We start from the raw sequence: 60,991 nt of genomic DNA, 5'->3' as shown, positions 1-60,991 counted from the left end.
TTATTAGACACCAGCCAGGGCTGGTGCTCTAAGCTCCCAAAAGATACCCTTCTTTAATTCAAAGTGGGGGAACATGCTTCATTGTGAAATGCAGGTTTGGGTTTTGAATGATACAATCTGACACAGATGATGAGCAGCTTCTTTCCGGATTTTCTGTGCCCCTCGCCCCGCGTGTGTCCCTATTTTGCTGTTTTTCTAAGCACGGCTTGGAGTCACCTCCGGTCCCCAGTTCTGGCTGCCAAGCAGGTGCAGGTGCAAGATCCCTGCCTACCCACAGGGGGCGTCCAAGGGATGCTTGCCGATTTGATTTGATGGCTGCAGAAAGTTCCGTGGGACGCTGCTGCTCCAGCCATCACCTGAGTAAGACAGTCTAAGTGCTTTTCTTCCATAGGTGGTTGGGCTTCCCATTAAATTCACAGACGAGAAGCTGTCCACTTCATGGCCCGTGGGAGTCAGGCAGCGATCTCGAAGGAGCAGGCAGAGATTGTGGTAGAATAGTCGGTGCTGGGTGTGGTGTCTCCAGTTTGGGGGGCAGACCTGGCAGATGATGGGGAGCCCCACTGGTGGGGGGGAAGGGGTTCACTCAAGTGCCTCTCCCCATCCACTTCCAACAGATTCCAGAAAGAGAATGCATTTTCCTATCTGCATGCTTTAAAAGAGACTGGAAAAAAAAAAAATACTTGTGGTGGATGAGAGGTCTCTCTAATCTCTAGCGTATTTGCCTACTGAGGTAGATGATTGTTTTAGCACCCCTGCCCTCTATACAACAGTATTTCGGGTAATAGTTTCGTTCCTGTTAGTTTGGATACAACGGGCAAATACAGAGATTACCTTTCAGTTTCAAAGACACTGAGTTTAGAAAAGAGTTCATGTATGAACTAAAATGCCCACTTTCCAAATAAAAATATCACACCTCGAAGGTCACGCTGTCCTTCACCGTTGTCCATTCTGGGCACGAGCGGTCACACAGAATGACAGAATAGGGAAGTAACCAAGTTCTGGTTTCTTCCCATCTGGGCTCTCCTTGTATATCTCGAGTCTACTGTCTGAACAGAGGGGTGCAAAACACCCCAAGGGGTTGGAGACGAAAATTGCACCCAAAGAGAGTGCCTACTGATTCCCAAGTATTAGGAACTTACTCTCAAAACAGAGTGTAGGGAGCCTGCATGTGTTGGGGCTGACTGAACCCCGGGGCTAGGGGTCCTCTGAATTAACTTCTACGTATACTCTGTTCAGTAGAGAATAAGCAATAAAAATTGGCTAATTAGAAACTTATATTTTATTAAACCCAACAGTATCTTAAACAGAATTATCACAGGACCCAGCAGTTCCCCTCCCTGATATATATTCAAGAAGATTGGAAACTTGGACACGAATGTTCACAGCAGCATTATTCATAATGTCCAAACGTCCATCCACAGATGGATGGAAACACAAGAGTAGTTCATCACACAATGGAGTATTATTCTGACACGAAAAGGAATAAAGTACCTGCTATGACATGGATGAACCTTGGAAATGCCATGGCCCCTCCCTTGGCGAGGCGCTGCTAAAAGTCAGAGTTATACTCCAAAGGCCTTACTTTTAGTATTTTTCACTTGCTAAATTTTTAGAAGTTGATTCCTTGAGTCTTTTGGACTGGGTGGGCAGGCTTACCATTCCTTTTTCCGTTGAGCTATAGCCAGCTGTTCTCAATTGACCTTTCTCATTTAATAGCTTCTGACGTTCTGCTGCTTCATTCATCCATCCACCCACCCACCCACTCATCCATTTTTTTCATTCATTCAACAAACCCCAATTGTGCACCTGCTATGTTACAGGTATTCTACCAAGTGCCGTGGATGCAATGACAACGAAAATCCAGACAAGGTCCTTTCATTTCAGAGTCTCACTTTTCCAAGTGTGGTCCCTGGACTGGCCTCCGCTGGGGACTTGTGAGAAATTCAGCATCTCCAGGCCTGCCCAGCCCAACTCAACCAGAATCTGCTTGTATCTGCATACACGAGCTCTGGAAAAAAATAGGCAAATCTGATTATAGTAGTTATATCTAGAAAGACTGGACATAGCTAGGGGCAATGAGAAAAATCTAAATCTTACTTTATACCCTTAGATATTGGTCACGTTGTTATTTTTGGACATGAACCTTTCATGCTTCCAACATACCCTGAATCTTTTTGGTCCATTTCTTGGCTGCCCTGGATGTGTAACCACTTCCCGTGTGTGGTGTCTCATCTTAAAGGATCCTACAAAAGAAAGCGTTGTAGATGTGGAGGGGGTCCAGAGCCCACCCTATAAGATGGGGGTGGGCGTCAAGGCTTAGTTCTAGGTTCTCTGTGGGAGTTCAGTGAGTATATGTAAACATCAGACATACAGAAGGTGCTTAATGTTATCTTCCTCTTGGTACTCTATAGCCACTGTTTTCGGTCGTAATTAGGGAGAGAATTCCCCTTGACCATCACACTTCACTAACAAGGACCACTTACTTGAGGGTTAGGTTCTTCTTTTTCCCATATCAGAAAGGGGAAAGGCCCCACACATCAAGTACCCCTCTCGTTCTGAACCTTGAGATCTCGTTGCCACTCCCACCAGCCCAAGAGGGGGCAGGTTTCTTCATGGGTAAAACCATTGGTAGAGTTAACTGAGTTAAGGTGTATTGAAATATGGCTTATGTACAGTAAAATTTACCTTTTCTAGTGGACAGCTCTGTGGGTCTTGACAACTACGTGGAGCTGTGTAATCCCCACCACAGTCAAGACAGAGAATGCTGCTATCACCGCCCCCACGTTTTCCCGTGCTCCTTTGCTCCTTTGTGGTCAGTCCACCTTCCCCTACCCCCAGCCCCTGGGGGCCCCTGGTCTGTCTTCTGTCCACGTGGATCTGTCTTTGCAGAATGCCATCTAAGTGGAATCCTACAGGATGTGGTCTTTTGAGTCTAGTGGCTTCTACTTGGCTTAATCCATTTGAGATTCCCTTTTTATTGCTGACTATTATTTATTGCTGAGTATTCCATGCCCTGGACGCTCCACGTTGGTGCCGTCTTGGGGACAAAGAGGGGAGGAAACCAGCTAACCTCGACCAGATGGTCCCTGGGCTGACAGAGTTTACTGGAGTGGACCACATTTTCTCCCAGAGGCACAGTTAGGCGTGAGAGGCTGATCTGATTATTAGGGAAAAATAGATCAATGCCATTTCTTACACCTCCAAATCTGCGGCTTGAGAAACTCCCCTTCACTTTGTTTTTTTGCGTGCGTTTCGATTGGGACAATATAGCTCCAACGGGCCTGAAATGAACAAGGGCCCCAGTAAAGCCCCCCTCCCCCAGGCTTTATGACAACAGTGCCGAGTCATAGAGGTCCGGCCCATCCCTAAGGAAGATCCTTCCCCTTCCTGCCGGGCCTTGGCCCCTCAGAGTTTTGCCCAAGGGCAGCTGTTGGGGGAGGATGGAGTTTCTTGGAACCAACCAGACCGCCAGCTACTGTGGCCCCAAGAAAGCCTGTGGCTTCAGTGCCCTGCCCCCGGCCGAGCCGGCCCCGGAGATCCAGGAATGTTACCAGCCCTATTACCTGCCTGGGTACCGCTACCTCAACTCATGGAGACCCAGCCTCTTCTACAAGATCTCCAATGCCCAAACCTGCATGGATGAGGGAGCGATGTGCCGCAGCGCCCTGAGGCCTCCCACCATCCTGCCCGCGCTCCGCTCCGCTCTCTTCTGTCGCTACAGCCCCCGCGACTGGGACAGGTCCAACGAGCTGCAGATGCGCGGGGCCGAGGCCTCTCGGCTGTGGGCCAGCCGGCTGACCGGCGACTCCATGCGGCTCATGCAGGACAAGGACCAGCTGACCCGCCAGATGCAGGAGGGGACCAGCCGGAACCTGGGCCAGAGGCTGTCCGACATTGGCTTCTGGAAGTCTGAGCTGGGCTACGAGCTGGAGAGGCTCCTAAACGAGCACCGCAGCTTGGAGACAGTCAAGAGGCGGCTGGAGTGTGTGGCCGAGGAGCTCAACTGTCCGCTGCAGGTGAGTGTGGGTGAGGAGGGGGCATGGCAGCCGCTGGGAGGGCAGCCCTGGGCGCTCCGCTCCTCTGCAAGGAAGGTCGAGGCCACGGGCACTTTGCAGGTCGGCTCGCGATGCATCATCATCTGCGATCAGTTCCTATAGCCCAGGATTATCCCAGTCAAATCGGGGTTCCTCGGACTGAACCAGATTTCCTTTTCTCCTTGGGGTTACATCAGAACTGCAGAGGTTTCATCCAGACATTCCGCACGTGCCTGTGTTTGCGTGTGGATGTGTGCACGCAGGGCGCTCTGTAGAGGGATATACTTAAAATAACTGCTGTATTTTTCTCCATAGCCCTTAACACCTTCTAACATACTCTCTAACTTATGCATGTATTTATTTATTGTTTTGCTGCCTGAGCTAGAATCTAAGTGCCACGAGGGTGGGGATTTTTGTCTGCTCTGTCACCAGCGTGTTCCAGACGGATCCTCCGCTGTGCTGGGCAGCATGTCTGTGTTGGTCCTCCGTTGGCTGATCGCCCGTTGTCTGGGTCAGTGTTCTGAATGTCTTTCCAGCCTCCTACAGTGCTTGGCATGTGGTAGGCACTCAGTAAGTATTTGTTGAGTAAACGAATACGTATCTGGATGTGGACATGCTCGACGCTCCTTGGTCTCCAGTCATATCCCGGATCAGCTAGGGCTGCTTTTGGCGGCATGTAACGGACACCTGACTGCGGCTCAGCCAAGGCTCAGCAAGTCGTGATGAGAATTCCAGAAGGAAACAGAGCAGGCTGCTGCAGCCTCCACTCAGTGCTGGAGGGGAGGGGACCCAGGCGCCTGTCTTTCTGCTCTGCCGTCCTCGGCTTGTGGCTTTTGTCCTATTGCTCGCGAGGAGATTTCATATCTCCTATTGCAAGCTCCTACTTGCAAGGAACATATTGATCTCATTTGAGGCAGGAAGATAGGGGCAGGGCAAAGGGCGCCCTGTGCCAACTGTGTCAGGATATGTCAGTTTTCTGGAAGGGAACATCCTGCGTTTCCAGATCCCTCAGGAGACATGGCACAGCCCCTCCCTGCCATTATGGGGACTCCTACTGTGTCCCTCTGCCCCCCAAGTTTCTCCCCTGAGAGGAGAGTGGGCAGGGGGACCTGAGGCGACATCCAAAACCTATTGCTGTCCTCTTCTGCTCTCCTCACCCCTCCAGCCTGTCTGGGAAACCCAGCTCCGTCTGGTCACTGGCGTAGCTCCTCTGACAGTCACGTGGTGGCTTGGGGGGGGTACCAGAGATCTCTCTGCTCCACTTCTCCCTGTCCCCAGGGCTGCCCCCCTCCTCCTGGACAGTGATGATGCCTCCTTCCTGTCCTCCTCTCTCCCGCCCCCCTCCCACCCATCTTCCAGCCAGAGGGGGCGATTTTAAATATGAAACTGGGTCTCCATACTCCCTCACTAAAACCCCCCTCAATGCACCCTGTTAACATCCAAATTCCTTGTCACCCACTCCAGCCCCTGCACAGCCCAGGCCCTGCTCACCACTCCAGCCTCACCTTCTCTAGTTCCAGTGGCTTCCTCTCTACTCTTCCTACCTCAGGGCCTTTGCACCTGCTGTTCCCTCTTCCTGGCACATTGTTCCCCTTCATCTCTGCTGCTTCTGATAATTCACATCTTGGTCTGTCACCTCCTTAGCAAAGTCCTTCCCGGCCAACCCCCTACTGGTTGCTCCCCACCCACCTACATCCCCCTGACTATTCACATCCAAGCCCTCCTCCCAATGAGAAATGATTGCACCTCTTCGTGTGTTTACTTGTGTGTGTTCTCTCCTGTCTCTTTGAGCTCCGTTAGTGTGGGGACCCTCCGATCAGGTTGATTGTGGTCTCCCTAGCACCTTGATGGGGTGTGGTCAGAAAAGGGGCTCAGGAAATTCTTGTGAAATCAGTGAACCCCTCTCCCCTCCTGAGTTCCCAGATGCATTTGCATCCCAGCACCAAGATGTGGTGCTCCCCTGCTTCCTTCTCCCTCTTGCTACTCTTTGTGACATCATAGGCTCGTGGCCCAATCACCAGGCTTTCTCAGCCTCTCTTTGCAGGAGCTCCTCTGAGCAGCCCCTTCTCCCATCTTCTGTTCCACGCCACTCATGGCCCCACGACCGTTGCAAGGTGCGTGGCTGTGTGACAGGGTCCCGCTTGGCCCTGGTCACATTCCAAAGCCCCATCCCCACCCCATTTACAGATCTCCAAAAAGGGACTTTCACATACATTCATAGGTAATATTTATTGAGCATATTCTGGGTTCTTTACATTTGTGGAGCCGGCTTAATCCACATGGCAAACCTGGGAGATATGCCCCCGTATTCTACCCATCGGCAGGCATGGCATGCCGCGGTCCTCACAGAGGGGGAAGGTGAGGTGAAGCCCACCCACAGGCACAGTGATGAGGCCACACGGAGCATCCAGGTTTCCTGGGGTAAAGCAGATCACGGCAAAAATGGATGTGAGTCGCCTGCGGTCAGGGTCTGCATACGGGTGCAGGGGAAACACGCTCTTTCCGGCTGCTCCCTACAGGTTGCTCTGGAGTGTCTGTACCATCGAGAGAAAAGGATCGGGATCGATTTGGTCCATGACAATGTGGAGAAAAACCTTATCCGGGTAAGATGCCTCCTGGGTCTGCCCAGCCTCCTGAGGGAGGAAACCTCCTGACCAGCTGGTCACAGAGGTTTCTGAGCTGCCTGCCAGGAGCAGAAGCGACGTGTCACCCCATGCAAAGTCGGGGCTCAGAAAGCATTGTTGGGGGCCTGCAATGCATGGGGAACAGGGAGAAGTGAAGTCATGGGACCCTCAGTTTTTATCTCCAAAATGGGCGTCGTCATAGTAATACCGATAATAACAATAGTAAAGATGGCGTTTGTGGCGCACCTACTCTATGTCACACACTGTACCATTTCAAATGCATTTTTGAATGTAATGATAAAACAGTCTACAAATGAGCACTTGGCATGTAAGCACAGAGATGCTCAATTTTCTTCTAACCGGGAAGTGTATAAAAAAGGAAGAAAGTAAGATGAGGAATGTGGAGCCCCCAGAGCTGACCCTGACCTGTCTGGCCCGGGGATCAGGTGGGATGAGGCAGGAAATGGACCCCACCTTGACATTTCACCTTGGGGGGGAGGGGAGTCAAGGGTGGGTGGCGAGAGGTAGGGGTGGGGTCACTCGCCTGGGAGGCCGGGGTGCAGTGACTTTCTAAGCGGCACTGCTCTTTTTGACATTTTTCATTGCAGGAAGTAGATTTGCTAAAATGTTGCCAAGAACAGATGAGAAAACTAGCTCAAAGAATTGAAATCCAGATGCGGTAAGAGCTGCTTCTTCTTCCCCTTCTCGGGGGTCTGTTTTGGGTTTCCCCGGTTTTCAGGGGGCAAGTAGATGGGCTGCCCGTCTCTCGGTGGTTCTTTCGGTCAGTGGTGGGCTGGCAAGGGTTTTAACAACCAGCTCTCCAGGGAAGAAAACGAAATCCTGATTTGACCTTGCCAGCCAAGGTCAGTGGTGTCAGTCAGTGCTGCGACTGCCATGGCCGATCTCCGTCTCCCCGTGTGTGCCCCAGGTCTCCGTGACCCAGAACTTCACTGGCTGCTCTTTTTTGCACGTAGAGCCTAAAAAAAAGGGGCCCCCCTGGGCCCCCCCCCCCCCCCCCGCTTAGCCTGTGGCTTCCCCGTGTGAGTTCCGAATTTGGGGAGATGGCAGAGAGCAGGGGGCATTGGGTATCAAGGAGAGGAGGGGCCAGTGCCTCTCCAGAGGGGAGCTGGTAGATGCCTAGAGCCTGAGTCTTCAAAAGCAATCAGCTTTTTGTTCTTGGAAGATGACATAACCGGTATCATGAAAAGCCAGGAGGCTCCCCCACATAATTAGAGGGAGGCCTGAGTTTTACAGGGCTTGGGGCCCCTAGCTAAGCCCTTGGCACTCGATTCCCCTGGACAGAGCCTTCCCTCCTGAGGCTGGAGCTGGGCACGGCCTTTAGCTCTCATGGGGCACGCTGCTCTGCTGGTTTCTCCTTCTCATTTCCTCAGACACAGAGAGCCAGAGGAGGCCTGGTCACCTAGCCCCAGCTGCCCCTTCTGGCTGCGTGGAACATGTGGGTGATCTGGATGGGATGCTGAGGCATCAGGCCGCTTGCAGACAGGCTCTGGGGGCTGGCCGTACCCGCCCTCCCAACACACACAGAGCAGCCCCTCGCCTCCACTGAGGACTGGGCAGCAGGGACAGGATCACCCAGGGCAGTGTTGAAAAGCTCCCTGCAGGTCTATGGGTGAGGTCCGGGCCGAAAGCAGGGCTGACTTCTGTCAGGTGTGCACCTCTGACCTGATTGCTGACAAGTCCACCCCCCGTGTGGACTCTTGTTTGCCTCCTGTTTGTCTGTAAATTAATGTGCTTAAAACAAAACAAAACAAAAAAACCCCAAACCCTTACATACTTGTATATAAAAAACAAAGGGAGCGTTTCTGGCAGGCAAATGTCTTCGTTGTGTTTTTCTTGCCCTTATTTTTATGATCGCCTATTTTGGGCAAGAAAGAGAGGTTTTCTGTTTGTGGTCGACATGGGGCTATGGCAGAACTCGGTGTGGGGGTGACGGAGGGCTGGATTTTGGGAACTGGGACAGTTTGAGCTGGCAGAGTAACAGAATCCCAGACCGGAAACTGGGGAGCTGGACCCTGGAGAGGAAATCGTCCCAAGACGGGACTGGCTCTTGCAACCCCAGCAATGGAGCAAGATGTGGGAGAGTAAGGAGAGCGGGAGAGGCGGAGAGGGACAGACACAGAGCAAGAGGAAAAGCGAGGGAGATAGGCACCAAGAGGTGAAGGCAGCTGAAGCAGGGAGGGTGGGGGGAGAGAACGTGAGCTTGTGGACAGGCGTCCCTCCCCTTTGCCAGGACAGAGCCCGAGCCACCCTCGATAGAGGCTGTTTGACCTTGGGCGGTGGCCCGCTTGCCAGAGGATGCCTGTCTTCTTTAGGAAGCAGCTCGTGTTGCCAGGGCTCCCTGATTAACCTGGAACCAGCCAGAGCCTCAATGGGAGAGCCTCAGTGTGCCCTTGCCCCCGTGGGAGGCTCCACCACTGATATGCTCAGGTGGCCTCCCTGCATCTGGGCAGAGCTGTGTCCCTATCTCACCAGAAGCCCCAGCAAAGCAGAAAAGCCTGGGCAGAAGCCATATCAGGGTTTTTCCTCGTAAGCCAACAGCAGGGTGAGCGTTGGCACTGGTTGGACTCTATGTCATGGGCCAAGAAGGGGAGACAGGGGCCGCCTCCTCTTTCTCCAGGCTGATTAGCAAGGGCCAGGAAGCTGGGCCAGCTGACCAGGGATTCTGAGGCCCTGGGTCCCCTCTAATGCTCTGGCATGTTTCTTTTCTACATTCTGGTCTTCATGTTCCAGTTCATTAGGCAGGACAGGGCCCCATTTCTCCATGGCTCTGCCAATTCAGAAGGCCCCAGGGGCCTCAGGATGGTTCCTCCTATCCCATCATGACTCCCTGAGCATTCCGATAGGTGGGAGCCCACCATCAGGATTTACTTTGCTTGCTTCTGGCCTGTTTGAAATCCCTCACCAACATCCAGTATCCATAGCAGAAAAAGAAAGTGGCAAAAAGATGAACAGAGGCAGACGGGAGAGGGACAGAGAAAGAAACACAAAGTCCCTAAGACAGAGAGAAACCAAGAAAGATGAGGAAGAGAGAGAGAAAGATCACACACACACACACACACACCCGCGTGAACGCGCACCCCCCCCCCCCCCCGCCCCGTGTGAAATGTGCGCCGCTCACTTTAGTTGGTGTGTCTGGACATCCACTGGGTTAGTGAAGGTTATTCCCTTTTTATTCCCTGTCACCTCGAAGCACTTCAAGGACACGGTCCCAGTTGATGCTCAGGTGTCTTTAATACTGACTAATCTTGTTTCAATCAAGACAGCCACAGAAAGGTTCAGGCTTAGAACCTTCTGGAGCCAACAGATTCTAGCTAGGATTCTGTTAGTGTTTACTTAGTATTTATGTTTGAGGTGACCTTTTAACAGAAGGTGCTACTGACGGTCCTTTAAAGACAGCGATGTAGATTTTCCCTTTAAAAATACTCTTATCTAGGGGCACCTGGGTGCCTCAGTTGGTTAAGCGGCTGCCTTCGGCTTAGGTCATGTTCCCAGGGTCCTGGGATTGAGCCCCACATCGGGCTCCTTGTTCAGCAGGGAGCCTGCTTCTCCCTCTCCCTTTGCTTGCCGCTCTGCCTGCTTGTCCTCTCTCTCTATCTCTCTGTCAAATAAATAAATAAAATCTTAAAAAAATAAAAGTTATTTATATTTTAAAAGTGATTGTTAAAAAGTAGTAAGTAACTTATAGTGCAGGTGCTTTTGAGAATATGGCAAGAATCACGAAAGTAGTTCTCCAGGGTCTGGAGTTTGGCACACGGTGACTTTTAAGTCTAAGCTTCCCAGCTAAGATACCAGCCCTGCAGGCCCAAGTACTGGCCCTGTCCACTGTGCTCTGCTCACCTCTGCTCTGCCCCTCACTCTGCCCAGTCTCTGATTCCAGCCATCCTGACTCTCCAATCCCGGACTCCTCCCAGTCCCGGACTCCGCCCAGTCCCTGATTCCACTCATCTCTGACTGTCCAATCTTTGGCTCCGCCCAGTCATTGACTCCGCCCACTTACTAATGCTGCCCAGTCCCTGATTCCACCTATCCCTGACTGTCCAGTTCCTGACTGTCCAATCCCTGGCTCCTCCCAGTCTCTGATTCCACCCATCCCTGACTCCGCCCAGTCCTTGGCTCCGCCCAGTCCCTGATTCTGTCCAGTTCCTGACTCCGCCTAGCTCCTGACTGCGTTCAATGCCTGACTCTGACCAGGGCATGTTTCAATACCAGGTTCTGTTCAAAGTGAGAATCCATATCTTCTAAACCAGGTCAGCCCAGTACAGCTGGAGGGCCATATCTGGTCCACCACCTGTTTCTGTAAAGTTTTATTGGGACATAGCTACGCCCATTCACTTACATAGTATCCAAGACTGTTTCCTGCTTAGTTGAGTAGTTGCAACAGAGACCATATGACCCACAAAGCCTACAATATTTAGTATTTGACCCTTTGCGGTGGATATTTGCCTACCCCTGTTCTGAATGACAACAGATCTGCTTGGGTTGGGGGGCGGGGAAGGGAGAAGTGTGGGGAGGTCGTGGGTATGTAGTGGGGGCATCACAGTGGGAAGAGGGTGGAGAAACCACTGGGGGTAGACAGAGCCCCCTTCTGGGAGTCCAGAGACTTGGCTTTCAGCAATGGCTCTGCACCACCCTCCTGGGTGACCTTGTGCGAGGGACTCTGGGTAAGTGCACAATCTCCAGACAAATCCTTGCCCCACACAGCGATAACCGAGATGCTCAGCATGCTCTGGAGAGGGACCTCGAGGACAAAACTTCAGCCCAGTTTATCGATGAGAAGTGCTTTGATCTGAGGAACACGTCAGACTGCATCAGCTTCTTCCACGGCATGGAGAAAGTCGATGGCACGTAAGTACTGGGCTCTTGGTCCCCATCTCTAGCCAACCTGATGGGAGTGAGGGCTCCTGGGTCTGCTCCTGCCAAGAAACCATAAAGGGTCATCATGCACCAGTCAAGTAAGAAGCAAAGTGGGTGAGTGGGGATCCTTGGTTGCAAGCCACAGAATCCAATTCTAGCCAGCTTAAGACAAGATGGATTTACTGGAAATTTGTGGGGGAGCCACAGTCTTCAGGAGAAGGCGGGAGGGGAAGGTTCTAGCAGCTTAAGTGAGCCAGGAAGTGGGAGCTAATCAGCTGTATTGTCAGAGCATGAATGTCTCTTCATTTTTGCCCCGTTTTGCCCAAGATTCAAATTCCAGCAAGAGGGTGCAAGAGATTGGCTTAGGGAGGGTCACACAGCCACCGCCATTGGGCCAAGGCATGCCAGGCACCCGGATTGGCAATTCCACCAAACAAATTCAGAACAGAATGGCTGTAACCAGAAGGAAGAGGGATCCAAGCTCAGCTGGGAGAGCCAACTGGACCCAGGCTGCCTGGCTTCACATTCAGCCTCTGTACCCACGCTCGGGGCAAAGTACTTAATCTCTCTGCCCCCCCCCCCCCCCCCCCCCCCCCCCGCCGTACAGGAATAAAAATAGTGCCCAACTCCCAGAGTTGCTATGAGTATGAAAAGGTGGGTATGTGGGGCACTGAGCACAGAGCCTAGTGTGGGGGAATGACAGCGACTAACATGTATTGAGTGCTTGCCGTGTGACCTCATTTTCTTGTCACAGCAGCTCCAAGGTAGGTGCCTTCTGTGTGCCTGGCTCTGTCGTGGGCATGTCACTGTTTCTGGAATTTCAGGCAGAAGGAAGGCATGTTTTCCCAGTCAACAGGCAGTCCAAGGTCCAGGATAATGAGGGCTGGACAGAGTAGTGCTCTGGGTACAGGGACAGGGTGTTATCGATCCTGGTCTCTTAAAAAAAACGGGGGGGGGGGGGATGCCTGGGTGGCTCAGTCGTTAAGTGTCTGCCTTCGGCTCAGGTCATGATCCCAGGGTGCTGGGATTGAGTCCTGCATCAGGCTTCTTGCTCAGCGGGGAGCCTGCTTCTCCCTCTGCCTGCCACTCCCCCTGCTTGTGCTCTCTCTCTCTGACAAATAAATAAAATCTTAAAAAAAAAAAAAAACCAGAAAACTTCTAGCACAATATAATGTGCTGGGCACATAGTAGGTGTGCAGTAAGTGTTTGTTGAATGAGCGAATGAATGAAAAGAGGAAGGGAGGGAGGGAAGAGAAAGAGGAAAGGATTTTCATGGCAATCTCCTTGGCCCGAGCCCAGGGCCACCTCCTGGACCTTAGTAAATATCAAAGTGTTGCAATGAACCTTTGGGGTTTCCGGCAGTGGCAACCAGTGGGGACCCTCCTCCTCTTCCTGACAAGGCGATCCCCCCCGCACCGCCCCATGGTGCTGGCTACGTGAGCAGGACTTCAGGGGCCTCAGGCCCCTCTGCCGAAGCTGCCCATCTGGAGTGGGAGTCTGGACGGTTCCCTTCCCAAACAGATGCCTCCCTGAAAGCTCGTGGCCAGGGGCTGGCAGAGATTGGGGCGGACAGCAAGTGCTGTAATCACCACATGTGCTAGCCCAGGGCTCTCTGTATTGGGGGTTTTCTTAAAGCAGGGCCGTGTCTGGGCAGGCGAAAGGAGACCGAATGCAGGAGCTCTGCTCACCCAAGTTCTTGTCGCCGTGGGTTAACCGATGAGTGACGGTGCCGACAGTAGGTGCCCTTTACCTGATGTTTGCTGAGGGCTAGGCCCTGCTCTTTGCAAACAGCGTCTTGTGAATCATAAACACTTACCAAGGGCTTGCTGTTGCCAGATGCTAAGATAGTGGTTTCATCTTTGGTCCTTCACCAACCCCGGGGAGGGGGTAGACACCATTATTATCCCCATTTTACAATGAGGAGACTAAGGCTCAGAGAGTTGAAGCAACTGGACCAAGCTCATGCAGCGAGTGGGAGAGCCACAGTCTGAGCCCACGTTGGACACGGAGCCCGTGTGTTTTATCTCGGCACCTTCCTGCCTCCCAGCAATGCCCGCTGCTGTCTCCACCATCCTTAGAGGACACAGGCCCCATAAAACACGTCCCGCCTACTGAGGCACACCACCTTCCAGCAAGACAAGCTGCCTCTGGTACATTCCCCCCAGGGAGAGTGTGATTAAGCGGGTTATTTTCTCTGGACAGCACAGCTGTCTGCTCCAGGGGAGAGCGAGGGCTTAGAGCTTGCTGCTCCTGACCTTGACAGTGCCCTGTTCAGCAGCAGAGACACACTCTGAGTCAATGTGCGGTCTCTCTCTGCTGTCCTTGGTGCTCCCCCACCCCTTCCTGGATTGATGGTGAGTAGCTGTGTGACCTTGGAAAAGATGCTTCACCTCTCTGAGCCTCAAGTGTTTGTTGGCTAAAAGGTCTGGGTCAGACACCATGACCTGTCCCATCTCCAGAAGGCCAAGACCCCCCCCCCACTACTGCTTGATTTTTTTAATTCCTGCCAAAGACAGACAAGATGATCACATATGATGTGTTCTTCTTAAAATTTCTATTCACCATGCAATCTAAGTGTGCTTTAAATGTCTGAAAAGAGACTTCTATTTCGGAAAATTGAGTTTCTCTCTCTCTCTCTTTTTTTTTTCTACTGCCCGAGAAGGAAGATGTTTTATTTAAGAACTGGAGATTTCCCAGCTAGAAGAGACCGTAAAAAGTTACCCAGTCTGGTTTACCCTGGAACTGAAGCCAGCTCAGGGAAATGCATGTCCCTCCTTCTCAGAGGCTTCCCAGAGGAGAAGACCCCCATGCCTGCCTGTACATCAATTGTGTGGTGCAGGGGGTTACGCACTCAGCCAGGAAGTACTTTCTGTTGTCTAAACTGAATCCCTTATGCTTCACTGCCTCTGAGAAGGTTTCCCTGCCTGGCTTTTCTGATCGAGTCTGTGTCTCCGAGGTTCACCCCCCCCCCCAGATCCATTCTCCCGCTGCCCTGATGTGAGTCCTGCAGCCGAGGCTGCCCACTGCAGACTGTCTTTCCATCTGGTTCCCGCTGGGGTTTAGCCAGGAGGAGGGGCGCCCACGGGAGGCGGTGGGCAGGAGGAGGAGGAGGTTGGGGGTTTATTCTTCCTGCTCCTTCCCTCTCCTTTGGCCCTCAGTGGTGACAGCTTTCTACATTTACTAATCCCGGAGCCCCTCAACACCCTCTGATCCTTTTTCTTTCCTTTTAGGACCCTGACAGGCACATAAAGCCGGGATTTATAAAACTCCATCAGCCTGTCCTTCCCCGGCTAAAGTCCCTCCTAGCACATATACCATGTGTCAGTATCTCCTTTCTTTGATGTCCGTCTTCCTCTGCTGGAAACGTAGCCCCATGAGGACAGGGCTGTTGATGTTCTTGTGTCTGGGTCTATCCCAAGTGCCTGGAACAATGCTTGGCGTGTGGTAGGCGTTCAGAGAACATTCATTGAATGAGTGAGTCGGGGCAGGCAGGATGGCCACGTGCTCATCGCTGAATTGAAGGGGCTCTACAGCCAGAATCGAGCCCCGATGCCTGCTTCTCAGCCAGTCTCCATGGTGTTGGTGGTGGTAGTGAGAAGGGAGTGCTTGGGAAAAGAGCTTTTCAAAGGAATCTCTCTCTCCTCCCATGAAACTCACCAAGCACCCTTTGAAAGATCAGCGCTTGCTAGGCTGCAGTTGCCTGCCCTGGAAAATGGGGTGGGGGTTTGGATTAGCCCAGTGGTTCTCGATGGGGGGCAGTTGTTACCCCTCTCCCAAGGGACATCTGGCGATGTCTAGAGACATTTTTGATTGTCACGACTGGAGGGCCGAGGGGCACTGCTAAACTTCATACAGTGCCCAGGGTGACCCCCCCAACAGAGAATGGTCCCGACCCAGATGTCAAGGGTGCCCAGGGTGAGGCTCTGGATTGGGGGTTCTCCAAGGCCTGCCTTCCACCCCCTGCCCCCGATTGCTGTCTTGTGTTAAGTTCATCCCTGTGCCTCCTGCAGGATCTCTGTGCCCGAGACCTGGGCCAAGTTCAGCAATGACAACATCAGGCACTCACAGAACATGAGGGCCAACTCCATCCGGCTGCGCGAGGAGGCTGAGAATCTCTTTGAGGCCTTGTCAGATCAGATGTGGAAGCAGTTTACCCACACCAACCTGGCCTTCAGTGCCCGCATCTCCGAGGTGACAGACGCGAAGAATAAACTGCAGGCGCAGCTGGCGAAGGTAAGCGAGATGCGCCTGAGGACGGCTGTCCACCCGGCTGAGTCCTCACCCACCTCCCGACGGTCTCGGCAGCATCTGGCCAAGCTGCCCACAGGCCCCTGGGGCTGCACCGGTCCTACCGTCCCAGATCCAGGAGCCTGTCGCGCACCCCCCGCCGAAAGGGGATGGGGCCGTGAGTGTCGCAGGGGGATTCCAGCATCTGGGGTAGATCCTTCCCTGCTCCCCTGATGATGGAGCTTGGAGCATAGCCTGACTGTCTCACGGCCCCCAGGGTCCTTCATTCCATCTGAGGGCCTTGCAGCGGAACATGACCAATGAGTGTGGGTACAGTTATCAGAGCCCCAGGAAATGGGCCCAAGCAGCTCTCCGCCCACATCGGCATCTTTGGAAATGTAACCTTTTGACCTTCAAAGACTTCCATAGCATCAGGGGTGAAGGACTGCCTGATTTTGTCACTATCTCCTTCTACTGCCATATCCCTTGCCCTTTCTACTGCTCCTATGGGAATGCAGCGTAGTGTGGTTTCTCACCTCTGGGGGTGGGATGGGGGGCCCTCTGCATGGAATTCATCCTCCCTGCTCTGCCTACGCTCAGTGAGCCTACTGCATGCCAGATGCTTGCCGGCCACTAGGAGTGAAAGGAGGGGCTGTGCGAACAGTCCCCTGGTCCCTGTCCTCAGGGGACTTGCATTCTGGTGGAGGCTGTGAAATATGCACACGGGAAGGACTTAGGGATGACAGTCTGATGGTGGGGGGCGGGCAGGGGACTAGCCTTGAACCTGCATTCACAAAACAGAGTTTTAGATATGAAGTGTGTGTATATATATGTGTGCGTGTGTGTATATATATGTGTATATATATATACATATATATGGGGGGCAGTTAGTGGGCTGCATGCAAGGTTCAATGGAAATGAGACAGGGGTGGTGTAAGCCCCCCACAGATGCCACCCTATATATAGCCTCAGGTATGGAGGGGGCTGAGGAAATGGAAGTTTCTAGGATGAGGGAAGAGCAAGGAGATGCATCAGGGCTTCTCAGAGACCTTACACCAGGTGGCCTCAGGAGCAGGTCACTAGGGAGCTGGGCAGCCAAGGAATGGTGGGAAGAGTGTTCCCGAGAGCAGCCAGTGAGCGCAAAGGCCATGTGTGTGATGAGGTTGGAGCAGGCTCAGGTCATACAGATCCTGGTAGGTCCTGGTGAGGAGTCCAGATTTTATGCTGAGAACAGTAGAGAGCCTCAGAAGGATTTTAAGTGAAAGGCGTTGGGATCCACTCTCATCCTTAGGTGGATCTCCTTCCCTCCTGGATGGAACAGGGTTACAGGGATCAAGAGTGGCCACAGAGAGAGTGGTTAAGAGGCTGTGGAAGGTGTCTGGTGAGAAGGATGGCCGTCTGTGCCACGGTGGTGGCGTCAGATGGGAGGGGGAAGGGAGAGATGTGAAATATCTTGAGAAGGCAGTTAGTAGATGGACCTTCCCTCCCTTGTTTACTGAACATTTTTCTATTAATCTTCCCAAAACAGGGTTGAGAAACTTTTTCTGTAAAAGGCCAGGTCCTATTTTCAGCTCTGCAGGCCTTTCGGCTTCTGTCACAATGACTCAGTTCTGCTCATGTAGACGGCCATAGGCAGTATGGACACAAATGAGCATGGCTGTGTTCCAATAAAACTTTATTTACAGAACTCAGCAATGGGCCGGATGTGGCCCACCGGTTGCAGTTTGCTGATTTTGCTGACTACAAATGCAGTTTTATGTAGTTTATCATCACTCCTTCCACCCCATAGCATGTGGTTAGAAGCATGGATGGAGCGTGGCTGCCTGGCTGTGAATCCTGGCTCCACCATCTCTGCAACCCGGGACAGTTTCCTTAACCTCTCTGTGCCTGAGTTTCCTCATCTGTAGAATGGGGATAATAATGGTTCTGACCTCAAGGCTGCCAGAAGGATTATCTGAGTCAATGTAGGGAAACCAACTGAACCACAGTGTTTTGTCCACAGTAAGCACTGTGTTGGTGGCTGTGATTTAATATATTTAGTTGGTTTACTTGTCCATGTCTCTCCAGGACATCAATCCTGATCCAGCTATGTAGCCCCCTGCTTCATGTACCACCTGGCACATAGTAGAAACCCCTTAAATCTTTGTTCGATGATTGAGAGGAACCTACAAGGTTGAGTTGCCTGTTGATATTTTTTAAAGAATGATCCATGAATGAGTTAATGCTTTTAATTTCAAGCCTTTTTTTCTTTCTTTTCCTTCCTTCCTTCTGGGAAAAAAATGTCCTATTATTGCCATTAAATAAACATAGCAAAAAATGTACCATTGTCTTAGTCGTTCAGGCTAGGTAGCTTATAAACAACAGACATTCATCTCTCACAAGTCTCAGTATCAGGATCAAGCCATGGGCACATTCGGTGTTCGGGGGCAGCTCACTTCTTGGTCCACAGACATCGTTTTCTTTTCTTTCTTTTTTTTTTTATTCTCATGTTAATCCCCATACATTACATCATTAGTTTTAGATGAAGCGTTCCATGATTCATTGTTTGTGCATAACACCCAGTGCTCCATGCAGAATGTGCCCTCCGCAATACCCACCACCAGGCTAACCCATCCTCCCACCCCCCTCCCCTCTAGAACCCTCAGTTTGTTTTTCAGAGTCCATCGTCTCTCATGGTTCGTCTACCCCTCCGATTTCCCCCCCCTTCATTCTTCCCCTCCTGCTATCTTCTTCTTCTTCTTTTCTTTTTTCTTAACATATATTGCATTATTTGTTTCAGAGGTACAGATCTGAGATTCAACACAGACATCGTATTCTTGCTGTGTCCTCACATGGCTCTCCGAGGTCTCTCTTATCACGGCACCAATCTCATTCATGAGCCTATTGGTGACCTAATCACCCCTCCAAGACCCCACCTCCTTTTACTGTCACAGTGGGGATTAGGTTTTGACACGAATTTGGGGAGACACCTTCCGTCCATAGCAACCACTGTGAAGTGTATAGTTCACTGATGTAAGGTACCTTCACACTGTTCTGCAACCATCACCACCACCTGTCTCCAGAACGTTTTCCCTTCTTCCCAAGCTGAAAAGAACGCCTGTGTTGAATTAACTCCGTGCCCATTAAACCACTCCCCAGTCCCCTGTCCCCCTGGCAGCCACCACCCTCCTTTCTGTCTCTTATGAACTGACCAGTGCAGGTCACACTTCCACATGAGTGGAATCATACACTATTTGTCCTTTTGTGACAGGCTGATTTCACCGAGCAGATCGTGTCGGAATGGCCTTCCTTTGCAAGGCTGGACAGTATCGCATCGGGCATGTGAACCGTGTATCCATTCCTCCTTGGGGGGACACTGGGGTGGCTTTTTGGTTATTGTGCAAACATTTTCTCTCTCTTTTTTAAAGATTTTATTTATTTGTGGGGGCTGTCGCGCACAAGCAGGGGCGGGGGCAGAGGGAGAAGGAGAAGCAGACTCTCCGCTGAGTGTGGAGCAGATACGGGGCTCCATCCCAGGACCCTGAGATCATGACCTGAGCTGCAGTCAGACGCTTAACCGACTGAGCCACCTGGGTGCCCCAAAGGAAGATCAAGCATTTTCTCTTGATGAGGCTTTTCATATTGTGGGTCAAATACAGAGCCTTGTCATGTTTCATGGCATGAGGTGTGAGGCCTGGAGGTGACTTGGGAAGCTCCTTTGGTGGGTGTCAGTGGCTGGTTTCTCATCCGTGAAACAGGAAATGAGACCTCTTACTTGATGATATTACTTAGAGTTGATCAGTGCATAGATTTCTGTGGCATCCTTAGCACAGTGCTTGGCGCATGGTAAACATTCAATAAAAGGTAACTCTAAGCATTCATGTTATTGTCAATGAGGAGAAAAAGGATCTTTTGGGTGGAGGTGGGGAGGAAAGCCTTTTCCCTGAATTTCTCCAGGGAAGTTTGGGATTATTACTAATAGTCTCATTCCCGCCGATGAGAGAGTTTTTGCAACCGTGTGGATTTTTATTAATGTTCATTATCTAATGACCAGCTGCTTTGCAAATAAGCCAGCACCCATTTGAAACATACCAAACCCCAGCCCGACACATTGACAACACTCCCTGAGTGAGGACTTGTCTTCTGGTTGGTGATGATCCCACGTTGTGTTTTTCTAAGACAATAAAAGGAATTGAGGGAACAAAAATAAACATATAGCAACCATTTCACCTTTCGATGATTTGCTTCAGCTGGAGGATTTGAAACGCTCCCTTTAAAATTTTAACTTAATTGTTGAGCTCAGCCTGATTCTCCTTGGCAAGAAGCATTTCTGGAGAATTCTAGGCCCCCATCTTCTCCTGGGCTGCAAAGGAAGTATTGCCCTAGTTGTCATAAGAATCCACTTGGAAAGACCAGGTCTACACAGTTTCCCATGCAGACTTTGAATCCAGCAGGGGTTTGGGGGTACATAGACAATCTTAGCTGTTCACCGTGATCCTAGGGTTCCATCCCTAAGTCCGCACCCCAAACCTTGGAACTTGGCCTGGACCTGGTCCATGCATTTCATCCTTGCGCTCTGGGGCCTAGGGTGTGTCCTGGTCATGTTGACCTCTGCTAGAAGAGAGGCTGGTGACTTCTCTGGGCTGAAGCAGTTGATGACCGGGAGCAGACTGCTGCCTTTGAGAACCGATGCCTTCTGAGAGCCGCCCCCGCCCCTCCCCGGGACTCCAGATCAGCTTAAGTGCCCACCTGTATCCAGTGACCCAGTGCCTTGTAGGGGTGGGCTCTTAATGTGGGGAAAAGGCGTGAGGGGGGGAGGTATGGGAACACTGCTATAGAACAGTGTTTATCCTGAAGTGTGGGAGCCAGGCCCTGGCAAAGGCAAGTGACAGTGGGTGTATCACAGGCAAGAAAGTGGTTCTTCCTTCAATCCTGTTTCAGTCCTTGACATGATCTCAAGGCGAAGTCCTGATCACATGCTAGAATGCCTTCTTGGCCTCTTTTAAACAGAGAGTGCCGGCCTCGGGCTAAGAACTTGGGACAGACGGCAGCGTCTAGCCAGAGTTTAAGTAATGTGGTTGTATGTGCATCTCGTTTCTGCATTTTTATGGTTGTTTGCACTTAAGGCAAATGATGCGGATTTTCCACTGATCAGAGTGATACAAAGTTTTATTTTCAAATAAATGCTTTTGAGGGTTTTTTTTTTCCCTAACAATTGAATGGATTTGCAGAAAAGGTTGTTCATTGTGGGATGCATGGTGTGAGGGGGTATGGCGGACGTGGTAAGGGTGGTCGGTGGCAGCCTGACTCTTGGGAAGCAGTAGCGAGGACCCGTGTGTGTTAGATATGATTGCGTGTGCACTAACTGCAGATAGTACCCGGGTATCGCACTGAAATGCAGATTCTGGCTGAGCAGGTCTGCTGGGCCTGAGGGTCTCTGTTTTGAACCAGTAAGGCGGGGTGCGGCGGCGGGTGGGGGGGTGGGTGGGCAACGCTGTCAGGAGGGAGTAGCCGGAGTGTGGGAGTGTGAGTGTAGGGCGAAGTTGGCTTTGACAGACATCTGGGGGAGCAGCTACCTCCTTCCCTTCTCTTCTCTCCCTCCCTCTCTCTGGCCCTCTTCCAGACTCAGACTATTGGGGGAACCAAATCCTTCCAAAGGGCAAGCCTCAGGCATCCCATCTAATCCGATTTTCCCTCACTGCATTTCGTTTCCAGGCTCCCAAGTCATCCCTCCCGCGAGGGATTGGGCCAGCTTACCCCGTCACCCAGGTCCGCCCTGCTTGTGCAGAGGCAGATGCCCCTCTGGGGTTCCTGCCGCCCCTCAGTCATGTGAGCCCTTGAGTCAAAATCACAGTTTCCCCGTCTTGGATGTGAATGTGGTTGGAGCAAACGAGGACGCCGGGAGCTGGGGGATCAGGATAAGCCAGAAGAATAGCCTCGGTCAGGCTGAGAGATAAGTCGGATTCTTGACTTCCTCTCAACAGCTCTCTCCTTGCATGTGGTGTGGGCTTTCTCTTAGTTAGAAGCAGCAAACGGAGCCAGGGGAAAGACTTCCACCCTACCTCCTGCTGTACCGTTTTCCTCTCTGGCTCTGCCTTCCAGATGCTTCCAGATGCTTCCAGTGGCTTCCAGGGGCTCCGACTTCCAGTGCTCAATCCCAAACCTTGGGGCCCACTTGGACACCCGCCTCGTTTCCCCTCCCACCCCATGTCTGTTCCAACAGCAAATCTGGTTGGTTCTACTTTCAGGATCTCACTGCTCCTCACTGCCCCTTCTGCCTCCACCCTGGCCGGACCTCCACCATCTCTTGCCTGGATTACTGCTATGGCCTCCCTGCTGCTGTGTTTGCTTTTGACAGTACCCACGGACTAGCTGGCAGCTAGTTAAGAGAGCATTTGATTTACAGAGAACCAAAGTTCAACTGCTTTAGATTCTTCAGGAAGCCTTGAGAGTTTGGCCTGAGAGTGCAGGTGACAGGCTCTCTCTGGGTAACACCCGCCAGTGTCCGTGGATCACCATCTTCACCTTGACCGGGCCTGCTCGCACCACTGCTCTCTGGAGAACTTCTCAGCAGCCCCTTACCTTTGCAAACCCAGCGCCTCACGAAATGTGTGGTGCATCGGGCATCACGTAAACGCTGGCTGGGTGGTTTAAATCCAAAGACAAACACTAGTAGTCCCATGGGCTGAACTTGGCCTGCCTATTCTTTGGCCCCTCACATTTTCCTTTGAACAGTTTTATATATCCTTGACATGTAATTAGGTGCATGTTTTTGAAGTGAACAATTTGAGAAGTTTTGACAAATATATATGTCATGAAGCCACCACCTCAATCAAGGTAGCGAACATAGCAAAGGTTTCCTTGTGCCTCTTTCTTGTCTCTTTCTCCACCCCACCCCACCCCCACCGCCCACACAACCACCAACTGCTTTGTGTCCCTATAGACGTGTTTACATTTTCTAGACTATTTTATAAAGGGAGACATACCGTATGCACTTTTTGTTTCATTTGGCTTCTTTCACTCCACGTAATTGAGAGTCCTGGTTTACTCCTTATTGTTGAGCAGTGTGTGTTATGTGGATATAGTACTGTACGTTGACACCCTTGATATGTATTGTATTCACATACCTGAATGTGTTCATCCATTCACCTGTTGAAGGACATGAGGGTTATTTCAGGTTTGGGCTGTCACCTTTAAAGCTGCTATGGACATTCCTGTCCATACGTTTATATGCACTCTCATAGAGGGTTTTTGTTTTGTTTTTTTTAAACATTTTGGCAAAAAAAATGGAGATTTCACATAAAAGTTCAGATTTCCAGAACCTCTAGAGAAATGGGTAGCTCTAGCAACTCTGAGCTCAGGTTTCTACAGGGGAACAGTGGGCAGGAGCTGAATGGGCACCACATTTCTTTGGACAGGGCCCGGGCCCTCCAGTGTGCCTTGGTCCCCACCACCCCCGTCATGGGCCACTGCACTCGTTCGCATTACTCGCCTGGGTTCCAGTAGGCTCATGCATTGGGCACGTTTTGCTCCATGCATTAGAGGAAATGCAGGAAAGCAGATGTATAAAGCAGTCAGGCATGGGAAGAGTTTAACAGAACACAGAGGGACTATGAGTTTTAACCTTGAAAGACTTTGCTTTTGCTCTGAGATGCCTTTGGGGTTTTGCTTTCCAAGTGGTCATTAACACCAGCAGAACACCCTTTCCTTGGGAGGCGGCACCAGGAAGTCACAGTGTCTGAGGGGTAGAGGGCCCAAAGCCCGTGATCTGAGCGCCCCAGTTCTACTGCCAGCCCCTCTGTTTGTCCAAGGAAGTCTGGAACCCATTGTGGACTGGGAAATGCTTTCGTGCTTTGCAAGCAGCCAGATCCCGTCCAGCACCAGTACCCACAGCCAAGCTACTGACGGCTCTTTCTAAAACTGGCCCAGCTCCGGGGAAGTGGAGCCGGCCCGCCTGCCCCTGTGGCCACGGGCAGTCTGGTGAGGGGAGAGGCGGGGGCCAGGCCTTCAACATGGCGGCAGCTTGGCGAGAAAGTTCCCTTTCCAAGTGCTCACCATCAGGCTTTCGGATAGCGTCGAGACTGGAAAGTGATGGTACTTTGCCTTTAACTTCTGTCTATCGGACAGCGAGGCATCGAGTCTCGGGCAGGCTTCGAACCCCTAAAGACAAAAGAACTTAGTGCGACTTACCTTCTTTCCCCCATTTTCTCTCTTGTTCTGGTATCCTCCATTAATGGCGAGGGAGATGGGTTTTCCACTTGTGGCAATAAAACAAAGACCCCATGTCAGACACATTTGTCAAAGGCTGAAAAGGGGAGTTGATTTGAAGAAAAATATGAAATCACTGTACAGATGGCATGTGGGTATGGCAGGGTAACTCAGGGAAAGCCTCAGGGTGGCACGCAGTAGGTAGGTCTCTGCCTGATACTCACCTTTGCACTAGGAGGAATCAAACGCTCGCCTGTGTCACGGGCGCCTGGGGACACCCAGCAGGAGGGGCCCACGAGAGCTCGGGTATGGGTGGTTCTGAGGGCGGAGGGGTGGGGGGATGGACTGTGCCACCAATCATCTGTCCGTAGTGACACCGAACAAATGGGAGAGGAACTGTTGGAATCGGGAAGAGCGAGCCGCAGTCCAGAGCTGGGAAGGTAGCCAACAAATGCAGGAAGTTGGAGGGACCAGACAGGAGAGGGGGGAGGGAAGGGGAGAGAACCAGCAAGGCTCAGCTCGGGGTGGGCCATACAAGTGAGGCTGTCTCGGGCTCACTTTGGGGCCACTACCAATACTCCAGGAAGCTCTTCCTTCTCTCCTCCCATCCACGAGCTTCAGCTGGTGTCAGCCAATCATATGCTTTGACTAGAAGCCTAGAGTGGGGCAATCGCTAGGATTGGTTGCAGCTGAGACAGGAAGCCTATAAGATGCCACCTGGCGGAGGCAGAGAGTTGTCTTGGCCTCAACCTGGGTCCCAGTGGTTTCCTAGTCTCTTCCAGGTTGTGGCTCGTCCACTTCTGGGTCCTTGACTGTTTGCCCGCTTGGGACCCCCAGCTTCGTGTCCACTCCCAGCCGTTGCATCTACTCGCCTTGGCCCGGTCCAGATTCCCCTGGCATCTCCACGTTCTTCGTCCCCCATGTGTGAGCCCCACTGTGCAGGGCAGATGGTTGCGTTCAATTCTGGCCCTAGCACTTCCTGGCTTAGTGGCCAAGGCCAGCTTGCTTCACCTCTGTGTGCCTTGGTTTTCCCCCTCCGCAGAATGGGAGCAGTAATAGTTGGCAGATTTTTGTGAGAATAACAACAGCTGAATTGGCCACTGTGTTGGTGCTCCATGAATATCAGCTGGAAAGATGTAAAAAGCCATGGTCTCATCTCCGATCTGGAGGGAGGAGCCAGCAAGGTGGTGCAAAGAACAGGGCGTCTGGAGTCAGAAGACCAGGGATGAATGTTGGTAGAGTTAAGGAATCTTGGGAAAGTACCTAGCTCCTCTGAATCTCCGTGTCTTAATGTATAAGGCAGGAGTAATCCTGCCGGCTGTGAGATCAGAGGGGAAGGTGCAGGTGAGCGGTTCTGGAGCTTGGCTGCACACTGGGATCATCCAGATGCCTGGGTCTTGCCTCTAGGGATTCTGATTTATGGTGGTTGGGGTGTGGCCTGGGTATCCAACCATTTAAACTCCCTGATCCAAGAGGTTCCGAGTTCAGTGTTTCTCAGAGTGTGGTCCTTGGACCAACAGCATCAGCATCACTGAGTACCATGTTTGAAATGCAAATTCTTGGGCTCCATTCCAGCCCTTCTGAATCAGAAACTCTGGGGGCCCATCCATCTGCGTTTTAACATGTCCTCCAGGTGTGTCTCCCAGGTGTAGACATGCAACAAATGTTTAATCCCGTCCCTCCCTCCCTGAAACAGATACTCAGCACATCTTATTTACTAGACTCTGATTTAGGTGCTGAGGATACAACATGAACGAGACAAGATCTCTGCCCTCAAGGGGGCTTACATTCTAATGGGGGAGACTGGTTTTAAAAAATAAACACAATTAAAAATTGTGATACATGTTAAGGAGACGCTCGAAGAGCTGAGCTTGGGTTACCGTGGATTTCCACACTCGCACAAGTGTCCTCTCTAGCAGGCCGCCTCCACCAGTTTCTAAACCCCTCCAGGATTTGCAGGACCCCTGACATCAGACGGCCTCTCAGCAGCTGGGGCTTGCATTGGCTTGGCATTGTCTGAAGGCAGCTGGTCACCTCTGGACAGCAACGACCCGGAGCCGGGCTTAGTCAACATCTATCCTCTTCCTCACCTGCAGCGAATTTCCTCCCCGGTGGCATTTGCCAGTGTCTGGAGATGTCTTGGTCGTCACAATTGGGAGGGCGGTGAGCTGCTAACAGATAATGGGTAGAACTCAGGGCCTGCTGCTAAACACTCCACAAGGCACAGAGCAGCCCCCACAACAAACAAGTCTCTGTTTCCAAGTGTCAAGGTGCCCAGTTTGGGACACCATGCTCTGGAGCTTTCACGACCTGAGTTTCTGGTGAGGTCGCTCCGGAGCACTCCTGTCCTCTCTCTCCTTGCTTCTGAGCTTGGCTGCACTTGAAAACCTTCCACCATTTGACCAGCAAAAGGATTCCAAGCTGCCTTCTCCCTTCCTGAGCTGAGAAAGCTGCCCTTGAGCCAGGCACCTCCTTGGAAACCTCTTGGCTTCACGCAATTTGGAAAACAATGAATTCGCAAGGTTGCACAAAGCACCCACAAGCCTAAGGCTGGCTAGAACTGCTAAAGCCATTCTTTCCCTCCACATCAAAAATTATTTCCTGGCCTCAGATGCTTTCTCTGCTGTCACAAGACAAGACGCAGGCAGATAGTTTTACATGGCAAACAACCCCGCCAGACCCATCCCCCCTTTCAAAGCCTCTGGGTGGATTTCTGTTCCAGCTAGGAATATTGGCGCACTTTTCCGCTGAGCCGCGAGGTTGGTTTCGGCCAATACTGTCCTGGAACTGCCTTTCACACCTCACACATGGCCAGAGCCCATTTCCAGTGTGGACCTAGCCCTTTCCCCACACAGGGGGCTGGGGTGGGTGGGTGGGGTTGGCCCTCAGCGTCTCCCCTGAGAGGGCTGAGGGTGGCTGATCTCAGTCTGGGTCAGAAGGAGAAAGAAAAGATTCAACCTAAAGACTAAACTTGCTGTGAGCAGCTAGGGTTCCCAGTGCTCTTCTGTGTTCCTCTTTCCCTCCTGCAGCCTTCTAGGAGGTTCCTCCTGATTTTAGGGGCTGGGCAGGCTGAGGTCTGTGAAATTTTGCCTCTCCCCACTTGGCATGCTCTCATTCATTACCAGCGCTCCGCATTTTGCCTTTTGATACCCCTGTGATCTTGATCCTTCCGTGTCTCTCCATCCCGCCTTGCTGTGGGTCCTCTTGCCTCTCCATTGCTCCCTGCCCTCCTGCTTCCACCTTCGTCCCCACTGTCCGCCCCCCAAACGGCAGCCAGAGAGATCTGCCTCAAACTACAAATCCCAGCCTGTCCTCCCGCCTTAAACCTTTAATGTGCGGGCGCCTGGGTGGCTCAGTTGGTTAAGCGACTGCCTTCGGCTCAGGTCATGGTCCTGGAGTCCCGGAATCGAGTCCCGCATCGGGCTCCCTGCTCGGCAGGGAGTCTGCTTCTCCCTCTGACCCTCCCCCCTCTCTTGTGCTCTCTCTCATTCTCTCTCTCTCAAATAATAAATAAAAAAATCTTAAAAAAAAAAAAAAACCTTTAATGTGCAAGTGATCACCTGAGGGTTTTGTTAAATTGCAGATTCCCTTGGTAGGTCTGGGGCAGGACCTGAGACTCTGCATTTCTTTTTTTTTTTTAAAGATTTTATTTATTTATTCATGAGAGATAGAGAGAGAGAGAGAGGCAGAGGCAGAGGGAGAAGCAGGCTCCCCGCGGAGCAGGGAGCCCGATGCGGGACTCGATCCCAGGACCCTGGGATCATGACCTGAGCCGAAGGCAGACGCTTAACCGACTGAGCCACCCAGGTGCCCCAAGAGACTCTGCATTTCTAATAAGTGCTCAGGGTCCGCGTTGGTAAGGAATGGGAGCATGCCAAGGCCCACAGCCTGCACTTGGAGTAGGAAGGTAGCAGAGAAATTATTCTCTGAATGCAGGAAATTCCGAGGAGCGGCAGCCTTGCATGACGTGGGCTGCTTAGGGTAAATCAGGACTTGACGGTGATGGGCTACAGCAGGGGTCTCCAACTTCTGGCCCCAGGGCCAACTCTGCCCCCTCTCGGCCTGCTTTTGTACATAAAGTTTTACTGAAACGCAGGATCCCTCCCCCACCTCTATGCATTTACATATTAACTGTGGCTGCTTTTGCACTAAAGTGCCTGAGTAGTTGTGACAGTGACCAGATGGCTCAGAAAGCCTGAAATATCTACCACACAGACCTTTACAGAAAAATCTGTCCACTGTCTGGAGCATCTTCAAGAGGCCCCGGAAGGCCATGTACCGGGACTCTCTGACATCTGGAGGGGGTTGACTTGAAGACTTAAACACAAACACACACACACACCAGAGACATCCCTGCGGCTAACAGGTCTCAGGCTGGGTCCCAGGGAAGTGGCCCTGGGCGCGCGGGGAGACTGATGATGGTTTGGGGTGTAGAACACATCGCCTGGTCTGGGAGACTGTGCAGCACCTTGGCCAGCGAGGGAGCATGGCCCTGGTCCCCATGTAAGGAAATCGCCCATGCGGCCCAGGGCTCTGAGTGGGGGTGTGGGTTCCACAGCTGGTTTGTGTTAGGGTTTGGAAGGGAACTTGGGTCTCCTGACTTCCCACCCAGGGCTCCTACCTCCCAAGACACCCCACATGGAGGCCCCTGTGGCTGTGCATCTGCTTGGAGGGGGGTTGGTTAACAAAAAGAAGCTTGGGTTAGGGGGGTGGCTGGGAAGATGTGGGCCGCCATCTGCCTGGGGCTGGCTCCCTCTCTGAGCCACATTCCAGAGGCTGGGAAAGAGGACATTCCTCCTCCCTTGCACAGGCTGCCCTGACCCCTTACATCCAAAGAATTGGGTTAATGGAGGTTAAGTCTGAGCCCTGGACTGGCAGTCTGAGGGAATTTACGTTGCCTGGGAAGACAAATTCTGTCAGATGAATCTCAGTTTCCTATTGTCTTACAGTAAAAAAAAAAAAAAAAAAAAAAAGACCAATGAGCCCAAAGGAAAAAAATTAAACAGCCTGAACATTGCAGGATGGGCACTGGGGATAGAGTGGGGATGCAGGACAGTTCGGTGACATGTCCCGGGCACTGGACTAAGCACTTTACACACATGATCTCATGGAATGCTCACGACAACCTTGTGGATGCGTTATTGTTATGCTGGCTTTGCGATTGAGAACCAGTGCCCCACCCATGTCTGGCTCCGGAAAAGGGGCTACTCAGTGAAGGAGCTCCGTAGACGTTGAGAACTTGATTGCATGAGGAGCAGAGAGGCTGAGGGGCCTGTTCAAGGTCACACAGTGGGGGAGAGCTGGCGCTGGCCTTTGAACCTAGACCTGTGTGATTGCAGAGGGGCTCAGTGGCCTGAAGTGACCTGCCGCTCCCTGCCCCCCCATGCACTGCACACGGGAGGCTCAGGACTCCCTCCGACCTCATAGCCTTGACTGGCAGGCAGCCTGCAGCAGCTCCCAGAGGCCAGAGCTGGGGCCTGGGGAGCCGAGTGGAGTGGGGTGAGCCCCTCCATTGCCACCACCTCCTTCCCAACTGAGTTCCAGCTTCTGGACCGAGGCTGCTGAGGCTCCTCCCATGGGGTGACCCCCCTGGGCCAATCCCGCAGCGACCTGCCCAGCCTTGGGTGAGCCAGGCAGTGCCCTGACCCGGGAGCCTCTTTCCCCCTACTTCTTGGGCTTTGTGGGAGCAGGAACGTTAACACCCTGCGGGAAAGGGGGTGCTTCTGGGGCTCAGGGCAGCACTCGGAGCTCAGGGACAGGGGAGAGAGGAGGAGAGAAGGAGAAGAGAGAGAGATCATTCTACCTGGCCTAGGAAAGATGGGGAGGGGGCATGATGACTTTCGTGTGGCTCTTTGCAGGGTGTATTTGTAGGAGAAACGCACACACATGCTCTAGGAAGAGGAGGGCGTGGCATCTGTGCTTTTCACGTGGCTCCCAAGATGAGCATGTCTCCCAGCTCCGCGTGCCGGGCAGTGGAGGGGCTCCTCCCAGGCCTGCGCCTGGTCGCCCTGCCTCCGCTCTGTGCAGTTGGGAGTGATTACCATCCCTGTTTCACTGGAAAGGTTCAGAGAGCCTAGGACACTTGCTAAGGTCCACCAGTTGGGCTACGATTTAGATAGACTCAGGCAGGCTAGTGCCAACCTCTCTTCTCTTTTTAACCAAACACCCTGTATTAGTCTATCGTAGGGGCAAGTGTTCATTGAGCACTGACAAAAGCCCCCCACAAAGTGCCTGGCTCCCAGGAAGCACTATTCCAAGTGTTGGACGTTCATTATTATTATTATTATTACTCTATTCCGGGCATTGATTGGTGTAGGCCCTGGGGATTTGGCAGTGAGCAAAACAAAACTCCTTCCTCACTTGGAGCTTGGTTTGTGGTTGGGGGAGATGAGCAACATTAATGAGTAAAACACATAGTGTGTCAGCTGGCATAAGGACTAGAGAGAAAATAAAGCAGGGATTTGGGCAGTTGGGAGTGCTGGCCAGTTTGGGGATTGCAATTTTAAAGGAAGTGGTCAGAGAAGTCCTTCTGGGCGTTCTAGCCACAACCTGAAGGAGGTGAGAGAATGAGCCATGTGGCTGTCTGGGGATGGAGCATCCAGGCAGAGGGGACAGTGCAAAAACTTTGTGGTGGGAGTGTGTTGGGTTTGATGTGGATGTGTGGATATACCATCTCTGGAAGTAGGGGGGTGGGAGAGTGGGTGGGTGACTGCAAAGGGAGGTGGGGGTGTTTGAGACACTCATTCTGTGTGTGTATATATATATGTGCATGCATACACACATGTATGCATATAACAGGTGCCTTGAGTCCGAGGGATCCTGAGCTTGGGAGGGTATTCAGCTTGCCCAGACCTTCCCACCTTGGAAGGCTGCCTGTGTTCTGAGCTTCCTCCCTGCCTCCCTTCCTCCCTGGGGTCTGGATGCCCCCGGCCATGTTGGGGGGAGGGCAGAGTTCTGGGCTGGGGCGTTGGAATACCAGGTTTTCAAAGATGTTGGCATCAGATTCAACCCTGTGATGAGGCAGCTACTCCTTCCCCAGACTCCATTCTGAAAACCCAAGCCCGCATGCACATCTCAAAAAAACATCTTCTACCTGCTTGGTCAGTGCTGGGGATGAACTTAATCCCTTTACCTTACTTGGGGCTTCCTGCCAAGACAGCCAGCCTCGATTTACAGCACCAAGTCCCTAACTATGGTCATTAACCCGTTTCCTTCTCTTAGAGACTTTCAATGTTTGTGTGTCTGTGTATCACTTACACCAGTGGTTCTTGACCATGACTGCTCTTTTGAATTACTCAGGGGGCTCCTGAAACCTCCTGATACCCAGACCCAGGAAAACAGAACCTTGGGGGAGGGGCCCAGGCGTCCGTATTTTTAAAAACCTTCCTGGTGATTCTAACATGCAACCAAATTCAGGGCGCCTGGGTGGCTTAGTCAGTTGAGCATCCAACTCTTGATCTCAGCTCAGGTCTTGATCTCAGGGTGGAGAGTTCAAGCCCTGCATTGGGCTCCATACTGGGTGTGGAGCCTACTTAAAAAAATTTTTTTTAACATGCAGCCAAATTCAAGAAACAATACCCTTTTACTATTAGATGGTATTTTTTTCTTTAATTATCTTTCTCCCATTAAAAAAAAAAAAACAACTGAAGTTATTTTAAAAGGAAGCTTAAATCTGGTAGGGTTGTGGGAACTTTTTCCTTTTTTGACCCCAGTGAACAGAGAGGAGTTTATCATACTCCTCACTTCTTGGCACATCCTGTTTGTAAAAAACCCTTTGCTTATTTCTTGTTTCCTTCCTTTTATCCCCATCCTTCATGCTCGCTCCCTTTCTCCCGCAGACGACTTTCCCAGAGATGACCGTTCTAATTGTTGAACATGGATCTCTTGGTGGAGATGTATTCTTACTAAATGTCTATGGCTGTTGTAGGTGCGGGGATTTTTCATTTTCTCAAAAGGGATTGTGTAATACAGTTCAGTCTGTTTCTGTTTCTTTTTTTTTTTTTTTAAGATTTTATTTATTTGAGAGAGAGAATAAGAGAGAGAGAGCACATGAGAGGGGGGAGGGTCAGAGGGAGAAGCAGACTCCCTGCCGAGCAGGGAGCCCGATGCGGGACTCGATCCAGGGACTCCAGGATCATGACCTGAGCTGAAGGCAGTCGCTTAACCAACTGAGCCACCCAGGCGCCCCAGTTCAGTCTGTTTCCTTCTTTTCTCTCCCTGTATGGTTTTAAAGACCCAGCCTTGGTCCTACCTGTGCCTAATCCTCTGCCCCTAATGGCGCCCCCAAAATCCTCTGCAGTGCCCATTTGCTGTCTTTTACTCGTCCTTCTCCGTGATCAAGGGCACCCATTGCCAGCTCACTGCCCACTACTGGTCATACCGCCCTCAACATCCTTGACATGGATGCTCCTAGTGGTCTTGGGACACGACAGTATATACCCAGGAGCGGATGTACTGGGATATGTGGGTCACCCTCTTAGACTCGGGGCTCTTCTTCCAGGGGACATTGTGGAATTTGGGGTCTAGGGACCAGGCTGACCTGGAGCTTGGTGGATCAGGCTGGCCCTTGGAGGCTATGTTGGCACCAAGCAAATGCTTAGCCTCCTCCTGAGCATGAAGGTCAAGGCTGCTGTGTCTCAAGCTCCTGCCCCCGGTCAGTCCACTTGGTCTCTGCCTCCCCGCCCTTGGAGGTCGTATCATTGCACATGGGGCTCCTGGAGCTGCGCAGCCTGGCAGGACTGGGGTGGGCGGCAGGGGCTGCCCCCAAGACAGAATGAGTGTGTGTGTGTGTGCGTGTGTGTGTGTGTGTCTGGACATGAGGCTATGGGGAACAGTTTTGGCAGAATACACTCACCTGGGCAGATTTGCTTTGGTTGTGCATCATCGATCGGTCCTAGAGTGTCTAATTCTGGAAAAACCCTACTGTTCTGGAAAATCCCAAGGCAGGCCTGCTCAAGAAATGCCAACGGGAGACAGGAGGTGGTGACTTGGAGAAACAAACACCAGTCAGTCCCAGCACACGCCCCCCTCTGCCCCCCCGCAAAACACCAGACGCCAGCCCTGAGGAGACAGGAGGCGGGGGACTTCACAAGGGCCCCCACCCCTTCGCATCCTCATTTAGGCTGTGACCACCTGCCCAGCTCCCCGGCTCCCTTCTATTCCCTCTCCTGCTGTATCTGTATCTGTGAGACAGTGTAATACAGGGTTTCCCAAATCCAGTCACCCCCAGGGCCACCTTCCCAATTTTACCATATCCACGAGCCACCTGGACTAGTATTTACTTTATATTTTGATGTAACGCCAGTCCCTGAAAAATGCTTAAAAACACATTTACTTAAGATGTGTTTAAATCCCTTGTATCAATGGAGAACCAACAGCACTCGCCTTAACTGAGAGTAGTTAGAAGGAGACACGGAAGGAAAGCAGAGCAAAGCTGTTAAAATGTAGCCACAGCCTGTTGCCTGCAGAAGCTTCTGGATTCCTCCACCCCTGGCACCAACTCCTGGAAACAGTTGGCAGGCTTGGAAAATAATTGACTTCTCCCAGAATTGCTGTTCATTGCGGGGCTGTGTCCGGGTCCCTCTGCTGGGCTCACAAGGGGGCTCCCCAACAAGGGAGATGAACTTGTATCAGATGCCCCTCGCTAGGCCCCGGCCCCTGCCAACGTCTGCACACTAAAGACATCCCATAAGGTTTTGTTGTTGTTGTTGTTGTTTTAACCAAGAGAGGGTGGCAGGAACTTGAACTTCGTGATGCTGAAGAAAGTACTTGCGGTTGTGGGAAGCACTTGCAGATGCTTACTAAGAAATGTGTGTTGCACAAAGGAGCAGATGAATGAGTGAAGTCTCCGCTAGAATGTAAACTCCACCAGGACAGGATTTTTTCCATCTGCTGTGGTCACTGCTGCGTCCAATTCCTGGGCGTGCTCTGCACCTATTAGGTGCTCCGTGAACATTTGGGAAGGCAATGCAGGAATCGATGAAACTAAAATAATGAGTGGAGGAAGAAGTGATTGAGCACCTGAATGAGTGTCAGCACTATCCTTAGACTCAGGAGGCAGGTCTTTTGTCAGGTTGCAGGCCCCCAAGTTGCAAGCCCTGAGCTGGGGACCAGGGGATGAAGAGAGCAGAGAGGAGAAAGCAAGAAAGCTAAGCACAGCCTTGGAGCATGGGCTCTGAACCTCACAAGGTTCTCTTAGCAGCAGCTCCAACTGGAGGGAAGAGGAGCGTGCTGGGAGCTGCCTTCTCGGCTGGGGCAGGCCTGGCAGGTCCCACCAGCGGTCGAACCCTCAGTGGTGTCCTTCTTACCCCATCCTGCCAGTAGGCCACATGGAAGAGGGAGGGGCTGTTTTCTGCACGGGGCGATGTGATGCCAAGAAGCATTTTTCCTCTCTAGAAAGCGTAATTTTTCTTCTGTACCAGGCTGGGGTGGTGCTTCCTGAGATTTGCATATCTGGGGCAGCTCCCCACCCCCCTACACACACAAAAGGGCACGTTTCTAAGGAAAATCTCCACAACTTCTAAGAGAAATATCGCCCCCACCTCCACTGGAGTGTTTACATGGAAGCTTGTGTGCTGAGCACAGAACATTCTTATGGGATAATGTTTAACCAACATGTGGTTGGTGGTGTCACTCTGGTTCTGGGTGGCTCAGTGACGACCAGGTGAGGGGGCCAGCCTTCCTCCTCATGGGCTTTGAAGGAGGCCAAGCAGTCCCCTTGCCCCCTCCCATAACCCTACTGCCCAACTCAACCCCAGTAGGGAAAGGGCATCCTGTTGTTACCTTGAAATATCAAAATGCTCTCTCTCTAGACTTTTTTCCTAAGCTAACAGGGAAGCCTGGTTTTTTAAGCAATTTCTTGGTGCCTGTAGAGTATGGGCTCAACCCAGCTAAAATAGTCATCCCAGTACATGTTATGATTTGTGAATATTTCCTAGCTCACGAATAGACGGTTAACATGACTGCAATGTTTTGGAAGGTGGGGACTGGGTCTCATACTTGCAATCCCCACCCCATTCAGGAACCCTGGCATTTTCATGTGTAAGCAGTTATCCCTGATACCGAAATCTGAGATGGACCCAACCATATAAAGTCTAGGGCACACTATTCCCAAACCTCAGTGTGGATAAGGACCATGGGGGAGCTAGCTAAACATCTAGACCTCCAGATCTCACTGTGATTGATTGGTTCATTCATTCTATGACTGTTTATTGCGTTCCTACCATGAGTAGAGTTGGTAGATTTAGCAAATAAAAATGCAGGATGCTCAGTTAAACTTGAATTTCAGAGCAACAACAAATCATTTTTTTTAGCGTAGGTATGTCTCGTGCAGTAGCCAACACATATACTTAAAAAGTGCTTTGTTGTCGATCTGAAATTCACATTGAACCAGGTGTCTTGTGTTTTATCTGGCAGCCCTTAGGCTGTGCCAAGCACTATTCCTGGCAATGGGGATGCCGCATCGACAAAGCAAGGCCCCCAACTTCTTGGAGTGCACATGCTAGTGAGGGGGATGGACAAACAGCTAGCAGAAGGAGAGATGTTGGAAGTCAGGGTGGTAGGGTACCACGGCCAGGCTTGTCAGGAAGGGAGCACATATAACCTCACCATTGGGTCCTGCCAAGTCTGGAAAGGGTCTTAGCACAGCCCACCTACAAAGAGTCTTCTGGAAGGAGGTGGGCACCATGAAAACTGGAACTGCTCACGGTGATGGTGGCAGGGAGGGGACGGGACGTGTCAGCCACAGTGAGGCGACAGGTGCGGAGTACTCCGGATTCTGGTGTGCTTATGGTCGGCCAAGTGCAAGATCGGATTCCTTCTGGTCATGGACTGCACCAGTGTGGCCGATCTTCATTCATCCTCTTGTGCTTTCATTTTTTATTATGGAAAACTTCAAACACTCAGAAGTAGAGAGAATCCTATAAAAGACCCCCAGGGACCCAACACGAGTATCACCATTTTAGCCACTTTTTTCTCGTGATGACCTTCTTCTGATTTTAGCTTTATTTTTTATGGAAGTATAACACTCTTACAGTAAAGTGTACAACTTGATGAATTTGGACAAAGATTTTCTGCCTGTGTTTACACCTAGGGAGCCTCCACCCCTATGAAGATATAGAACATTCCCGGTCCCCCGCAGGCTCTCACCTGTCCCTTCCTGGCATCTGTACTCCCATCAACTGTAGGGCATTATATTGGGGAAAATATTTCTACACATAAGTAGAAAATTTTGAGTCTCTCTCTCTCCCCTTTTCTCCCTTTCCTTCCTTCCTTCCTTCCCTCCTTCCTTCCTTCCTAGTTTATTTGCTGACCTAGTTATGTAAATTTTGGATTACAAAGAGATCTAGAACAACCTAGATTAATTCAGATTAAAGTGGATTCAGAGATGAGCTTTTTGGATTGTTTTGGATGATTGTGTTCATCTTAAAGGCCTTTCTCCCCCTCCCTCTGTCCCTCCCACTGAACACTAATTGGCTGACTCCAGTGGATGCTGGAGATTGGAAACACAACCAGCCTCGGCACCTGCCCCTCCCCCATGTTCACAGGGTTCTCAAGGGTTGTCTTAGGAAGAGCGCAGCCCCTGTGCCATGGGGGCTCAAGGTTGGGGAAGGAGTTATTTAAGCACCCAGCCTGGAGGTGGCTGCTTCCATGACACACCCCACATGTTCCCCATAGACGCTGCAGGAGATCTTCCAGGCAGAGAATACCATCATGCTTCTGGAAAGGTCTATCATGGCCAAGGAGTGCCCACTGAAGGTGGCGCAGACGAGGCTGGAGTGTCGGACCCGGCGCCCCAATGTGGAGCTGTGCAGAGACATCCCACAGTTCAAGTGAGTGGGGGAGACCAGGACGGGGAGGGGTGGGTCTCCAGAGCTCCCAGGAAACCTGGGTCTGAAAAATGGACCGCTTCCCCCCCCCACCACCAATCAGGACATGTAGCCCCACAACTCAGCAGGACACTGGGAGGGGGTCTGGAGTTCTGGGGTCCCCTCCATAACCTCCCCCACCTTGTGCTCTGGGAGCCCTCCAGCTTTCCCCTGAAAGCTAAGGAGAGGGAGCCTCCCAGGCCAGAGACATGGCCTGTGGCCCAGGGTTGCTTCCCCGCCCCCCCGCTAGCCCAGGAGAGAGGCGTCAGCTCCCACCCCCCTTGGTCTCCATCTCCCTCTTGGAAAGTTCTCCGTGAACACTGGAAGAGTTTAATCCTGCCCATCCTGCTTTGTGAAGGGGGGGCTGCTCCTGTGGACAAAGGACCCCCTCACTGGAGAGGGGGTGGAAAGCTCATGCAGCTCCAGAGCACGGGTTTGTGAGCATGGGGTCGGGGTTTGGAATGGGATGAGGGCCAGGCAAAGGAGGAAGTGCCATCTAACATGGGAATGTGAGTGACCGGGGGCAGGCCCCTTGGTTGTGTGGGCCCTCCGTGCTGGGGGCACTGTACCAGCTCCCTTTGCTGCACAGCAAATGCCCCACGACTCAGTGGCTTGTTCTCGTCCTGAGCGAGATGTGTGGAGATGTGAAGAGAGCCAGAGAAGTAAAGAGAAGGAGGAAGAATGTTCTGAGAGAAAATGCTGGGTGGCTACAGGTGACGCAGTGTGATGTTTGCATAGACTCGTTACTGCCAGATAAGCACTCAGGAATCGGAAAAGCTGGGTGTGTGTGTTGGCAGGGAGTGGGCAGGGAAAGTGACCCCAGGCTTTGAACTTGAGGGCCTGGCTACCTGCTCCTCAGCCTGCTGCTGGCCTGGAAGCTCTTCACCCCTGGAAGTGGTGCACTGTCCAGGGTAACCACTCCAGCTGGGCTGGAAGGGGTCCAGGTCCCTGCTGAGGGCTTGGGGGAAACTCTCCCAATCCCTCCTGCACCTGTCCCCGCTTCTTAGATGCTCAGGTTGGGTTCCAGAACCCTCTGGGTCTGAGGGCTCTCTGATAACCCACCCGAGGGGACTTACCCAGAACAGGGCTTTTGGGGACCAGATTTGTCCTGGAGGACCTACTCCTCTAGGACAAGCTCCCCACCTCCTTGTCCACCAGCTGTACCCCTGAAGAGGGTAGACGGGGAGCATGGATGGGCCATGTTTGGCTCAGGAGCCCCGGGCAGTGTGCATGCATGCACGCATGTGTGTGTCTGTGTGTATCTGTGCCTGTCTGTGTGTGTGTGGGGGGGGGGGGTGCATGAGTGCGTTGGGAACTGAGCAGATAACAGGACTCAAGCCCTCTGCCTTCTCCAGCAGCTGAACTGTCCCGTCTGTGCATTACCTTCCTCACCCCCCATCCTTCCTGTACCACCTCTGGGCCTTCTTTCCTGTTTCTTCTACAGGTAACCCCTCCCCCTCAAACCCTCTCTCATGGGTCGGCTCCCATCCATGCCCATTCCTGAGGATGAACACCCATTTAAATTTACATGTAAATTAATTAACAGAAACAAATGTTAAAACTCAGCTCCTTATGTCCATGAACCACATTTCAAGCTGGTGGTCAGAGGCTGCCATATTGGACAGCACAGAACATTTCCGTGGCTGCCAAAAGTTCTGTTGGACAGCACTGAGCCAGAGCCCCAAGGAGCTAAGAGGTTCCAGGCTGCTCTCTGACTTCTCTATAGCCCGGGCCTGCCATGGGAAGCCCACCTTGATATCCAACTCAAGACCTTCCAGTAGCGTGTCCCTGGGCCTGAGGCCAGAGGTGGGACCCAGGGCACAGCCCCGCCACAGAGCTACCATCACAGCTCACATGGCATATTCGTTCCCTCGACCTGCTGTAACGGGAATTTGTTTGAGTATCTGTTTGCAGTTCTCATGGGTATATACCTAGGAGCAGAATTGCTGGGTCATATGGTAAGTCTACTTACTGAGGATCCACCAGATTGTTTCCCTAAACATCCTGTTTCTTCCTTTGTACTCATCACCCTTGGCCACTCCCCGCCCTTCTGCCTGTTCTACCTCTGTCTTCCCTGACCGCTGAGCCTCGTCTGTCTTGCTCACGGCTGTCTCCAGCACGTGGCACAGTTCCTGGCACCAAGTAGGTGCGTCTGTGCTGACCAGCTCGGTGAACTGTGCCTTCTCCTCCGCTCTTGCCGCAGGCTCATGAACGAGGTGTTCACCATCGACGACACCTTGCAGACCCTCAAGCTGAGACTGCGGGAGACGAAGGACACACTCCAGCTGCTGGTAATGACCAAGTGCCGGCTGGAGCATGAGCTGGCCATCAAGGCCAACACACTCTGCATCGACAAGGAGAAGTGCATGAGCATGCGCAAGACCTTCCCCTGCACGCCACGCCTGGTGGGGTACACCTGAGCCACCGCCGGCCCCTGGCCTCCTGCTCCTCACCGGTTCCGCGTGCAGCATAAAAATGGAAAAGGCAGAAAAACAAAATAAAGTGTCATTTTCTCCCTTTCCTCCTATCATGGAAAGAAAAACCACATTATATAAATATATATATTAAGAGCCAAAATAAACGTGCCCAAACCAAAGATCCTGGAGCTCATTCCTTGCTGCAGAACCAGCCTCCTGGCAGACCCCAGGAGGAGACAGACTGGTTTCTCAGGGATGGAGCGTTGCGAGGTTCTCGGTGTCTCCAGGAATGGAAGGGGGCACATTTTTTTGAAACCTGTTTGTCCATTTAGGAGCACAGTATAGACCACGGGATCCAAAGATTGAACGCCGGAGCTGAGAGTCCAGAGCCCAGCCGTCACCTAGGAGCTGTGTGGCCTCGGACAGGCTCCCAACCCGCGCACCCTCATCTATAAAATGAGGTCAGTCCCAGGTGGAGGCGACTGTCCCGCTGTGTGGGGCAGGAGCAAAAAGCTAGGATTTGGAGCCAGAAGTCCTGGGTTTGAATCCCAGCGTTGCCAAGGGGGGTGTTTTTGAAATTGTTATGGGAGGAAAAGGAGACAAAATTAGTTCTGTGGGTGGGACAGGAGAAGGCAGGCGAGGGTCAAGGAAAAGCTCTATGATGATGTGACATTGCTTGAAAAGATTAAACATAGAACTCCTGCATGACCCAGCAGTTGTACTCCTAGGTATATAACCAGGAGCACTGAAAACAGATATTCAAAAAAAAAAAAAAAAATACTGGTACACGGATATTCATAGCAGTGAGCTAATAAGCACAATCGCTAAAAAGGGAAAACAACCCAAATGTCCATCAATGAATGGAAAAACAAGATGTAGCCTGTCCATGCAATGGAATTTTATTCTGCGTAAAAGTAACAAACCTGCTTCAACACGGATGAGCCTTGAAGACATCACACTGAGTGAAAGAACCCAGACACAAAAGGCCACACATCGTGTGATTCCATTTATATGCAATGTCCAGAACGGGCAAATCCCTGAAACAGCAGATTGCTGGGTGCCAGGGAGAGGGGGTTGGGGAATGACGCTCAGCTAAACGCCACAGAATTGCTCGCTTTACCTGGTTGATTTTATGTCACGTGAAATTCACCTCAATTAAACAAGAGAAAGAAAAGTCCTACTGGATTTGAGTCGTGAACGATGAGGAGGTGGAGGCAGAAGAGGGTGGGCTTTTTGGTGAGAGAAAAAATAAAGGCAGGGAGCTAGGCTCCCGGATGCAGAAGGCCTTGCAGAGGCGTGTGAATCATCTTGAAATAGTTTTAACTTTTTGTCCTGAGGCTGGTGTTTCCCAGGCTTCATTATTTACATTGGTACTTCCGAGAGTTTTCTGTGCATGCACAGAGCACCCACAGACCTTGTTAAAATGCAGATTCTGAGGAGGGCTGAGGCGGAGCCTGAGGCTCTAAAGTTCTAACAAGCTCCGAGATGCTGCTTATAGTCCAGGGACCACACTGGGAGTAGGAGTAACACCTCGACTGTCCGCCATAATCAAGCACCCCCCTTCCTGTTATTCACACCATCTTTTAGATTTTTGCACTTAAAAAAAAAATCTTGGATTTATTTTAAAGGCAAATTTGTAGCATGACCGTAGACAAGTGCCCTGTGCCCAGGGTTGAAAAAAGCGAAATATTGCTAATGATGTCTGATTAGGAAGTATTGTCTTCCCAAGATGATGCTGGCTAAAAGGCTTCTCTCCTTTTGTTCAGAAGGGAGATCAGCAAGTTCTAAAGAGGTGTTGAAGACTACCTATTGTCCAGTGTCCGGCGGAGACTATCCTTGAGGTAAGCTTGCTTGAAAAAGCTCAGAGGGTCAGTTTTTCTACAAATGAGTTTCAATCCTGTTTTAGGCCTTGAATGCATGAATCTAGGCATGTCTGCAGGCGGCGGCGGCGGGGGGGGGGGGGGGGGGGGGGAGCCCCCCGGGTCTTTACGGTGGGGCGTGAAATGACCAGATTGGTGTTTTAGAAATAATTCCTCCACGTGGGGGAGTCAGGAGGAGAGAGAAGTTGGAGGGAGGGGAAGGGGTGGGGAACCCATCTGTTAGAATTTAAGGCAGAGGGACAGACAGGTGCAGGAGGCACGTTCGTGGGGCTGAAGCCACAGTCCTCAGAGTGCAGCTTGTAGGGGGCGCGTGGGGGTCAGGATGGGAGGAGATGGGCTGGCAGCGGGGAGATCCTGAGAGTGAGAGAGAGGGGCGCTGCTGGAGTGCAGGCAGAGGACGAAGGGGCACAGAGAGCACAGAGAGGGGCAGGCAGAGTCCAGGGGAAGCAGCATCTAGGGGATGGAAGACAGAGATGTGAGCGTGGGGATGTTCTGAAGAATAAAGAAAACCCTTTGGAGGCAGGTGTGCTCAATATCCCGCTGGCTGGGGGAGCGCGCTGTTTGGAAAGCAAATTGGCAACATGTGTCAAGAGACTTAAAAGTATCCACACCCTTCCACTTAGGAATGTCTTTCTCAAGACTGTCTTTAGGGAACTATCCAAATGCAGACCCAGCTGTGTGCATTAGAGTTCATTTATCGTAAGAGACCTCTGAACGCCGTGTCCAGCAGCAGAGCGAGCAGCTAAGCAAAGCCCAGCCCAGCCGAGTCATGGAATACTGAGTAGCTCCGAGACCCGTGCCAAATGCTTGAATGCTGAGGGAATGTGCTCGTAAGGCTGAAAGCCCAGAGGACAAAATTGTGATGTTAACTGATCCTCAGTTGCGTCAAAAGCGCACAGAAAAAAAGATTGTATTGAAATACACTGGCACGCTCACAGCCGATGGTAAGCAAGTGCTGGCTACTTGTTTATAGGATGAATTATCTGCAGTGAACATGTGTTCCTTTATTAATCGGGAGGAAGTGCTTTTATAAATAGACCTTATTTTGCAGTAGTTCGGGATTTATAGAAAAGTTACAAAGAGGACACAAGCAGTTCCTGCGTACCCTTCGCCTGGCTTGCCCTGGTGTCGTCATCTTCCCTAAGGGTCTTTCTGGTCTGTTTGTCAAAACTAAGAAATGAACATCAGTGTGTTAATGTTAACAAACTCCGGAGGAGTTTTGTGGTTCAGACTTCTTCTGTCCTAAGATCCGAGCCAGGGTAGCTCGTGGCATTTAGTTGTTAATTCCCTTGATGACGGTTTCTCAGGCGGCCCCTGTTTTTCATGACCTTGACGGTTTTGAAGAGTACCTGTATTTGTAGGGATTTGAAGGTGTTCGTCAGATGTCTCTGAATTGGGGTTTGTCTGATGTTCTCATGATTATTCTGGGGTTACGGTTTTGGGGGGAAAGACCCCCGAGATGACGTCCCCATGGTGGACGATGACCCTGGTGATGGTGACCGATCCCTTGGGGAAGGTGGTGCACCTTATGTTCCTGCTTTTTCCTTTCCGTGCTCTAGAAGTAAGTCACTAAATCTAGGCCCCGATCAAGGGCAGGGGGATTAAGGCCCCCATCTTGGAGGGAGAGTATTTACATATATTATTTGTAATTCTTCCCTAAGTATGTCCGTTGACCCTTATTTATTCTATCATTTATTTGTATTCATGCACTCATGGATATTTATTTTAGGCTTTGAGTTATAATCTAATACTACCTTATTTACTGTGTCCTTCCAATCGTTCTGGCTTTGGCCATTGGGAGCTCTTTAAGATTGGTTCCTGTGACCCTTTGACACCCGCCCCTCCCCACCCTTCTGTCTTTTGAGCACTTCCTTACTTTCCAACCCTACAAGATGCTCCAGGCGCCTCTTGATTTTTTCTTTTCCTTGCTCCATCCCTAGAACTAGCCATTTCTCCAAGGAGCCCTGCTTTGGTTTTTGTTTGTTTCTTTGTTTTAGTTGTTGGGTCTTTTGGTTTAGGTTGGTTTTTTTTTGAGAACAATATTTAGAAACCAAGGTCTGGTAATATGCATTAGCTATACTCAAAGAAAAAAACTGGAGGCACCTGGGGGGCTCAGTCGGTTAGCATCTGCTTTCAGCTCAGGTTGTGATCCCGGGGTCCTGGGATGGAGCCTCGAGTCAGGCTCCTTGCTCAGTGGGGAGCCTGCTTCTTCTCCTCTCTCTCTCTGACTCTTGTGAATAAATAAATAAAATCTTTAAAAAAAAGAAAAAAAAATTAAAAAGGGAAACCAAGGTCTGGGTGCTGGGTGTGCTCATTGTTAAAAAAAATTTTTTTTAATCTCTCATTGTGATAAAATCTGAGTCACATAAAATTGACCATCGCCACCATTTTTAAATGTACAGTTCGGGGGTATTGGATACATTCGTAATGCTGTGCAACCTTTACCACCATCTCTCTCTATAACTCTTACCGTTTTATAAAACTGAACCTCTATACTCATTACACACTAATTCACCACTCTCCCCCTCCCCCCAGCCCCTGACTGCCACCCTCCTCCTTTCTGCCTCCATGATTTGGACTACTCTACATCATACACATGAAATCCTACAGTATTTGTCTTTTTTGACGGCTTATTTCTCTTAGCATCATGTCCTCCAGGGTCATCCATGTTGTAGCATCTGTCAGAATTTCCTTCCTTTTTAAGGTTGAATGGTATACCACTGTATGGATCTACTACATTTTGCTTCTGCATTCCTCTGTCAGTGGACAGCTGGGTTGCTTCCATGTTTTAGCTGCTGGGATGATGGCACAATGAACATGGGCATACTCGTATCTCTTTGAGATCCAGCTTTCAATGCTTTGGGATGTATACCCAGAAGAGGAATTGCTAGGTCCTATGGTAATTCTATTTTGAAGCTTTTGAGCAACCACCATGCTATTCCCCCCAAGGGTTCCCATTTCCCCACGTCCTGGTTAACACTTGTTCTCTTCTGGGCTTTTGACAGTAGCTGTCTCCATGGGTGTGAGGTGGTATCTCACTGTACTGTTGGCCTGTGTTTCCCTAATGATGAGTGATGTTGGGTGTGCTCATTGGTAAGAAAATTTTTAGTAAGAGGAAAAAGAAGGACTACCAGGCTGGGTGCCCAGGACGCTTTGGGTGAACTGTCAGAAGTGATGGGGGCAGGAGGTGAAGTGGAGGGAATGGGGATGCCCTGAGATTTTGGTCACCTCTGTACCCTCAGTCCTTGCACACAATGGGTGTCCCATAAATACTCTATTGAGCGGATGATAAATGGCCAAACAAGCATATACGAATGCATATATATCCATCTTAGATTGGTGGGTCATTTCTGAGTTTAAGGAGAAAAAGAGGAGGGTAGTTGGATTTGGATGCGGGGAGGGTAAGCCTTCCAGTCCATCTGTTGTTTACAACCCAAGAGGCCAGTGATGTGGGATCCCAGAGTGGCCCTCAGTAGCTGGCACGCTGACCAGCCATACAGGGTGTCTCCCCAGTGCAGCCCAGACCGGAAATCCCAGAGACAAGTGCTGGCTCCATGCCAGGCCTGAGAACAAATTGGGAGAACTTGGAGGATCTCCCAGTTGACTTGCTTTCCCTGTCCCGCTCCGAAGGGATGCTGCCCAGCTGGCTCCAGGGAACGCACCCCTCCCTAAACAGAGTGTGTGTGTGTGTGTGTGTGTGCGTGTGCACGTGCGCGTGCATGTGCGCAAGCATGTACTCACACTTCTAGCCTTTTCCAGCCTCCATGGCCTGACCCAGAATTTTAGCATTTTTCAGAAGACCTGACATGTGCTGGAAATCCAGCAGACTTTGGAGATAAAGTGAGAAGCCATAAGAAAGGACATGGGATTGAAGACGGAGGAACTGACAAGGCTGATGGGCCTGAGACCTAAGTCTCAATTTGTTGAAAGCCTTCAAAAATGTATTGAATTCATTACCAAGATTTAAATAACAAATTCTGCATTACAATGTATTTTTTGGGGGGTTCTCTTAAAGATAGGCTTATCTAACTACCCCACACCCACATTCCCTCCCCGCCCCTGTAGCTGATACACTCAGCTCACAGCATTGATTTTGCCACAGTCCCCACGACGCCCTATTGCTGCACACCAGTCCTGCTTCACCCCCATATCTTGCCAGCTGACCACTTAGGTAGCTGATTTTATCCCTCTACCTTGTTGAGGCTCCCTGAAAAACTCTTTGATCCAGCCTACAAAATTGAGGCTCAGGGGCTAGAGAAAGACAAGGGACCTCAAGCATGGGTCACAAAACTACAGAGGAAGCTGATCTGGGGTAGGGACCAAGGTGCCTGACTCCTGTCCTGTTGACTTCCTGTGACACCATGCTTCCCCCTCTGTGTGCATTGTTTATCAGTTATTATTGTACCAGACACCAAAAGTGACTCTCCTTACAGTCTACTTCCCAGTTGGGGCGCGTTAAAAGGAGCACTGGGTCTAAGATGTAAAGACTGGGGCTGTAGGAGGCCAGGATACTTACAAACTTGACTGCTATTGTGTATATTCACTTTCCCAGTCCTGCTTCAGTAATTCCGCAAAACCGAGTCCAGGAAAAGTATAGTAAAACCTCAATAGTAATGCTCTAGGAAGGGCAAAAGTCCTGGGGATTTTTCATTTTCTGGTTAACAAAGATGATCCCAAAGGCCCCTTTTTTGGTTTTAAGCTTCGGAATCACAAGGAGTTCTTGCATGAATGGATGGAGCTCATGAGGGCCTCAGGAAAGATACTTTCAACCCCTCGTTTTTGAGAAGAGAAAGCCCCATCCAGAGAGGCACGGTGACTTGCTTACAGTCACACAGCAAGTTAGAGGGTGCCTATCCTCTCCGTTCTCTCCAGATCTCCCAGGACTGCTACTGGAAACCCTGCTGAAGGGTCTCAGTCCACTCTCTTGTCCTGTTAGGAGAGCTAAAGGGTCACACTGGCTCTGTCTGTGTTGAAGGTGACCTTAAAGTCTACAGGAGTTGTGCCATCTGGTCTGGGAATGAAGGTGGCTGTGAGTTGGGATGCATGGGCGGGCTGCCCTTGGAAGCTGCCTTACTCGATATGAGGTTGTCTCTGTTCATTTGTTCATTGATTGATTGATTGATTCATCCATCCATCCATCCATCCATCCATCCATCCATCCATCCATCCATCCATTCATACATTCATGTGACTTATTCCCCGAGTGCCTGGCACATGCCAACATCTATACCAGGCACCTCAGCCCCAGAAGGGACTACGCCAGGCCCAGTCCTGCCTTCATGGGACCCTGCACCACCATCACCCATCAGCATCCCAGGGGGAAACAATAGTGTTTCGTTGAGGAGTGAAGTGAGATTTTAAAAAATGGGCGTCGAGTGTATACTCATTGCTTGCAAAAGTGAATTTGCAAGGCCGCCTTCTACTCCTCTTCCCTGAACCTGGGTTCTGTCTCCTCCAGTCCTCCACTCCTCCACAGTGATCATCCTTTGCTCCGCCGGCCTGGGCAGCACTCCAACGCCTGTTCCAACCCAGGCCCCTCCCCAGGTCTGTTCGCCCATCCCACACCTCGTCCCTTCACCCCTGAATTCCCCCAGGGGCTTCCCTGGTGCAGTCTTGCCCAGCCTCAATGAAGGCTGTGACCAGTTGCAGACTGCCTGTGTTTAAGGAAGACAACATGATCAGTTTTTTTTTTTTTTAAGATTTTATTTATTTGAGAGAGAGAGAGGGAAAGAGAGAGAGCAGGGGGAGGGCAGAAGGAGAGGGAGAAGCATACTCCCTGCTGAGCGCAGAGCCAGATGGGGGCAGGCAAGGGCTCGATCCCAGGACCCTGAGACCATGACCTGGGCCACCCAGGTGCCCCAACGTGATCAGTTTTAACATTATGTATTCACCCAAGAAACCGTAGCCACAGCCAAGACAGTGAATGAACCCATCACCCTGACAAGTTTCCTGTGCCCCCTACCTTGGTCATACCCCCCTCAACTGGCTGATTACTGATTTGTTGGGTTTTTTTAAAAAGATTTATTTATTTGAGAGAGAGAGCTCTCTAGTGAGCAGGGGGAGGGGCAGAGGGAGAGAGAGAGTCTTAAGCAGGCTTTACACCCAGTGCTGAGCCTGACAAGGGGCTTGATCTCACAACCCTGAGATTGTGACCTGAGCCACAGTCAAGAGTCGATGCTTAGCCGACTGAGCCATACTGATTTGTTTCTATCACTAGAGATTAGCTGTGGTTTCTAGAATTTTGTGCAAATGGAATCATACACTGTGTCCTCTTTTTTTTTGCTTTTTTTGCACTCCGCATAATTGTTTTGAGATTCATCCATGTTGCGGGCATCAATAGCTGGTTCCTCTTTACTATTGAGTAATCCTCTGTCCCTCTCCTTGTGGTTTTAGTAAAACCCGGGGCTCCACAGGTGAGCGAGACCTGTCCTGCTCACTAAGCACAGGTGATCCTATCCTCGCCCGTCCTCCGTGCCCAGCGTGCCCTCCACGAGGACCTCTAGCGAGGCCAGGAACATTGGCAGGAGCAGCTCCTTGAGCCCATGTGAGCATCAGGACATGGGCAGAAAAAATACATAATACATAATACATCTCAAACAGCATTTAAACAATGATTTAAGTGTTGGTGGGAGGCTGCTGTGTTCAACCAACACGTTATTGAATTGATACCGGCCTTCTGTTGTGGCAGATTTTTCTCGACAAATCCTGAAAGCATGGACTCTCTGTCATGGGTGGAAGGGGGCCTCTTAATCATTGTTTTTTTTTTTTTTTAAGATTTTATTTATTTATTTGAGAGAGAAAGAATGAGAGAGAGCACATGAGAGTGGGGAGGGTCAGAGGGAGAAGCAGGCTCCCCGCCAAGCAGGGAGCCCGATGCGGGACTCGATCCAGGGACTCCAGGATCATGACCTGAGCCGAAGGCAGTCGTTTAACCAACTGAGCCACCCAGGCGCCCTTAATCATTGTTTAAAAGGGTTGGTGGTATAATGTCATGGTTAAAAGCTGGGCTTTCAAGTTAGATCTGGATTCTAATGGGGACTCCACTCTCTATTAGCTGTGCTGTTCTTGGGAGAGCTGCTTCACCATTCTGTTTTCTCATCCATAAAATGGGCCCGGTAAGCCTCTTCCATTGTTGTTACCCAAACACCCTTTTACAGGTGACCGTTAAGACTAAGTATAACCCTGCACACGAAGGGTGTTCAGTAGTATTTTTTCAAAAGTGGCTCACATTTATGGAGTACTGCTCTGTGCCGGATAGTTTTTCAGAGTGCTGTCCCATGTAATCATTGCTGAGCCCCGGAACACGGGTTCTATTACACGTCATTTTATGGACATGGAAATAGAGGCACAGAGAGGTTAAGAAACTTGCCCACAGTCACACAGAGAGTGAATGGCTGAGACAGTTTAAGCCCTGCTGTGTGACGTCAGGGCGTGAACCGCTGACCACAGCCTCCCCAGTGAAGGAAAGCTATGCCAAGGGGGCCCGAGAGTCCAGGATGGGTCTGGCAAGGCCACTGGCAAAGGCCAGGCCCACAGGAACAGAATGTCCCCCCAGCCTTACTCACCCAGCAGCTGCCCTGGGGGAAGAGCATTTCTCCTCCTCTGCTGACATATAGCAAAAATCATAAGGCTTGGAGATCACCTTCTGAGTGCTTATGGGATGCCAGGTACTCGACCCTGTATCCCAAGTAATCCCACACTCATCCTTTGGAGTAGCTGCAGTTTCTGTCCCCATTTTACAGAAGAGGAAACTGAGGCACAGAGTGGCTAGGTCGCTCGTCCACAGGGACACAGGATGAGCTGACACTGGCCCCCAGGTGGCTCCCCACTGGCACTCCCCATCCCCCCCCCCACACACACACAGAGCTAGCGGCAGGCAGCGAGGCGCTGGGAGGTAGGCGGCTGCATTGTTGGCCTTGCCCAGAAATGTCAATGCGTCACCATCATACAAAGTCCTGGCTGTTTGCTCCTGTCGTTCCCGCGGCGCTCTTGACAAGTGTCCCCTCACGAAGGCTGAGGGCGGAGAGGCAGGTTCAAAGCATGCAATTAAAATTCCTAAGGAACTGTGTGAAGTCCTTCTATTCCTCCCCTAAAAACACACAGAACATTCTTGATCTCTAGGTTGGGCTGGGTGCTGGACTTGAAGCCTTTTGCTGCACCTTCCCGGGTCCCATGTGACTGCAGACAGGCTCCGGGGAGGAAGGAATTCGGTGTCCCAGAGACAGCTGGTCCTTCCCTCCTCCCCTCCCAACTATGCTGCTTGGGATTCCTGGCGCTCCTCTGGGGGCAGGCACGGGTGTGGGCACCCATGAGGAGCAGAGCCCGGGATAGCCTGAATGGGGCCATCCAGGGGGCTGCCGGCCCAGCTCCCCTACTCCCCACCCCACTACCACCACATGCCTGGTGGGTTTGAGCCTGGCAGTGGGGGAGGGGGGGAGGCACGTCTGCCCCCTCCCCCCCGCACCCCCCCCCCCGCCAGGCTGTTGGCGGTCTCAGAAGATGAGGGAGACCCATCAGCCCAGGATATGAGTCAGAGGATTGGCCTTCCCCAGGGGTGTGTGGCCTCCTGTCCTGATGAGGGGTCATCCTGATGGGGAACTGAGAAGCAGGCAGGGAAGCCTCATGCCCTAGAAGGGCAGGACTGCAAGCAGGTGCTCTCTCTTAGGTTCGCCTCACTCTTCCTGACCTGGGAAGAGGGGGGTGGGGGTGACTGCTCGAAGGGTACAGGCCTCCTTTGGAGCTGTTGAAAAGGTTTTGGAACTAGCAGAGGTGCTGGGTGTGCAACATGGCGAATGTACTAAATGCCACTGAATTGTGCACTTTGGGGAATTTTCGGCTATGTGAATTTCACCTCAGCTTTAAAAAAGTGAGAGAAGGAGAATCAGTTATGGCCACTCCTTCCCTCCGACCTCATTTTCCTAAGTAAATGTCTGTGTGGACTCTGGAACATTTCCACTAGATACAAGAAAACATGTTGATGGAAAACTCAGACAGTATCTTGACATTTTATGTAATAAATCGAGGCACACACATAAATGTAAGGAGGCCCTGGGGCTTGGGGGCTCAGGGGCCTGCCAGGACAGGGTCCACATTTGCAGGAACCAAGGGCCTTCTGACACCTTGCTCCCGGCTTGCCTCACCTGGTCCCCGCCCTGCCCCCAGTTACCTGCCCAGGTGCCCTGGGCTTCTGTCTCCTGTCACCCCTCTTCCCTTTTCCCTACAGGCGAGGGGGAGTCTTCCGCCTTCTTTGTGAGCCAGCATGAGGGTTAAAAGCACTCACTGCAAGGGGTCCAAAGCCCCTTTGCCTGGGTTTAAATCTGGGCTCTCCAGCTCACTCTCTGGGTGACTGTGGGCAACTCTCTTCAGTAGCCTGAGACTTGATTTCCACATCTGTAAAATGGGGACAATGTTGCCACTGTCTTTACTCACAGGGGCTCAGCCGGGGTTATTTGAGAAAAGGTCTGTGAATTGCGGGCTACAGAGACTGGCATACATCAGGGCTGGCTAGCAGGTCCTGCTTGCCCAGTATCAGTTAGGGACCCCCTGCCACCACTTAGAGAGCTCCAGAGGGGGACGGGCAGGGACAGGACCTTCACTTCAGAGGTCTTGTTAGCACAGGACTCACTGATTTAGCAAATGGGGGAGTAAGTTTGATGAGGGGGCCCTCACTGCTGCCCCTGGGACAGAAGGAGGGGGAGAGGGTTGAGGCCCCCAGGAAGGGATTGGAGGGGGTGATCACCCTTGAAATGGAAGGATGCAGAAACTGGTGCATCCCCACCTTGCCTCCTTGTCCTGGTTTCTCATAAACCCCACTGAGGGTTAGTCCTCCCCTCCCTCCCCCTCTAACTGGTCCAGGAATCTTACATCTAATCAGAGGAGTAAAGATACTGGGGAGGAGGTGGAGGCGCCCCCCTCCCTCCGTTATGGGGGTGGGGTGGGGAGAGCACAGATTAAGAATTAAGGCAGAGGTTTGGCCCCCTCCCCTCATGGCTGTATGTAATTAAGGCCCAGTCTGTGGCCCCGCCCCATGAGCCATGCCACACACCCCCTGTGTCTGAATGGACAGGAGGCACGGGCCTGCTCCGTGCCAACTGCCCTTGGCAGCCCACTCCCCGTGGGCATGGCCCACCTTCCCCAGCTGCCTCCTCCTACCCACCAGCTTCTGCAGGACTGAGGAGGGGCTGCAGACCCCCCAGCTCCTGGCTGCCAGCCACACTGCAGGGCAGGAGGGTATGGGCGAAGGGGCTCAGTCAGGCAGGTACGCAGATGAGGAGTGTGCCCCGCAGGGCTGAGTGTCTGCTCTTCTGCGTTCCTTCCCCCTTGCGCCCTGTTAACATCTTGGCAGGTGACCCCAGGGGGGCAGAGGAGGTGGGTGGGATGGGGGGCTGGTCCTGGCACTGGCTTCTGAGGGGCAAGGGGGCCAGGGGTGGATCTTGGCAGTAGGACTGGAAAACAAATTCCTCCCTCCAGAGTTTCCCCTTCCCCCCCACTCCCACCCCCGGAGGTGGGTGTTGATGGTGGGAACAAAAACCAAGTCCAAAGCTTCCTGTCTGCCAAGGCTGGCCTCCAGGCTACCTGGGCTCCCCCTCCTCCCTCTGCAGGGCCCCCCAGGAGGAGGGAATTCGAGGGAAGCCTGATTTTGCCAGTCTGGCTGTAGGGTTCAGCACGTATAACAGCTAAAAGAAAAATTCTTCAAACACCAAGCAAGTCGGCCCCTCTTGCACAAAAACCTTTCCAGAGCTCCCCAGTGGTCCTGGGGTACCTGCCTCACCCCAACTTTCACTCTGCTCCACCTCTCCAGCTCCTCCTTCCTCCTGTGCTCCACTGGCCTCCCACTTTCTCCATAGGGGCTTTGCACATGCCGTTCCCTCTTTCACTCAGTTACCAGCCTTGTGCTTCAGCACCCACCTCTCAGTCGGCTCGCCAGGACAGCCTTACCTGCCGTGCGCTGGGTGCTCTCAGCTTCCTTCCCTTCCCAGGGCTTAGCTCTGTTTAGAATTCTTGTTCTTTGGGGGAACAGTAATGAGACTCATGGGAAGTACTTTTTAAAAATGCAGGTGCCCGGGCCCTTCCCCAGTCCCGGCATCAGAACCTGGCGCGGTGCGGTCTCTCGCGCCCCTCGGGTGATTCTGTCCAACACCGTGGGTGGTCGTTGTCTGCACCCCTGCTCAGCTCCCAGTGCCAGGAGGCGGGCACCATCTTTTTCTTTATTCTTGCAAGCCTACCTCCAGCACAGCGTCTGGCAGGTGATGGGTTTCCAGAAATATTTGTTAAATGAGTGGATGGCTACAGAATGAATGGAATTAGTTCCAGCGATGAACTTTAATTCAATTCCAAGTGTACTTGTTACCCTGCCTACACAAGACTAGCTCACTAGGAGAGTCCCAAGTGGTTGAGGGGCCCCCTGGGAATTTGAGCTCTCTGTGTGTGTGACAGAGAGAGAGAGAGAGAGCGAGAGAACAGGAAATGAATAAACACAAGCTGGGGTCTGAGATAGAGGCAGGTTTTCAGAAGGGAGCCTGCCTGTGCTTTGAGCCCCCAGTAGAGGCCAGAGGCGTCCTGGAGGCCATCCCGAGGTAGCTAAATCCACCCCCTTCCCTGGGAAGGCATTGTGGAGGGAGGTGGAGGGAGAAGAACTGTTGACACCTATGGGGAAGTGAGGAAACAGGCCAGGGTAGCAACAATTATAATAGTAGCGATCATTAAGGTACACATTTTTGGCACCCCTATAATGCTAGGCCCTGTTCTGAGATGATACAAGTTCGCTCTTGCAATCCAGTAGCTGCTTGGGCAGAGACAGCCCCTTCATTTCCTGCCCTGCACTCACTTCCTCTCCCTTCCCTCGCCCTCACCTCTGCCAAGTGTTAAGCTCTGAGTCGGGGCAGTTCTTTCCTGCCCCGTCCTGGATGTCAGATCGCCCCCTCTGCCCGCCGGTCTCCCCATAAGCGCTCATGCATCCCAACAGAGCTCTCGATTTGGGGTTCTGGAAACATCACCACTGCCCTGGAATGGGGGCCTCTCCGCCTGAAGCACAAATGTAGGGGTAAGGGGGAGGGAGGGATGCAGCAGGGGGAGCCAGCGCCACCCCAGCTCTCCTCTGTCCTGCCTTCCCACCCTGCAGCGGGCACCCACAGGGCAGCTGTGTGCATTTCAGGATTTTGAGCTTGGCAGGACGCCTGTGAGGCTCATTTCTGAGGGGACAGAGAATGGAAAGAGGCGGACGAGCAAGAGGCTTTCCCAGTGCCCTGCCCAGGCTGGGATGGATGGTATCTTCCAGATCAAAACCCAACTGGCTGGCACCCAGTCCTGCAGGGAGTCCCTCCCTGCTGGTGCAGCAGGGGAGGGATGGGTATGCAAAACAGGGGTGGGCGTGGGAGGGGGGCAGGCTTTGGGGGCTGGTCGCCCTGCAGTCCCTGAGCCTGGAGGGGTTACTATCAGACCTCCCCCCCCCCCACCCGGACTGAAGGGATGTGTTTCTGAGCTGGGTGGGCCGGGCTGACACTAAAGGCTTGTTTGCCTCCTGCCCACACTTGCTGGGAATCGCCTTAGGCTGGGCACCCGGGGTTGCTGCTTACGCCAGTGCCTGGACCAGTAGGCACCCCCCCTTCCAGGTCTGCATCCCCCTGCAGCTCTGAGAGTGCTTCAAAAGGCAAGGGCCCCTGGGTGGTGACCTTTGGGACAACGTAGGGATGGACCAGAGCGAGCAGAGCTCCTGAACTTGCCAGACCTGGTAAACAGGGCCCCCAGAGGTAAAAAGCTCTGAAGTCTCTGCCAACCCCAACCGCCTGGAGTGGGTGAGGAGGGTGGGGAGTCCGTGGACCAGGGGTTCCCAGCCCACCCCTGAGCAAGACTCCCAGAAACAGTCTTAGCCCTGTCCTTCCCCTTATCAAACCTGGTCCCCAGCTCTGGGGGGTCTGGAAAGGAGAGGCCCCCTTGGAAATTCTGGGTCGCTTCAGGATTTGAAAAGAAAGCAGGCAGCCAAACATTGCTTTGGGAAGGGGTGCTGGGGTTTCGTCTGGGCTGGGGTTGCATGGGTCTGGAGGGGTGAGATGCTCACAGTCAGGAGGTCACCGTATTCCTGATCCGGTGGGGAGGAGCAGGCTGGGCCAGCAGCGGGGGAAGGGCAAGGTGGTTGGCATCCTAGATTCTGACTTTGCCCTTTTGGTTTGTGCAACCTCACTAGGCCCTGAATTTCACAAGGGCCCTGTGCTTGATTTAATGCTCTGTCTGTGCACCTTCTTGAAATTCTTAATTTTGAACCAGGGACCCTACATTTTCATTTTGCACTGGACCCTGAAAATTATGTGGCTGATCCTAGTTTTAAAACTCAAGGAACCTGGGGCACCTGGGTGGCTCAGTTGGTTAAGCGACTGCTTTCGGCTCAGGTCATGATCCTGGAGTCCCTGGATCGAGTCCCTGGATCGAGTCCCGCATTAGGCTCCCTGCTCAGTGGGGAGTCTGCTTCTCCCTCTGACCCTCTTCCCTCTCATGCTCTCTCTCATTCTCTCTCTCAAATAAATAAATAAAATCTTAAAAAAAAAAAAAAACTCAAGGAACCTGATGGCGCTAGAGTTTCTGTTTAGCGGAAGCTTTTCAGTGAAAGGCTGGTTGGAAGTGCGAGCTGGAGAACTTGAAACTGCACTTGGATAATAATAATGATGGTGCTGAAGACATTACAGTCTTACAGCACTTACTCTGTGCCAGTCATCATCCTAAATGCTTTATATGAATTAACTCATTTCGTCCTTATAGCACCTCTGTATGATTCAGAACCACTCCTATCCCCATTTCACAGCAGAGAAAATTGAGTCTCAGCCAGGTCGAGGAAGTGGCTGGGTCAGTCCTGGGCAACTTGGCTCCACAGCTCCTCACCTCCCACCCCCATTCATTGGTGTTTAAAGGGGTTTCTTGTAGACCACATATGATTGGGTGTTGTTTTTTATCTACTCTGATGGTCTCTGTTTCCTCACTGGTATATTTAGACCATTCACATTTAATACAATTACGGTTGGGTTAATCTTCATGTCTGCAAAAGTACTCAGTGCACTTATTCTTCTTTCAAAAAAAATCTTGCCCTTCTTTTCTGCCATCTCTGTTTTTAATTGTTTTATGTGATTCCATTTTTTTCCTCCTCTTCTTGCGTATCAACTATACTTTCTTAAAAATATTTTTAGGGGCACCTGGGTGGCTCAGTCAGCTAACTGTCCGACTCTTGATTTTGGCTCAGGTCATGATCTCAGGGTCGTAGGATAGAGCCACCGCCCCCCTTGTGGGGCTCTGTGCTCAGCAAGGAGTTTGCTTGAGGTTGGTTCTCTCTCCCCCCCCCTCTCTCCTCCTCCCTCTGCTCTTTCTCTCTCTCTGAAATAAATCTTTTTAAAAAATCTTTTTTTAGTGGCTGCCCTAGAGATTTTGCAGTATACATTTACAGCTAATCTCAATCCACTTTCCATTGCTTCACGGAGTCTTCCCACGCTTTCCCTCCCCTCTCTTATAATGTGGCTGCCACCCACGTCCCTTCCCAGGTGCTCCAGTCACCCAACACCGTGCTGCAGCTACGTCATTGGTGGCAGTCATTCCGATTTGCAGAGCCTCACATGACCCTATGAGGTGGGGCTGTCCTCAGCCTCATTTTGAAGGGGAGTCAACAAAGGCACGAAATGTTTAACAAGCCACCAACAAGCTGCCTGGCCGCTGCCAGCAAGTGGCAATGCTGAGCTTTGAACCCCGGGTGCCCTCCCTCTGCGTAGCCAGCAGCCTGCTTTTGTTTAGTTGATAATGTTCCATGTCATCCAGTGGAGCAAAGTTTTTTAAAGAGACTTTTATTCTCTTATTTTATATGGCGTTTTCAGTTCCTGTTGTTCTGGTCGGTGCATTATTATTATGAAGGGGGTTGCTTTGGAGAGGTTGATGGAGATGGGGAGCTACCAAGAGAATTTAGGTTCTGGCCTCCTGCATTGAGGACTCCTCGAATCACGCAGTGCTCCCCTGTAGGCTTAGAGGGCAGGGCTTGCAGTGCCCACCTCTGTGGCATGATGCACTGAGGGCTGGGACACCCTATGTAGAAACACAGCTTCTGCTCCCCAAGATCACCATTCCGGCCTGTGTTGCGAAATCTCTCTGCAGAAGAGCTTGGTCTCTGGATTGTCAGCGTAGGCTGTTCCCTAGTGGCCCAGGGGTTGCCCTTGCCCTTGGAGGGAGGCCAAAAGAGGCATCCTGGGGAGCCTGCCTGCAGGAGCTCGACTTCCTGAGCCAGCCCAGACAGCACCATTCTCAGGGATGGGCAGGAAGGAGCCCCTTTCTGTTGGTACACAGTGGCCATGCCCTGCTTTCACCCTTCCTTCTTCCTGCCCTCCCCAAGCTTCACCCCCTTTGGCAGGTAGAAGGGACCTGGCCACGGGTCCTGGGGCAGGAGTGGGCAAAACAGTCCCCCCACCAATCCCACTGGGCTGATTTTCCAGGCTGGTGGGGGATCCCCCTTTGGGGCATCTGGAGTCAGATCTGAATTTCTGGGGCAGACACAACCCTAGCTGATCTTGGAGGGGGAAGCCCAGCTAGAAGAGAGGGGACCTGAGGACCTCCTCTCAAAATGGTTACAGACCTGGGGCTCTGGGGCACCCAGTGACAGGCTAGGAGAGTCCACACTATGTTAGGCATGTTTTTGATGACCAGCATCCATTCTTCCTTCTGTCTCCAGCATCCCAATTTCCCTTTGAGGAACCAGCCCCCTTCCCCACTTTCTCAAGTGTCCTCACCCCTCTGCTCCAGGAGACAGTAGATCAGACGTGGCCTGTTAGCATAATCCATCCCCAGCCACCACGTTGGGTCAAGTGTCCACTGAGAGTCAGCCCTGGGACTTTTGCTGGAACTACTTAGAGAAGACCTCTGTTTGCTGAGCTTGTTGAGCTGGTCAGATGTAAATTTGGAGCTGCTGACTTGCCTGCCAACAGAGAGAAAACAGAGCCCAAAGATGATTTTTAAAAATGGCATTTCATAAAGAGAAGGAAGGATGAATTATTCACTAAATGGGACAATTGGCTACACAATGAGGGGAAAATTAAGTCAGATCCCTTCCTCATATCACAAACAGAAATAGTTCCAGTTGGATGAAAGAAAAAAGGATTGAGAAGTGAATGTAGTAGAAGAAAATGCAGGATACTTTTGGATAAATTTGGGAGTGGGCAAAATCTTAGATTTCCCTGGATTTCTGTGACAATCCAGAAGCCCCCCAAGGAAACTATGCACAGATGGGGTGCATAAAAACAGAAACCCATGTAGCCAAAGAGACCACAGAAAAAAATCGAAAGGCTGATCATGATTGGGAAAAAATATTTGCAATATTGCAATGGACAGATAGATGTAAATGCCTCTAATTACAAAGAAGTCTCAAATCCACGGACAGGACACGAACAGGCAAATCATGGAAGAATGGTCAGCCGGACCATTGTTCACTGCAAGAAGCACCGATCCAAAGGAGCACCTCTGGGAAGGGATTAGAAATGATGTCAGGCATGAAGTGTTAAAGGAAAGGAAAATATTTAGCCCAGAAGGAAACAGGTTAGAGTGGTGTTGTCCAATAAAATATAATGCCAGATGCATAGGAAATTCTAAATTTTCTAATAGCCACTTAAAAAAAACAACAAAGAGAAACACGTGTAATCAATTTTAATGACATCTTTTACTTAACCCAAATAGTGTCATTTCAGCATGTTATCAACATAAAAATTATTTATTGGTTTTTGATACCATGTCTTGGAAATCTGGTGTGTATATTACGTTTACAGCATGCCTCAGTTTGGGCCAGCCACGTTTCAGATGCTCCACCGTGATAGTTCGTGGCAGCTACCACATTGGCCAGCACGGTGCTATCGACTAAGTGAATGGATCACAGACCTGGGGCCGTGTCCTGGCTTTTTCATTTGCTAACTATGTGACCTTTTTGATGTTCCATGTCTTCCTTTGAAAAATGGCACTATTGGGCTGTGTGGGTTTTAAATGGAATTCACATAAGGCATCTGGCTTACTGGCTGGCACGGAGTTAAGAGCATAACAGTTTATTTGTAGTTACTCATTGTTACCAAATAGCTGATCAGTCTGTAAGCACAGTGAACAAAAAGAAAACCAACGGCAGCGTGTTAGATTTTAATGCGGCCTAAGAAAGAAGTCCATGTCCGGTCCTACAGGCGCCAGCCCCATGTGACCTTGGAGCACCAAAAGAGCTAGCCCGGTGGAGAAGGGCTTAAGTGTAAAATAAAACACCAGATTTCCAAGACTCGGTGCAAAAAATAGAATGTAGGGGCGCCTGGGTGGCTCAGTCGTTAAGCGTCTGCCTTCGGCTCAGGTCATGATCCCAGGGTCCTGGGATCGAGCCCTGCATCGGGCTCCCTGATCGGCGGGAAGCCTGCTTCTCCCTCTCCCACTCCCCCTGCTTGTGTTCCCTCTCTCGCTGTGTCTCTCTCTCTCTCTCAAACAAATAAATAAAATCTTTAAAAAAAAAAAAAAGACTCAATAGGCAAGGGGCACCTGGGTGGCTCAGTCATTAAGCGTCTGCCTTCGGCTCAGGTCAGGATCCCAGGGTTCTGGGATCGAGCCCCACATCCGGCTCCCTGCTTGGTGGGAGGCCTGCTTCTCCCTCTCCCACTCCCCCTGCTTGTGTTCCCTCTCTGGCTGTCTTTCTCTCTGTCAAATAAATAAAATCTTAAAAAACAAAACAAAACAAAACAAAAAATAGAATGTAAAACATCTCACTAAATTTTTTTAAATGTTGCTTATGGGCTGATCATGTGTTGGATATGTTGGGTTAAAAAAAGAAATACATTACTAAAATTAATTTCACCTGTTTTTACTGCTTGTAACAACATGAATGTGCTCACGTTATAGTTCCATTGCATGGCGTTGATTTAGGACTCTGCAGCAGTGGGATAGAATGCTTTGTTGGTAGTGAGTTCCCCATCCTGAGAGTGCTTCAAGCTGAGGATGCATGATAGGGAAGTGGGGGTGGCATAGGATGATGCAGAGCTGGGGACTTGTGGGTTTCTTGAGCTCCTAGCCATAGAGGGGATCCTGGGGCATGCTGGCAGGCAGCTGACCGGGACCTAGAAGGCTCCCTTCCCTCCCGCACAGCGGGACCCATCTCTTCTGCATAGGAGTCCAGTATGACATAGCGTTGGCTCAGGGGGCAGCGGCTGGCCAGAGGAAGGAGGGGACCCTGCCTGCCTTCTGTGTCCTTGTGGCTTAGAGCAGCTCAAGGTCAGCTCCATGAGGTCCCCCTTCTTCCCTGCCCCCAGTGTCTAGAGGGAGCCCCCACCCCCATTGCCATCTGCTCAGCCCCAGATCCTGGGCAGAGCTCCCACGTGGGGGAAGTTCTTGGCTGCCTGGACACTTGGAGAGGCCCTTGGAGGGAATATCTTAGCAGATGCAAAGCCAGGACACCATGTCCCGTACCCCAGCGGCCAGACAGCTTCCTCCTCGAAGCCCGAGGCCCATGTCATCATGGAAGGGCCAACCCCAGTATTCGCCAGTTGGCCCGAGGGGAGCAGAGCAACCGAGAGCCACAGTGAATTTTGCTTAATATCGAAACCCACAAGAAGCAGGGTGACTGGAGCTCAGCCTGGAGTCTCTGCTTGCCCATTACCAGGGGACCTTGGGCAGGTCCCTTACCCCCTCTTGGCCTCAGTCTCCTCATTCACCGGAGCAGGTAGGGGGACACCAAGTGGCCTTTCCAGTTCTTAAATCCAGGGATCCTGTGATTCATCCACTCATCGTTTCCTCAGCTCCTTTCTGTGGCATCCTCTTATTTCCCGCTGTGCCTGTGTCCGAATCTCCTCTTCTGTAAGGACCCCAGTCACCTTGGATGAAGACCCACCCACATGACCTCATTTTAACTTACTCAGCCCTTCAAAGACCCTGTCTCCAAATATGGTCCCAGGCTGAGGTGCTGGGGCCTAGGACTTCCACAGACGAATTTGAGAGGGGAGCACGGTTAGGCTCAAAACACCCCTGGAAGGCAGGGAGAGCCTCTTTCCCCTGCAGAGATCCTCAGATAATCTGTTTAAAGTCAAGGTTGGAGTGGGGGAGGGTGGGGAAGGGGGAGACTCAGGGGCAGGGAATAGAAAGCGCCCCTTCGGTGTTCTTCATCTCCACCCTGACAGTACCCCCCTACCCTGCCCCACCGTGATGCTGGCAGCTGAGACAGGGGAAATGGCCAAGTGAACAGAAATTGCCTCCTTATCATAGAAGAGTATTGACCCCAGTGGGGAGAGTCAGGAAGGCTTCCCAGAGGAGGCGCTGTAAGGAGGACAGGAATCCCAGCCTGGTGAGGCCGGTTGGGGAAGAGCTTTCTGAGCAGAGGAAGGAAACAGGAGGTGCAAACTGGTGTGTGTGACAGAGGGTGTCTTATGAAGGAAGCTCCAGCGTCAAGTTCAAAGCCAGAGGACACAAATGGCAAGAGAGAGGAGGGGGCAGCCCCAGAAAGTCCTGAATGCTGAGGAATGTGGACTTCGCCTGAGAGCTCTAGGAGTTACTGAATGATGTCCAGCAAGGGAGCGGACCGACAAACTGACCAGTGTTCACCTTGGGGTGGGGGAGGTGGGCTGGCCCGGAGCCTGAACCTCACTCCTCCCCTCTCCACCTCTGACAGCTCTCCATCCCAGCCACACCTCTCAACTCGATCACAGCCCTTCCCCTTCCTCTGGGAAGCCAGGGGCCCCTCTCCCCCATTGTTGAGCCAGGACCACCCTGAACCGTTCAGCATCCCTACCGTTAGTCTTCAACAATAGCTTTGCAAACACAGCTTTTGGGGACAGGGAAGGCTGCATCCCAAACATGTCATCTCTTTCTTTACGAGGACTACATGTGCCTTGCTGAGCTCCCCACACACTGCTG

General features: G+C 51.6%; 1 protein-coding gene across 1 annotated transcript; it reads left to right on the top strand.

Annotated features, from left to right (window-relative positions):
* Positions 1-3,440: 3,440 nt before the first annotated feature.
* Positions 3,441-39,248, top strand: TEKT5 (tektin 5). The gene is made up of 7 exons (XM_035022434.1): positions 3,441-4,016; positions 6,554-6,637; positions 7,267-7,337; positions 11,381-11,524; positions 15,544-15,766; positions 36,623-36,777; positions 39,017-39,248. Exons 1-7 carry the CDS (start codon positions 3,441-3,443, stop codon positions 39,231-39,233), a joined length of 1,470 nt encoding a protein of 489 aa, XP_034878325.1. The 3' UTR covers positions 39,234-39,248.
* The last annotated feature ends 21,743 nt before the right edge of the window (positions 39,249-60,991 follow it).

The sequence above is a fragment of the Mirounga leonina genome, unplaced genomic scaffold (assembly GCF_011800145.1).
Source record: "Mirounga leonina isolate KUSES-001 unplaced genomic scaffold, KU_Mleo_1.0 Mir_175, whole genome shotgun sequence".
NCBI lineage: Eukaryota > Metazoa > Chordata > Mammalia > Carnivora > Phocidae > Mirounga > Mirounga leonina.
This window is presented reverse-complemented; position numbering and strand designations above follow the sequence as displayed.

Bases quoted from the DNA above. Each gene is read 5' to 3' on its own strand.
- TEKT5 (XM_035022434.1), top strand. From the start codon at position 3,441: ATGGAGTTTCTTGGAACCAACCAGACCGCCAGCTACTGTGGCCCCAAG. The intron at 7,338-11,380 runs GTAAGAGCTGCT...TGCCCCACACAG, and splicing joins AGAATTGAAATCCAGATGCG to CGATAACCGAGATGCTCAGC. The intron at 36,778-39,016 runs GTGAGTGGGGGA...CTCTTGCCGCAG, and splicing joins AGAGACATCCCACAGTTCAA to GCTCATGAACGAGGTGTTCA.